Source organism: Amphiura filiformis, unplaced genomic scaffold, assembly GCF_039555335.1.
Source record: "Amphiura filiformis unplaced genomic scaffold, Afil_fr2py scaffold_55, whole genome shotgun sequence".
Lineage (NCBI taxonomy): Eukaryota > Metazoa > Echinodermata > Ophiuroidea > Amphilepidida > Amphiuridae > Amphiura > Amphiura filiformis.
In genome coordinates, this window is record NW_027305519.1 from 395,930 (window position 1) to 468,018 (window position 72,089).

General features: G+C 39.2%; 2 protein-coding genes across 2 annotated transcripts in view; both read right to left on the bottom strand.

The window, feature by feature from the left end:
• Positions 1–3,880: 3,880 nt before the first annotated feature.
• Positions 3,881–49,577, bottom strand: LOC140144443 (oxidative stress-induced growth inhibitor 1-like). Its single transcript, XM_072166254.1, is given in 8 exon segments — positions 3,881–4,395; positions 4,397–4,952; positions 5,861–5,949; positions 26,264–26,455; positions 27,047–27,132; positions 27,135–27,173; positions 36,061–36,963; positions 49,445–49,577. Coding segments are annotated over 7 exon segments (1,587 nt in total). The 5' UTR covers positions 36,173–36,963; positions 49,445–49,577; the 3' UTR covers positions 3,881–3,882.
• A 20,335-nt stretch (positions 49,578–69,912) lies between these two features.
• The window catches only part of LOC140144455 (uncharacterized), a 2,566-nt gene continuing 389 nt past the window's right edge, over positions 69,913–72,089 (bottom strand). The window contains exon 1 of the mRNA XM_072166265.1: positions 69,913–72,089. This exon is cut by the window's right edge and continues 389 nt beyond it. Within this exon, the coding sequence (XP_072022366.1) occupies positions 70,133–72,089 (1,957 nt within the window). The 3' untranslated portion in view covers positions 69,913–70,132.

Sequence of the window (72,089 nt, forward strand, 5' to 3'; positions counted from 1 at the left end):
CAACATTTTTAAAATGTTGTCAAAATGTTATAAAATATTTTTTGCAAACATTTTTTGCCAAATATCATTATCAATACTTACATAACATTATGTTAGAATATTTTGCAGGAAATGTTTGATACCCTTTATATGACCTGACATTTAAACATTTTCTGGCAATCTTTTCTAATCTTAACAATAATGTTGAAAATCTTTTTTGTTTGATGGGAATATTCCTCATCATGCGGAAGGAAATTGTGGTATAATGGTCAGCACATATACTGTACATTCATGATCCAAAAGTGAAGTTAAGCCTAAAAAAATTGTTTAATTGGCGTAACAACAACAACAACAAAAAATTAGGGTAGTCAGTCATTTTTTACACCCTTTTAAAGCTGTAAATTGCGTATAAAGGCATGGAACTTTTTTTTTTAATTTTACACTTTACAGGTTTTTTTTTAAAAAAAGAAAAAAAAGTCTAGGGTCGGGCCTATTTTTAGGGTCGTCGCCTCGGATTACGCCAATCAAACATTTTTTTTAGGCCTTGGCAACACTTATTGTCATCAGTCATAAATACAACTACAGGCTTGATCCCAACTGACAATCCGTAACACTTCCAAATTTTGTGCACAAATGACAACCTTCAAAATTTTTAAAATAATACCTGCCAATTCCCGATTCAAAGACTTATGGTCCGTTAATACTACCACCGCATTTGCGATGCGCTGCTTTGCGATAGGGTGCATTGTCGCACGGCATCGTACTGCAAACTACTGCATTGCGATATCGCAATAAAGTTGAATACATTTTAACTTGGAAATGCGATGAGTTGCGTTGAGTTGCGGCAAAAGTAATCGATATATCGGCATCGCGGAGCAACGCATCGCAAATGCGGTGGTAGTATGAACGGACCTGTACTGTAAAAGTGAACATTTTTGTGTGATTAATTTTTCACACTTTCCCAATTTTGAACTGTTTCCCTTGTTTTTTAAAAGGGCATTTCGTGATCCACAGCCTCATCCCCCACTTTTCTCAAAAAAAGTTGAGATTTTTATATCACTGGAAACCTCTGGCTACATAATGTTTATGTACAAAATATTTCTTGCAGATTAATTGTTTAGCAAAGATATCGTGAAATTTGAATTTCGTTCTGGTGCACCACAACGAAATTACAACGCATTGTCTATGGACCAGTGTAATACACATAATCATGCATAACTCGCAAACGCAAAATCGGAATCAACTGAAATTTTGGGAATAGGTTTTTTTCGTGGATATTTAATGAAAAATGACATAAATAGAGGATGCTAGGATCACAAAATACTCCTTTAATTCACGATTCTAAGTTTACTTACACTGACCTATACACAAGAGGAATATGTGACCCATCACATCGAAACAGACCACTTCACGGCTAGCTTCATTGGCAGATAACAATGAAAGAAGATGGAAAAATATAAAGAAAATTAAAAGAATTCTGAGCTTGTTTTGCCTCATAAATCATTTTTACTGTATCTGATTTCAACAAGTAAGGTGTAATTTTCAAGCTAAAAAGCAGCAGTTTATCCTAGTGTTTAAATCTCCATTTTCATTTCTGCCGCGAGGTGTTTTGTTTCAGTGTGATGGGTCACATATATTCGTGCGATGTTATGTTCACGGTAGCAGCTGGGAACGCGAAAATAAATGTTGCAAGAAAATGTCCACTTTTACAGTAACTCCCTGCTCACAGCGCCAATGGCACAAGGCCAAGACAGCCATCTTGGATATCCGAGTGAGGGAAAACATATAATACTACAATTACTTCTTAAACATTTCAAATGATTATTCCCCACTCCTAATAAACTATTTTAAATTCATCTTTACTGCACATCCAAGATGGCCGCTGTTGCCATGGCAGCCATCTTGGACTTGCAGGGAAGGCTATATTCCCATTGGTTGCGTGTGCAGTACATGTTAATCCAAGTTTACATACATACATGTATTCAGCCATTTTGCAAGCAAAATAAGATTTAATTGACACATGCCCCTTAAATAAAACTATAATATTTTGCATTAAACCTTTGATGACAAAGCATATTTTCAGCGTACATGGCGTATTTACTGCGTTAAATAAAACGCACTTGTCTCTGATTGGCTGCTGATGGATCTGCTGTTGCGGAGCAGAAATTTATGAATGAACTTTGCGCCGTACACATTGTTAGCTTTGACTTTGTAACATCGGTAGTAAGCGCTTGTCAAAGGTTTACTGCAAAATATTATAAATCTTTTCACATCATCATAAGTTTTGCAATTCACAGAGGCAGGTGAACAATATCCACACTTCACAACAATTTGGTTGATAATACAATGCGCCTCCAACGGTGGCTAGAAATGCGATGTCGACCCTGGAGGTCAAAAATTGAACTGGCAAGTGCAACCGCTGCCGGCGCATCGTATTGTGAATTGTGAGAATTGCTTTGTATAGGAAACTGACACCCCATACCCCCCGGCAAAAAGCTCGTAAGGTGAACAAACTATACAAGAATTGGCAGTATTTTACAAATTAATCATTTCTTTGATATGTACATAATTACTATATTTATTTACTGTATACATATGCACTTGAAAAAACCTTTCAATGCCATCTCTAACACTTTGGTATCAAAATATAATTTTGGTTTAATAATTTGTGCTGTATAAATTTTTTACATGTTTTTTTTTTCATTTTCAGATCTACTGTGAAAAGAAAGGAACTGTTTTTGTACATCAGTAAAACACTATATTCAGTATACATAATAAAAAAATGCTAAATATTTTTGTTGTTGTTTGGATAGTATTTTTTCTAAGACATGAGAGCACATCAGATGTATCGAATTGCATTTTGAATACTGAGGATGTCCTTCTGATATCAAATAATTTTGATTTTTTAAATTTGCAATATAATACAAATTTTTTGGGGAAAAATGTGTATCTTCAATACGAAAGGTCCTACATTTTAAATGATCATCGGCTTTTCCTCCCAGCTACATACACTTTAGTTCATATCATTAGATTTATTAAGTTTATTTCAAAGACTGTTAAATATCAAAAATATCAAATTTTAATAATTTGTCATAGAGAATTTCACAAAAAATCAAAATTATTTGATGTCAAAAGGACATTCCTCGGATTCAGAATGCAATTTGATATGTCTGATGTACTCTCAGCTCCCACAAAAAATACTGAGCAAATGTTAATATCCGATTCCTTAAAGTGTTTTATTTTCACGATATTCACAAGTGGATGAGATGAGAAGGCACAAAAATAACAACACATGAAAATAATAACATGTGAAAGTGTATTTTGTACATTAAGTGATACTGTTAATAGAAAACCTGTTTTGATAAGAATTCATTCTATCAAATCCATTTTTGATGACATATGCAGTTTCATGCTGCTATGCAGCACTTCATCAGACTGGCAACCTTACATGTACATCTTATTTCCTGAAGTTGCTGCCGTTGTGCTTTGAGACAAATTATTAAATTAAGATGGCCTAACAACTTATACAAGGCCAAAAAAAAAAAAGGTTCGTCTCAAAATACCATGAAAAAAAGTCGGGAATAAAAAAAAAAAAAACGATTTCGCATTTGTTTTTAAATTTCTCGTGAGCTTTGAGACAAACCTTTTTTTTTTGGCCCAATAGTTTTGAATAGCTACACTATAAGGTTAGTATGCTCCAGGAGCACAAGTTGCTGACAGAATCTCAAATATGTGTATGAACTAGTCCACTTGAAATCCATACATACACCAGTATGGTAGACATGACCTTAATCTCCCACACATTCAGGTAACCCCATTTGAAATTCACACTCCTGTGTGGGAGATTAAGGTCATGTCTTCCATAGGGGCGATGGATTTCAACTGAATAGCCACAATCTCATTCTACTGTGACACTTCCTCCTCCTCTTCCTCCTCCCCATTTTCATGTACCTTCATCTCCTGCACCCAACCGTTCTTCATCGCAAAATGTTGCGCTAATGCCATGCATCCTCCCTGCGCATATCTCACGAAATTATCCCCGACTAATGGTCCTAATGCAAACAACCCTGGCTCTGCAAGTGATTCCATAAAAAGCGGGTTGACATCAATTGGGTTATCGCGTCCGGATATCGGCCTACCTTTACTAGCGCCAAGATTCCTACCTTGGTTTGGAAGAAACGACAAATCGGGTAGGTTACCGATCATGACAAGCGCAAGTGAGACTGGTAACTCGAGCCTCTCATCGTTAGGTCCGCTAAGAACCACTTTCCTGTCCGATTTGAACTCTACAACTCTATGCTCTGCGTAACTTGTATACAAGCCATCATGACTTGAGGACTCCTTCATCATAGAGATCATTTGGTTATATTCGGGATACACCGATTTTGGCAATTTGGCGTATATCACATCCCGATCGTCCGCTTCGTCTTCTAAAAGCGTGAATTACAGGAATGCCTTGTTTCAGTGCGCACAGCACCGCATCAGCTGCATTTAGACCTGCGCCTATGACTAGTATTGGGTCCGATTTGGAATGTACGTCCTCTTGTTGCACAGCATTGTCTAAATCTTTAAGGCTAGTGCACACATACGACTGTGACTCTCCTTCTACGTTCAACCTGTTTGGATTTCCCAGCATTCCTGTTGCCATGACAACGTTTGGCGTCAAAACGGTGAATTCTTGGCTGCACCCGCACATGCCGTTGTAATGCCGACCTTTGACCTCAAACAGATTATCGCCTTCAAACTTACAACAGCCTTGGCAGGGAATTTCAGGCTCGCCACTTTCATTGTTTATGACACGTTTGCCTTTCAACCGTCGTACCGATGTAACTTCGGTCCGGGCAATAAAGTTACTCAGAATATCCGTAGTGCTGACATATTCGGCATAATATTTGGCCACTTCACCGAGAGTTGCTCGAGTTTGAGATGACTCTTCTGCTTTGGTATTATTATTATTGATTGCATTTTGTTCTCTGCAAGAAATCAAAAACACAAGTTGTGCGTATTAAGACATGTGGTACTGGCAATGCATTAAGGTCTACTTCAAAACTTAACCTTTCTACCAAGTTTATTATATTCACCTAGCGTCCTTCGCTAAAGTTTGTTCGGTATATAAGGTGGAAATTATTAAGCTTTTGTTACTGCACAAGTCAATAATTCCCAACTCACACTCTACTCGCATAAATTCACATAAGCGTGCACCTGTCATGTATTACGCAACGCACAAGTAGTGTAAGTATTGTGCCCAACTATGTGCATGCCATTCTATATCAATACACAGTGTTACGAGTCTTATTTTATTCGCCTTATTCTGTCGGTCGGACATCCGGGCTATCTCTAGTCTCGGGCCCAAACTGCATGTGGCTCACAGTTTGTTGTGAACAACAGAAACCGGCTGTGAAGGAGGCTACATAGCGATGTTGCTGGAGTGACATTCAATTTCGGAAAAAACGACACTCGACCATGGAATTTAATTTTAAGTTTGTCAGTATATAAGCGGTAAATCAAGTAAGTTTCTTTCACTCTGAAGACTTAGAAAGCGGTTGTTTGATTCCACTGACTATTTTGCGATCGAAATTTACATTACACCAATGACAGAAATCATCAACAAAAATCGAATCAGGGACTTGTTTTCACTCGAACATCATCAACCGGAAGTGACGCGACACGGACCGACAGAATATAAGCCGAACAAACTTTAATTAGAAATTATAAAAATATCTTATTACATAAGAAAATATGAAATGTAACTCCCGCTAATTCCATCCATTTCCCCAAACTTAACATCAACACAGACCCATGTGACACTCCTACCCCACCCCATACCCCAGTGACCCCACCCCACATACACACCCCAGGAGACTAGTATTTGTACAATTACCTGTATTCTTGTATCCATTCCTGAAATGTGACACCAGGTAGTTCCATCCATTTCCCCAAACTTAACGTCAACACAGATCCATCCATTTCCTTTAAAAAAAGATACAAAAATCAAAATACAAAGTTTAATTGTGCCTTCATTTTGCAAAAGTTTTTGCGTTCTTCCATTTCATTTCTGCTTTGGACACCTGGCTAAACACTTACTGTTTGAAGCAATAATTTATACAATTAATGACAGTGAGAAGTTGTCCACAAATGGCTTTAATTTGGCCTTCAATTCACCAATTTTTGGCATTTTCAAACTAAAATTGTAGGCACTAGTACCAAAATTGTCCTCCAAATAGCTTCAATTCAGCCTTCATTTAGCAAAAGTTTCTCACTTCTGATCCCCCCTCAGACACTCCTGCCTGTGTCGGACAAGCGCTATGTGCCCATTATTTACATTTTCTATACATCCGCCGCTGACTGCCCCCCCCCACTTTCAATACACTCCGCTGCCACTGGTCACCATGGTCACCCATTCAGGTAGCACTATTTGAAATTCACAGTAAAGGTCATGTCTTCCATAGGGTGCATGCATTTTAACTGGAATAGTAGTCAGTCTATTTGGCACGTATTAAAGAAAAGCAAAGGTCAAAATAAAAATTATTTAGATTTGGATTAATCCCTTGTGGGTTACTGTATTGTGGGACATTTTCGCGGGGATTTATTTTTGCGCTTTTTCGCGGTCAAACAGGCAGCCTCGTAAATGTTTAGCCCTGCGACAGCTTAACAGTATTTATGACGGTACACATACTAAAATGTGAATATATTAGGAAATGCAAATGAAACACCCACTAATAAATTGTCCAGAACTGATAAAATCACGAAAAATATACCCAGCAAAAATATCCCACTATACATTTTACAATTGGTTCAACCACAGATCCTGGAAATAAATTTATTTTCAGGATCTGTGGTGATACACCTTTTACAATATTTCAGGCACCACTAATAATTTAAATGGGTGTAATTAGTAGTACACACATACATGTACATGTATTGGGTCCATGGCTTTTGAACTTTTAAAAGCTGATTTTATTGATGATAATTTAATTGAAAAAAATGTAAATTAAGAATTGGTCGTCTGTTGTCTATTAAAGCAGAGAAAAATTAATACTACACACGCTACACTATTTATATTTCAGATAGCATTTTACCCAGAGAATATACAATACATTCCCACAATGCATTTCTTCCCTGTACTGATTTGCTATTCATCAGTGTAACATGGGTCGATAGTGTTACAAAATACCTTAATTACAAGATCTGGATGAGCTCTGTTAATTATGTCTTGTCACTAGGCAAAAAAAAAAAAAGAGATGTTTGCTTGCCCTCAACCGACTGACCCTAATTTTGGAAATCAGAAAAAAATTATTGTTTTCCATTTACTGTACAAAAGAATACCGACCTTATTTTTGGAAATTCCTAAAAAAGTTTTTTTTTTTCAAATTTTTGCATTCTGAAGATGTAAAAAAAATGTATTTTAGAGCTTGTGTTCAACATTTTAGTTGTTTTGTAATGTTAGTTGATTCATTTTGACACCAAAATTGTCTGATTTTTCATATTTTGAGCCTTAATTAATACAAACAGTTGAGTTTGCTAGCAATTTAAAAAAAAGAAAAGAAAAAAGAAATACCGACCAACCCAATTGTAAAAATTCATTTGAGGGCATCAAGCAAAAAAAAAATTTTCTTGGCCCTATTGACATATTATGTCACACTGAATAGCAAATAAATCAGTGCAAAGAAGAAATTCATTGTGGGAAGCATAACATGGGTCGATTATGTTCAGAAATTCCTCACAGTTTGCAAGATCTGGACGAACTTTGTTAATTGACATATTTCTTGTCACTATATTGACATACATGTAATGTTTATCACTGAATTAGCAAATCAGTGCAAAGAAGAAAAGCATTGTGGGCAGTGTAACATATCCCCAGGGGGCCACTCAAGTATGATACTGTGTATGCATGCGTGATGTGTGACCAAATTTTTTTACACCCCCTAAACGAGTAGTAAGGTAATTTAATATAAAATTTACCTCATAATGAGTTTTTGGCTAGTAAAAATGAAAAAAATGTACCCTTTTAGGACTTGTATTAAGGGCTGGGGTATGAACGTTTGGACAGTATTTATTGCGGGACATTAGATCACATCAGACATATCGAATTGCATTCTGAATACGAAGAATGTCCTTCTGATAGCAAATAATTTAGATTTTTTGAAATTCGCAATGTAATACACCTTTTATGGCAAATGATTAAAAATTGATATTTTTGATATTTAACAGTACTCGAAGTATACTTTATAAATCTGATGATTTATACTTAAAGTGTATGTAGGTGGGATGAAAAGCCGACGATCAATTGAAAATTTTGACCTTTCGTATTGAAGATATGAATTTTTTTCCCAAAACACAAAAAAAAATTAGGTCTTTTTTGGGAAAAAATCCATATCTTCAATATGAAAGGTCAAAATTTTTCAATTGATTGTCGGCTTTTCCTCCCAGCTACATACGCTTTAAGAATATATCATTAGATTTATAAAATTTACTTAGAGGATTGTTATATATCAAAAAATTGAAAAATATCAAATTTTAATAATTTGTCATAAAATTTGTATTATATCGTGAATTTCAAAAAATGAAAATTATATGATGTCAGAAAGACATTCTTCGTATTCAGAATGCAATTCGATATGTCTGATGTGCTCTCTTGTCCCACAAAAAATACTGTCGAAACGCTCAAAACGCTCATTCCAGATCCCTTAAGTTACCAAAAATTTGAAATGGTACACCAAAACAAGTTGTTCACATGCCTTGAAATAAGCAGACTGGAACCAGGAGAAATTTGTTTTTGAACATTGCTCCTGGTTCACTGGGATTTTACAACAACAGGAGCAATTTCTGAAGAAACAGGAGCAATTTACAAACAGTAATCCTTTTCTGCATATAATACCAACACTACTGCATCAAGTGCAAAACTGTAAACAGGAGCAATTTGTTCTAGAAAATTGCTCCTGGTTCATGTGAATTGTACAAGGACCAGGAGCAATTGGTGGCTTTACGAGAGCAAATTTGCTCCCCACGCCCGCTTATTTCAAGGCTTGGTTGTTCAGTTTCAGAAAACTACCCTTATTCTTGAAAATCATTGTTTTTTAGACCCTAAATGCATGCCTTGCCTAAAAAACACCCCTTTTCACTTGTTCTTTGGTCACGCATGCGTACTGACCATTTATGTGACTGCCCCCCCCAACATATCTTCTCTGGAGTTTACCCAGAGAAGATATCTCACACTTCCCACAATGCATTTCTTCCATTTCAATTCTCTGTATTAATTTGCTGTGTTGTGCCACATGGGTTGATATTGACAAAAATATACCTCAGTTATTAACAGAGCACATCCAGATCTTGCAAATAATTTCTTGACTAGCGACCCATGTTTAGCCAACTGCTCTATTCTCAAAATGAAAATACAAAGGAAACATGTACAAAGTAATGGTGGCGTCATTTAATGAGGGGATGTATAAAAAAATATGTTGCAAAGGATTCTGGGAAGGGTCAGAATATCTTCTCTGAGTTTACCTGACCTTTGTAAAGTGCATGGTTGATTAGAATGCCTACAAATCCTGCTATTTATTGCCAAGTCATCCTGATACCAGTCTATGGTCAAACCTTTGCATGCGACATCAATAACAATGTCAATATTTGGAATAATTCTGGTATACCCTGGGCACAAGTATAACCCTGACACTAATCCTAACCCTAAACCACAGGGTGCGCAGGGTAAACCAGAATTGTACCCAATATTTATGCTGGGGTGGGATTTTAACCCCCCCCCCAAAAAAAAAATTAACACAAAAAAAATGCAATGCCTGGACAAATAATACAGTATATAATGCAGATTACAGTTTGCTTTGAATGGTAGGGACTGTTCAGCAAAGTGTTTTTTTATGAGGCGAAAGATATGTCCCTATGTCCCGAGTGAAGAAAATGTCACCATTGACTCGGCCGCTCCCATCTCAATTACATTCTCCTACTCGACTGCGTTGAAATTATTAACAAATTATGCAGATTACTGCTGCAGCTCATTATAAAATGATTGGATATCCCAGGTGTACATGATGAAATTCATATCTCACCACAAAAAAATATATATAAATTTATGTAAATTGATATAAAAATGTGGTTGAGTACAGATTAAAATTCCCACCAAGTGAACATTTGCTCTTAATGTTTTATCGATTCATGATCATTCAGCCATGCAAATCCACTTCTTAGTTCAGAGATCAGCATAGTGAGTTATAAGGTGGCCAGTCCCATTCCTTGTCCTAATACACCTTGCAATTAAGGGATCTAAAATGAGCGTTTATTGCGTTTCGACAGTATTTTTGTGGGACATGAGAGCACCTCAGACCTATCGAATTGCATTCTGAATCTGAAGCATGTCTTTCTGATATCAAATAATTTTCATTTTTGAAAATCACAATATAATACAAATTTTATGACAAATTATAAAAATTTGATATTTTTCAAATTTTGATATATAACAGTCCTCGAAGTAAATTATATAAATCTAATGTTATATTCTTAAAGTGTATGTAGCAGGGGAGGAAAAGCCGACGGTCAATTGAAAATTTTGACCTTTCATATTGAAGATATGGATTTTTTTCCCAAAAGACCTAATTTTTTTTGGTGTTTTGGGAAAAAAAATCCATATCTTCAATAATGAAAAAGTCAAAATTTTCAATTGATCGTAAACTTTTCATCCCACCTACATACACTTTAAGTATAAATCATCAGATTTCTAAAGTTTACTTCAAGTACTGTTAAATATCAAAAATATCAATTTTTAATGATTTGCCATAAAATGTGTATTAAATTGCGAATTTCAAAAATCAAAATTATTTGATATCAGAATGACATTCTTCATATTCAGAATGCAATTCGATATGTCTGATGTGCTCTGATGTCCCAAAATAAATACTGTCCAAACATTCATACCCCAGCCCTTAATAAGCAGGCCTACTGAATTTGCTTGTGATTTTTGAAAAGGGCACTTTTTGTCTTCCATTTGGGCTCATAAAGTTAGTTTTATTGTCCAGTACAAAATTTTACTTTAAGTTATAATGAAATGTTGAGAAGGGGATATCTTGTGATGACACCACAAATACTTTGTTTATTTACTAATTAAATATTCATATAGCTGCCGTTATCATCGAAAGCTATATGCCTAATATGTGCCAAAAATCAAGGTTTCTTTCGGGGTCAATGCTGGGTATAATATTTTTTATTTATTCTTCAGCACCCCCAATTTTTTTTCTTTAAATTAAAGGATATTCACTATACATCAATACATATGTGTCCATTTACAACTATTATTATGATGCCAGATATCATACACCCTTTGACTAAGGCCAAAAAAAAAAAGTGTTTGTTTGCCCAGACATGGGGTTGGAAGGAGTGGGTCGGTAGGTCGATTTCCTTTTTTTTTTCTTTTTTTTTTTTTAGATCTGTACTTAGATCTGTACACGTGTTGCAGCAAGTGGGGTAAGAGAAAATATACAACATGCAGCCTTATATTTTATATCTTGTTAAACTTTAATTATAGGTTAATGAACGTGTATTTACTGTATTACTTGTTGGGAGAGAAATTAGACAAAATTAATGCATGCGCGCTGATGTTGATGCGTAACGCAAGTGCATTATTTTGTCTAATTTCTCGAGCAACAAGTAATAACGCATTCATTAACCTATTTGAATCGTATTTCATACACGAGAAGAAAAAACATGTGATTTTTGCTGTTTTTATAACAAAACTATCACCCCCGGGATGTGGGAAAATAGGACCAAATATAAATGCATCAATCCACCCGAAAAATAAATAAATCCTATGCGATGAAAATCGGGCTGGAGTACAAAATCCCAGACCATACATGTATATGTACTAGTCATGCTTGGTTCTCTATAATTGATGTTGATTGGTGGTAGAATATTGTTGTGGAGGGCTAAATGGGAAAAATGAAAGCTGTGATTGCCAGGAATATTAACTTTCAAGTGTCATTTGGCATTTTTATGGGGAAAAAACATAATTTTCTTTATTTTTATATCATTGCAAAAAAAAAAAAAAAAAAAAGTGTATGATGTTTTTTGATTTTTTGGGACGGTCGTGTCTGGGCAAACAAACACTTTTTTTTTTTTTGCCTAATATTAAAGGAGAGCAATAGCGGCATGACGCCAGTTCGTCCACCCATTAGGCCCCCTATACCTTTAGTGGGTCACTGCCTGCTCTGATCGAAAACTATAAAAAAAGAATGAAATATTTTGGACCAAATTTATGGTCCTTTTAATAGAATTGTCTGGTCAATTATCCTTTTTATGACTGAAAGAAAAACAACAGATTTTATAAACTTCTGTGATAAGAACGGGGTGACCAGGGTCCCGGAGACATATTTGTTTTAAAAAAGAAACCAGATTTTCCCGATAGGATCACTCAAGTTGAGTTACTGACCCCATGATGTTACCAAAATGGGGGGAGAGGGGCCAATTTGAGGGAACATTCCTGGAAAAAGTTGTCTGTGAAAATGATAGAATTATGGGCAAAACTCATGCTCGAAATGGATAAAAAGCCTGGAAGAGGTCGCAAATTTGGTCCACTTTACCACATGCACATAAAAAAGGTTAACAATGTATTAAATTCAAGGAATTCCTTTATAAATTAATTAAATTATAAAATATTTGTACTTCAGGTACCCACTCATTGAAGGCATACTTTAATGATTCTGTGTCACCCTATTATTGTTTTTGTTTCTTATTGGGTTTTTTTTTTTCAATTTTCATTTTGGAAAATGTTGGGGGTGGGCGTTTAATAAAGACTGGGCGCTTATTAGGAACAATAGGGTATATAGTATCCCCTCCAGTTCAAACAACCTTTTTCCCTATCAAAGTCAATCCAACCATAGACTCTGAAGACACATGGTTGCATAGGTTTTGAAACAGAGCCAAGGGAACCAGTATACATATCATGACTCTGCACATTTTTCCTATTGGGCTATTCAATTTGTTATCCATCACCCCTTTGGAAGACTGACCTTAACATTCACTTCTTGCATTGTCATCAAGTTTAAAGGTAGAGTCTTGATCTGGCCATCTTCAGAGTCTATGATCTGGCCGGGGGGGGGGGCACTTACTAAAATGGGTGATGGGGATGTGCGGCCACATTGACCCCCATTTTTCAACTACCTCTCACCCAATGACCCCCTTTTTTATTTTACTGAACTCCCTCTCACCCAATGAGCCCCTTTTTGTTTTTCTATCACCAAAAGACCCCCTTTTTTCAAAAAATTTCTGATAATCTCTCACTAATGACCCCGTTTTTTCAGTATTTTTCCTAAAATGTTTGACAAATTTTCAAATTTTTTTCAAATTTTTATGAATTTTTGTAAAAATTTTTATCAACTGTAATATCTTGACCCAAAATTTTTCCCAGTCTCTTTTTGACCCCCTTCTTTGGTCAGATTTCCCCGGTCTCACTGAAAGACCCCCCCCTTTTCAGTGTCTAGGCTCTCACCGAAAGACCCCTAGTTTCGAACTGCTGTCCGCACATCCCGGTCACTTCTAAAGTCGAGTGCCCCCCCCCCACCTCGGTTTGGCAGTGCATGAATGGGAATTGATCAAGTCAGGGGCTGTGCAATAATTATGTGTACCCCGGGGTGGTGAATTTTCAAAATGGTTTGCCAAAAATTGCTTGCCCCCCTCCCCTTTGGCCTGCCAAAAAATCTTTGCCCCCCTATTATTCACCATACCAGGGGTACACATAATTATTGCACCACCCCTCATATAACATTGTGTAAAGTGACATAATTCTTTCTTTCATGTCTATACCAGTTTGAGGCTCTACCCAATATGGCGGAACCATGCAAGGGGTGAATAATTAAGCATGAATTTCAAATGGCGTCAGAGGCGGCACCAGGAATTTTTGGGGGGGTGGCATGGGAGGCAAAATAAATTCCAGGGGGGGCAAATCGACAAATTTTGCACAGTGGCCTAATAGTTGCAAAAAGTGAAAATCTATGTAATTTTGTGGGGTTTGGCTCAAAAGTAGAGGAGCAAGAAAAATATTGGGAAAATGCCCCCCCCCTAGTGCCGCCACTGTAGTGTACTCCAATTGAAATCTGCATCGTGTGCAAGTGAGATGTCTTCCATAGACAGGGAGTATGGATTTCAACTGGAATTTCCCATTGTGGCTATACATAGGGTACCCATCAGGGACCAATAATACATGCAGTCCCTGGTACCATTCAGCAATGACTTTGCAAATTTTTACCATTCAATTTATCATTGATTGACTACAGAGCATTCGGTCTGTTGAGTTCCTCACCCTGCATATATCATTGTATCTGTGCATGCATGCATATAGACTACATGTATGTGGTATGATGCTGGGAAACTTTAATTGTTAATTTGTTATTGATTCATAATATGAAAATTTAATTTCATACAAGAGAAGGGGCTAGGGGGGCACTCAACTTTTGAAGTGACAACCCGGTATATGCCTGTCAATAGATTATAGACCCCGTTTTTGAAGTCTGAAATTCTGATGAGTTGTGACCCCCTTTTTGTTTAAAAGTCGTACCTGATGCGATGACCCCCTTTATTTTTGGGTCTGCCAAATGACCCCTTTTTCTAACATTGTACATGTATAATCATAATCATGGCACAAAATAATGCAGAAAATTTAAAATTCTGTTATTTCAGCAAATTTGTATTGTAAATTTGGAACAAAAAATAAAATTTTGCACCATTTTTTTCAAAATTTTCTACCAGATGACCCATTTTTTTTTGACATTTTATATCCAATGACCCCATTTTTAAAATATATTATACCCAATGATCCCCCTTTTTCATTTTGCTTGTACAAAATGTACTCAATGACCCCCCCCCCCCCTTTAAACAACATTTTGTACCAATAGGCCCCTAATTCGGAACACTGGTACCGGTTAATGTTGCAATAATGAAAATGACCTATTTAGGACAAACCGTACCATGGAACCCACCGTCCAACCTACATTGTACATTTGCTCATGTGACAAATCCAGAAAGTACAGATATATACGCACTATTAATAAAAAACCCTTTAAAAGGGAGCGCTCAGGCACGATTGGAAAACATGGTTGTGGAATGTAGGTCGGTTGTAATTCACGTTTGTAGGTAGGAGGCAGTTGGTCAGTGTGGAATTTATGCACCCTTGTGGCTGTTATGATGGATGTGCAGGCATCGCATTTATTTGAGCTGGAATGGGTATAGATTGAATGAACAGTTGGAGACATTGTTTTTTATCTACTAGGCTTATATTATGTATATTGACGCAGTAAAATGTTTAATTATATAAGGTAACAATAACATAGTCTTTTAGAGTAAAGCAAGAGGCAATGTATCATATGAGGCAATAGTGAAGTAGAATACAGTTATAATAATATGTATGAATTACCTACCTAGAAGAATGGACAGGGTAAATATTCTTTAAAGTGAAACTAATATTAAATGCGAATGCAGGAGACAGAGTAATATTCAAGGCAATTTTATTCTGTTATAAGCGTGTACTATAAGTCTATTCATGACATTATTTTACTGGTGAACTGTTCAAGAAAAAGTTTGAAATTAAATATATTTGATGACTGATCATTTTTTTTTTTTTTAGTGATACTGCATTTTGATGTGAACATATGCAGTGTTTTATTGTAGTTGTTCCTGGGGGTCACTCCCATTGTGGCCTGTACACCATCGCGATAATGAAAACAGCGTAAAAGGGTCGATTTTTTAGTGGGTAGGGACGATCTGGCACGCGTATCGCGTTTAGGGTGTCAAAAACATGAAAAATTGGAAGAAAGGGTAGCAAAATTGCAATTGCTAAATACGCGGAAATGAAATTTAAGGTATGAAATTTGATGTTAGGAATGAAATCCCTGTTTAGGGTGTCGTTTTAGCCAATGGTTAAATCCTTGTTTAGGGTGCTTTTCAAAAGTTGATTATCGCGGATGGTGTACAGGCCACAATGGGAGTGACCCCCCCGGGAGTTGTTCATGTGCTCACATGTTTGAATGAGAATATGATTTTTGTTTAAATAGCGTTACTAATGTGATGCATGCCTCCGCACTAAGCTCCTTTGAATACTGAAACAATATGATATTATTAATAATATCATGCATAGGTATAGTTTCGCATACCTTCAACTGTTACCCTCCCTTTCATGTTGAAAGGCAGTGTCAATTAATTTTTAGGTAAAGGAACTTTGAGGAAAGGAGTCTTGAGGCAGCTGTCATTCTTGTTAGATGATAAAAATATAAATTTGGGCTGAGTTGTGGGTGAGTAAAAGTTGAAGGTATAGAACTGGGCCTGTTCTACAGTCCATGGTTAATTATTACGATCCACAACATGCTCATTTATTAGGGCACTGTTCTTCAACCCCAATATGTTTGTCGTTCATTGGATGACCTTTGAAAATTTGGATACCAAACTCATACTTGGCAATTGGAGGTTGAATTGGACACTATATTGTTTAACTGAGATTATTGAAGTATGCCTTTGGGATGAGGCCATTGGGGTATAGTGAGTGCTGGGAAGTTCATTAGTGGCCACTGTTCCGCTATAAAAAGTGAAGGTCTCCAGTGTGTGATGCTTGTAATTTTATGGATCAGTAAGGGACGCACCATTAGATACCAAGGGGGGCGGGGTAGTTTTTTGGAAAAAAAAAAAAATTTTGACGCGCCATCTGAGCAAAAAAAAAAAATTTGCTCCACCTCAGACTAAAAAAAAAAAATTTGCTCCACCTCGGACCAGAAAAAAAAAGATTTGATGTCAAGGGTGAAAAAAAATTTGTCACAGTTAGTGAAGAAAAATGAACCTAATATAGCTTATATTGTAAAAAAATTTTCGCGCTTCGCGCAAAAATGCTCCCTTTTTCATTAACACTATTTATTTTAGCTTCAAAATGGTACGTATTTTGTGCGCATTTGTTTGTGAACAGATATTATGTAAGCTGGGTCTGTGAGTGAAAACACTTGATTCACTCTACTTCACAGATTTTCACCAAATTCCACCCCAATGTCAAAATTATTATAGAAATCTGTGCCACATGCCAGGGCCACATGACTGATTGAGAGCATAGGCGTAGATCCAAGGGGGATAAATCCCAAAAAAATTTGCTAGGGGGTGGTCCATACAATCATCCCCAATGTTGACGCCTGTGTGGGTTTCTGATGAAATTAACCTAAAAAAACCCCAATTTTTGCGCGCTTTGCGCGCATTTATTCTACATTAATGTACCGTATTTCCCCAGTTTAGCTTCAATATGCCAAAATTGTTCGCGCCAAAAGAGGTTCATTATACTTCAAGAAAATTTTTACACATAAAAATAATGATGTTCTTTGTGGCTTTTCGAAATTTAGGTGTTACAAAACGTTAAAATGATTAAAAATATGAACAAAATTTGACAACTCGACAAACAAATTGTTGAAAATTATAGGACTTTACGATGCAAAAAAAAAAAATTTGTCTCTCCTAGGTGTTGAAAAAAAAAAATTTGCTTCATCCAGGGGCAAAAAAAAAAAAAAATTTGCTTCACCGAGGTGCTAAAAAAAAAAAATTTGTCACGACCCCAACTACCAAGCCCCCCCCTTGATATCTAATGGTGCGTCCCTAATTGAGCTAAATAGCCAAAATTGTCTTGGGGCTTTTCTCTCTGACACACAAGACAATAAATTTGGTTCTGGTTAGTCGGCTTGTTCTGTGTATAATTCCCAGGTTAAAGTGTATTACCAATTAGTTAAAAACACAAGTATTGACAGATTTGGCAAATTTTGCATAAATGGGAAGGGAAAGGGGACCTTGGCAGTGGGGTTAATTTCAACAAGAGAGGGATACATGTAGTAAGTTGAAGGTCTATGGAACTATACCTATTCAGGTATTGCATGTGTGCAATATAATGGAGAAGATACTTAGTAAGCTAAAATATATTGAAACAGGTAGTTTTAGAATTCAATATAATTAAGAATGTTGTTGCATTGGGCGGATCCTGCTGCGCATTTGCACTTCAGCCTATTCAGAATTTTATACCACTCGAAACCTCTGGCAAAATAGTTTCTGTATAAAATAATTCTTGCCGATTAATTCGTTTAACAAGCCTATGGTCAAATTTGTTCCCAAAATAACACAGCAAGTATATGGGCCATATATAAATATACATAGCCTGTATCAAAATGCTACCAATAGCTAGCATATATGCTTATTTATTTATTTATTTATTTGCAAACAAACAATCTGATCCCGGGAATCTGATCAACTGAAGTTGTGAGATTTAAGTTTTTGCTTGTGGATATAAATCTACTGACAAATCTCATAAAAAGTGTATGCTAGGATTGTGAAATACCCCTTTAACATGTCACATTTAGTGATTCGAACAGACATGTATGCACTTGAATGTTACCCATGAAAATGAAAAGTAAATTTTAAGTTGTACATGTTATAACGATCTGAATAATACAATTCAATTAAAATGTTCCACCACTTTATCACCAATGCATCATTTTCACAAAAAAAAACAGAACAGTCAGAACACGACTACTTACTTACCTCTCAATACAAATTTAAGAAGTTCACGGACATTTGGTAAACTTGGTATACCATGCAGGCTGACCTAGCTTGCTGACATTGTCCATAAAACAAAATCTGTTCATGGCCAATATGTAACTAATGTTAATTCAATGCATTGAAATCGAATTGAATTGAAATGAATTTTGGGCGATTTTCATTTCAATGCATTGGAATTGAATTGGAATTGAAATGAGTGGGCTTGGGCATGAATTGAATTGGATTGGAATTGAAATCATCGTGAGCAATGAAGAATTGAATTGGATTGGAATTGAAATCATGTTGAGTGATGAAGAATGAAGTGGAATTGAAATGAAATTCAGCTTTGATTTCAATTCAGCATTTCAATTCACAAGCAGATGTCTGTGAGTGATTCCAGAATCCAGATCATTCCACCTGTAAAAAGTGCCCTACCTCCGTTCCGAATTCTGATAAACTTCCAGGTCTATTCACACAAGAGACACACATTAAACACTTTTGGCACAAATCATAAAGCCCCTATTTTTCTCAAGCTCCTAATTTTTATGCTCAAAAGTCATTGTACATTTGCACAAATTGTGAGAAAAACCTAATGCTTACATCTTTGACAGTTTTTTTCACACTTTTTCAAAAGTACAAGGATTTTGGGTGTAAAATCTTAGGAGGAGCAGGAGACAAGTAGGGGCTATCTATAGTATCAAATCCTTGATTTTTGACATCTTTGAGGTCAGTGTGGTGACAGGGTCCCATTATCGATGGTACCACACACCTTAAGTTTAGAAAATAATGTGCATGGTGGACAAGAAGTGAAGACAAATATTAGGAAGTCAGTCACCTAAGAACTAAGAAGTTCCAAAGTTTCATAAAATAGGACCCAGAGGTCAAGGATCACTCGTATTGCTTGAATGTGAAAGTGAGTTTAAAAAATAACAATAAAGTATCTTCTTTTGAAATGCTTTTGTGACATGTACATGTAGTGCACTTGATTTTGACTTTGTCTTGCCTACTCAAGTGTTATAAAATTGGTAGTAAAATTTAAAACATGCACTGCAAAAACAGCGTCTAGATATTAAACACCATTATAGACACCATCTTGTCCTCGATTTGTAAACATGTCTAAATGCTAACATGTTTAGTAATTTGATGCCTTGTGTTTTGATATTATAAACACTTGATGTTTTGAAGTTTGACATTTGTGTTTAGATTTTACATTTGTGTGTACAAATCGAGGACAAAAAAGTGTTCAATCTCTAGACACAGTTTTTGCAGTGTGCCTTTGGTCAATTAACACAAACTGCAACTGTATTGGAATTGGAATTGAATTGGAATTGAAATGAATGCTCAGAATTGAATTGAAATAGATTAGCTGTTAATTTCACTGCATTGGATTGGAATTGAAATGAAATGATTTTGAAATTGAAATATTGAATTGGAATCGAATTGAATTAATTCTACAGCAAGGTGGATTGAATTGGAATTGAATAGCAAGACTCCAGGTGTAGAAAGAATTGAATTTGAATAGAATTGAAATCAATTTTCTGGAGTGAAATAACAATATATGTAACTTGCTAACTTCCACACCACTATCAATCTGTTAACATGGTCAACGCTCATAATTATTGAAACTGATTATCATTCCCAGGTAACAAAACCCTCCACTAAGGGCAACAGAACATAGTTTTATTAATAATTTCATGGGAAATGAGGCTAATATTTCATCCCCACCTCTGTTTAAAATCTCACTGCTGCATATATTTATGAACTATGTCATGAGGAGTGAGGTTAATTTTGAGCTGGCATTAGTCTGCATGTAGTGCATTTCTATTACTGAGATACCATGCATTATTCTGCAAAATATTTTTAGTGATTACAAAGCAAAAGCATTTGCAAAAGAAGCTCGACTTAAAGCTACTTAGGTTCAGAGGTCGATTTTTTTAATTTTTATTCCAAGGTCTAACCTGAATGTATATATTCACTCAGGTGTACCTGAGCGAAAAAAATAAAATCAAAATAATGAAACACAAAGATTTAAAAAATGATTTTTTTTTTCAGATATTGCCTCCAGTGCCAGCTTATTTATATCTAGGTCTCCTAATCTTTTGTATTACATAATTTAACAAATGCTGTCGGTCGGAACATGCATACTTGTTACAAATGCTAAATAAAGAAACCAATCAATGCATCTTTTTGTCTCCCACACAAGTTGGACACAGACCATCACTCAATGTGTTATTCCAATTGAAATCCTTACACCCCCCTATGGAAGCCACAACCTTAATCTTCCACACAGGGAGTGTAAATTTCAAATAGGGGTTACCCAAATGAGTGACTCCATTTGAAATCTACACTCCCTGTGTGGGAGATTAAGGTCATATTTTCCATAGGGGGTGTATGGATTTCAACTGGAACAGCCCAGTCTATTCTATATTTCTCGCCTTGTCCTTGATATCCATGGCAACCAAACAATAATCAACCAATTAAATGGCAGCATTTTATACCTGGTATTTTGATTGTGTAACAGCTAGGGTCAGGTAAATGTCAAGTTCACCTGTTATTAGTGGAATTTTTTGAGCAACATTAATTTTGTGCACTTCAGCACTCAATAGTTACCATGGTTACTGTGAAAATAAAACACACAAAATGTGGTCTTTAAACGTACGTCCTTATGTCTAAATGTAAGAGAACACAAAATCACACAAATTTAAAAACAAGCGAATTCTATCAATTTTTTTTGGCACATCACGAAAATTTACACGTAAAAGTTACAACTTACATAACCACATCCCTGGATTTAATTGCGTTTGATGGATTGCAAATATATACCACAAAATGCTTACAATTTCTAAGTTGGTTTTATCAAAGGGATATGGATGCACTGTGGGGAGCTGCTTGCAAGCCTAGTGCACATCCCATTCCCCCAGGGGGGTACTCAGTAAGGGTGTGAGCGAGTCCCGGAATTGAGTCCGCCCATTAATCCTATTACCGGGCAGGAAATTCCCTGCCGGGTACCAAATTTAAAAAATAAAAAATAAAAATAAAAATGCATTCAAATTCAATGCATTTTGATATCATTAGGCCGTATAAAATTAATGTTTTGGTTCTCGTCCAGAGGATTTTCATGAATTGATGAGGGAGGGAGGTGTTTTTTTTTTTTTTTTTTTTTTCCAATGTAAAATTAGCATTGTCAGTAGTTTTCGGTCTTCTCCAACAGTGCTCGAGGAAACGATGAGGCCCTTTTTTCTTTTTTTTCAAATGTGAGATTCTGAGGATAAACCCCTAGAGTACCACAAAAAGACTTGGAAGTGATGCTTGTTCTCTAATAAACTTATTTATATGTATGAAGATTTCATAAATCATTCCAAAGTCTAAAAAATTGAAAAATCTAAAAAAAAAAAAAACATCTGACAAATCCCAGAAATTGAGGAGGGAGGGGACGAGAACCAAAATATTAATTTTACACGGCCTTAATAGAGTATGACATGAAAACTATGTATCAATTTTCATATTAAAATTACAAAACAATGTGCAAAATTCAATTTTTTTTTTTTTTTTTTAGGTCAACCATGATCCTAGCATTTAGGTCTAGGTCCAGAGACACTACAAAACCGAAAAAAAAACTTATATTAAATGGTCAAGAAATAAATAGCATTATGGGGAATTCAATTTCAAGGTCTCCAACAGATTTAATTTAGATGCTAGATTGAAGCACACCATGCTTTGGTGTGCTTCACACATATTACATTCACTTGACCTTATTATTTCCCCAGGTCCATACCAGCTAAAAGGCAAAGTATATAAAAAGCCATAATGTAAGATCTAGATATAATATGAAATTATTCTTTTTTTTGTCAAAATCAGTTATTTTGGCATAAATTGTAATGTCCAACTTCCAGTACACCTCATTGGAATCAGCCAAATTTGCTTTGTTTATCAGGTCAACAGAGCAATTTTGACATAATCACCCTTTAGAGGTTAATGACTTTGCATCAGTTGTTTTCGAGGGTATTGTGAAATATCTAAACATTGTGCTTTGGAACCGAGGAATATTCCGAGGGATATTCCGCGGCCAAAAGCACAATGTTTAGATATTTCACAATACCAAAAATAACTGATGCAAAGTCATTAACCTCATTCATCTTTCGATCACTTTTCACTTTTTTTAATTAAATTTACGTCACATTTTCTTCTTTTGATATGAAAACAGAACACAATTTTAACTTTATCTGTCGTTTAATTCCCTGTAAAAAATCAAATAGCCCATTAAGGAAATACCACTAGCGACCAATCACACTAGCACGCAATCATGCGATGTCCAAATCGGGCGCCAGCGTCGCACAAATTGTACTGAACGCGTAACACGCCACGTAACGCGGTCATTGTAGAGGGTACTTTTAGCTACGTCACGATGACCTGCATTTGCGTCCGTGTATTTAAAAGTTACTATCTGTGAATGGATCGCACTTGCTACTTATATTAATGAGATTATGAATATCCCTAGTCTATTTCGAGCGTTGGCTGCACATCCCTACCCAAACCATGATTGAGAACCCCCTAGTAGGGCCAGCCACCATTAACCCTAACACACATAAATACGCATGCCCGGGGGCACTCCAACTTTGGAGGTGACGCGTATGTAGGGCTGTTAAGACCCCCTTTTTCAGCATCGCTGTCACCCAAAGACCCCATATTTTTTACTTAACACATGCTCTGTCACCCGCAGACCCCCTATTTTTCCATTTGATCTGTCACCCAAAGACCCTTACAAGTTCAATTTGAACAGCAACTTTCATTTATCACAGATTTTGTTACTTATTTTGAAAGAACAATGAAATTTGAAGCAATTAATATTATTTTTTTTCATATTGAAGTCTATGGGCAGCATGCAAAGCCTTAACAAATAAATAAATAAATAAATAAATGCTCTATTGTCCAGCACATCCCTGGACAATCAATAGAGGAATCAATTGTTACATTCGCATTTCATGCTCTAATGACAGTCAATACAGAATTCTGACGCTGATTATTTCCACTTCTATTATCAGGCAAAGGGAACTGGGAATTCAATTTTTTTTTTTTAAATAAAAAAATCGCCAACCCTGCATTTTATACAGCATGATTTTGGTAGTCTACAGTGTTTTTACTAATGATAAATAAAATAATTGATAGCAAATGAGAGATCCTATTTTTCTCATTAACATTGAAATTAGGAGTTCCAAATCGGTGTATTTCCAAAGATATGATCAAAAACTGTTGAATTAGTCTCAAACGTGGTATACCACAGTTAAGACTAATTCGACAGTTTTTGGATGATTTCTCCGGAAATATACCAATTTGGAACACCTAATTTCAGTATGTTAATGAGAAAAATATGAGCTTTCACCTGATACCAAAATCTGCATTTTTATGGGTAAAGTGGGGAATGATGATATTTCACAATACCCGAAAAATAACTGATGCAAAGTCATTAACCTCATTCATAACCGTCACTTTTCACTTTTTTAAATTAAATTTACGTCACATTTTCTTCTTTTGATATGAAAACAGAACACAATTTTAACTTTATCTGTCGTTTAATTCCCTGTAAAAAATCAAATAGCCCATTAAGGAAATACCACTAGCGACCAATCACACTAGCACGCAATCATGCGATGTCCAAATACGGCGGCCAGCGTCCGCGTAGAATTGTACGAACGCGTAACACGTCACGTAACGCGGTCATTGTAGAGGGTACTTTTAGCTACGTCACGATGACCTGCATTTGCGTCCGTGTATTTAAAAGTTACTATCTGTGAATGGATCGCACTTGCTACTTATATTAATGAGATTATGAATATCCCTAGTCTATTTCGGCGTTGGCTGCACATCCCTACCCAAACCATGATTGAGAACCCCCTAGTAGGGCCAGCCACCATTAACCCTAACACACATAAATACGCATGCCCGGGGGGGGCACTCCAACTTTGGAGGTGACGCGTATGTAGGGCTGTTGAGACCCCTTTTCAGCATCGCTGTCAGACCCCATATTTTTTTACGAACACATGCTCTGTCACCCGAAGACCCCCTATTTTTCCATTTGATCTGTCACACAAAGACCCTTACAAGTTCAATTTGAACAGCAACTTTCATTTATCACAGATTTTGTTACTTATTTTGAAAGAACAATGAAATTTGAAGCAATTAATATTATTTTTTTTCATATTGAAGTCTATGGGCAGCATGCAAAGCCTTAACAAATAAATAAATAAATAAATAAATGCTCTATTGTCCAGCACATCCCTGGACAATCAATAGAGGAATCAATTGTTACATTCGCATTTCATGCTCTAATGACAGTCAATACAGAATTCTGACGCTGATTATTTCCACTTCTATTATCAGGCAAAGGGAACTGGGGAATTCAATTTTTTTTTTTTTTTTTTAATAAAAAAAATCGCCAACCCTGCATTTTATACAGCATGATTTTGGTAGTCTACAGTGTTTTTACTAATGATAAATAAATTGATAGCAAATGAGAGATCCTATTTTTCTCATTAACATTGAAATTAGGAGTTCCAAATCGGTGTATTTCAAAGATATGATCAAAAACTGTTGAATTAGTCTCAAGCGTGGTATACCACAGTTAAGACTAATTCGACAGTTTTTGGATGATTTCTCCGGAAATATACCAATTTGGAACGCCTAATTTCAGTATGTTAATGAGAAAAATATGAGCTTTCACCTGATACCAAAATCTGCATTTTTATGGGTAAAGTGGGGAATGAGGTTGTCAATCAGGTTACCCACCTTTAACAACCAAAAATCACATTCTAATCAAATAACTTTTATTTTGTAGCCAAGATTTAAGAGTTCATGGGTAATTTCAATATCCTGGCACGTAAGATAACATAGATATGTAATGATGGAGGCAGAACTTTTTGAATGACCCTCGTATATTTATTTAGGTAAAGCCATATACAAGACTTTCATGGGTTCAAAAATAATTTACAGGGGCCAATTCCATTAGAAAAACATACTCCCTCTGTGGAAGAATTAAATCATCCACATGGGTATGGCAAATGTCAAATGTAATATAGATAGCCTAATATTCCTCTTTGTGGTAAATGGGCTTTCCAGTTGAATTCCACACAATCCCATTGAAAGACACAACCTTAATCTTCCACATAATACATAGTGTGAATTTCAAATGGGGCTTACCCAAACAGGTGTATAGGCAGGGTGTGAGAGGCCATAGTCCAAAAAAAAAATTACCCTTTGTTTTTATTTATCTATTTCAACTGGAACAGCCTTGGAGCAACTTTGAATGGGCAACTCCATTTGAAATCTACACCCCCTGTGTTTAAGGTCATGTCTTCCATATGGGGTGTGTGGATTTCAACTGGAATAACCTATTTGGAGCAGACGACACTGAATGGGTTACTCCATTGAAATCTACATCTCCTGTGTGGGAGATTAAAAAGGTCATGTCTTTCATAGAGGGTGTATGGATTTCAACTGGAATAGTACATGTTGGAGCAGACGACACTGAATGGGTTACTCCATTGAAATCTACATCTCCTGTGTGGGAGATTAAGGTCATGTCTTCCATAGAGGGTGTATGGATTTCAACTGGAATAACCATTTTGGAACAGACTACACTGTCTGAATGGGTGATGGAAATTTAGGCCATGTCTGCCATAAGGGGTGTAGTGGATTTCAACTGCAATAGCCCACTACATGTATACATGTACTATACACTTACCCTCCATGACCCTCCAGGCTGACCCTTTCCAAGCACCACATGCTGCATGACTCTATCGTTGTGGTGGCGCCATTCAAGCCGCGATTTCTCATCATCCCCAAGGTCTGCATTTGGTTGGTGTAAAGTATCAAAAAGCAGCGCTACTGGGTTGCGTGATCGTCCCTCCAGGCCACCGCTGAGGTAATCCAGGTCCTGATGTGAGGAGATGAAATAAGGAAAACTTGTTTAAAGACCAGTTACTGGTTTTGGTTGTTTGTATGGTGGGTGGGTGGGTGGGTGTGCATTTGTTTTCACCGATAAATGTGGACCCACCTACATTGTATGACATTTCACTCATAAAGTGCAGACACACAGCAATCATGGACATCCAGTCGTAAAAGAGTGGCAGAGGGTGCTACACTCGGCAATAACCGATGTGTAAATGCCAATCAAATTATCGGTTTGTTGATTGATTGTCAGACGATTGAATTAGCCATTAGAACCCCACATTCGTATTTACGCTGTGCACGCTCTCAAAATGTGAACAAGTGCCGTTGTTCTCTGCCAGAGACTGTAAAGGTTAATTTCAATCCTGGAACCCACCATTCAAACTCAAATAACACATACATATATACTGAATGAATCCAAAAAGTGACCAGTATAGGTAATATAGATCTTGCAAATTAAAGTTTCTGTAATTTTTTTCCCAGCATTCCCACTCGGCTAGCTACAACCCTGGCTAGATCTGCTGCGCTTAAATCTATGGGATGTGGTTCCCCCGTGACTAGGCCATTTCAATCTTACCTGTTCTAGTATCGACACATCATCTTTTAATTTAATTTGTAAACACGGGTCAGGTGTGGTTCCCCGTAAAAAGTAAGGCCAATTCCTGATAGTATATAAGAAAGACAAATTCCTGACGGTCCGTTACCTGCAGAAATAAAAAAAATTGAGAAGAAAAACATGAATATATTTGATTAGATTGAGCTGGATTGGCCAACTGTTAGAATAAGAGATCTACATAATCTGAGACAGAATTAGTTTGCGTCTGACGTCACTATCAATCAAATTCCCCATGACCCTTGAATAGTTAGTAGCCCCTAAAAAAGGAAGGTTTATTCATCTGGTGCCTATCGCAGAAAAGGAATCATTGGAAATGGCGAAAAGTTACAGTACTGCAAAAATTGGGGGTATTTGGTTTCACTCAGAATGCGCTCAAGCAGTGTCCGAAATAAGGAAAATATGAAGGTTGTCCTGAGGACAACTAAATCATAAATTCTGCTTGTCCTCAAAACATTTTGGTTGTCCCCAAAATGTGTTATATTTGTAAAATATAGTGGTTGTCCAGAGGATAAGAATATGGTTGTCCCCAGTGATTTTTGGACAAGAGGACAAGAGGATAAGTGCTTATTTTGAACACTGCGCTCAAGAGTCGAGACAATCATTGTCATAATGTCATGTGAGAGTGACATCGCAATAGACAGACACACTTGATGCGACTTGAATGTGACACATACCTCAATGTTTGGATGAGACACAGAATTGTTTTCGTTCATTTCCGCACACAATCAGCAAGGCTACCGAGAACCCCCTAAATTCATCAACCCCTTGCTGATTATAAATGGCGGTATAGATGAGTTGATCTCAATGTTTATAGGCAAGGAACTGGTATCAATATGCTTGAGCAAACTGCAGTGCATACTGTTCAATAGCCTTATTGTGATGTGGTGGGAGTTTTGATGAACAAAATATGACGCGCGTGCATACATGTACTGCCACACAAGGAACAATGGGAATTGCCGACAAACTACCTGGCAATGACGTCACAAGTCAACTCATCTATAGGGTGTCTGGATTTTCTTGTTTCAATTCTGTGGTAATGCCACAGACGGATCCTTTAACTTCTGAAGTCCCAGCATATTTTCAACAACACCATCAAACAGCCAGTGATGCAGTTGAATGTTGAAATCCACACACCCCGGAGGAGTACTCACATGTAAATAGGGTATGGGTATGTGCGGCAGTCAAGGGTCCCTTTTTCAGGCTCCCCGGCAGTTCCTTAAGACCCACATTTGGATCATGCTCCAGTTCTTTGAGCCTCAAATTTTGGAATTTTTTAGTTCCAAAGCCTATAATTTGGCCCAATTTTAGTTCACAAGACCCACCAAAAATGTTGAAATTTCAGTTCATCAAGCCGGACAAGCCCCAATTTTTCCCAAAATCAGTTCTTAGTTCCCAAAGTTCGGCGCGCCATACACCCCTTCCAAAATTTCAGTTGAGTGCCCCCCCGGCCACACACCCCCTATGGAAGACATTATCTTTTGGGGTACAGATGGAGTCACCCATTCAAGTATGCAGTACAACCGAAATTCACACTCCACATAAAATTTAGGTCATCGATTAATAGCCAAACTTCTTCCATGATTTATTAATATAGCCAATGCTGAAAATTAAGTATGATTTTGATAATTGATATGCAAACTACAATAAGTGTCCTGTTTTTATCATGCCCTTTTGGCAAATTTTTGATTTTTGATAACATATCTTTTATCTCTCACATGATTAGGAATGACAAATAATCTGCACACAAAACTAACAGAATTATCTGATTATCATACAGATAAATCTATTTTTATTTGATATAGACCTAGATGTTGAAGTGTGCTTTGTTTTGTTTTGGATTATAGTTCAAAGTTTTGTTTTATATGGGTGACCCATAACTTGTGTAGTTGGAAGAATGTACAGACCAGGGGGGGGTGGGGGCTCAGTACAAATGACCATACAGGGTGTGCCACAAACATGGGTAGCATATTCAGCCAAAATTGGTATACAATACAATGACCCATTTTTCTAAGCCAATTCTGGTATGGATGGGTCCTTTTTTTCTCTCCAAATTTTCTCAATTTTTAGGAAAATATCCCAATTGAATTTGGCTCAATCTATCCAATTTTTTTGAAATTTCTCCAAAATGTGGGGGAAGATTAAGACAATTTGGGTACAATTTGGCTGAAAATTTTGACTTTTGGTACATGTATATCGATGGGTCCAAATTTCTTGAAAAACTGGTATATTGATGGGTCCTCTATCAAATTCTCAATGGCACACTCCTACCAAAACCAAATTGAGCTGATCTGCCAGACCATTTTAGAGTATTCACTGTATAAATCAGCATCCTCCTTTTAGGGTATAGTTCAATAGACCATGAAAAAAGCTTTAAAATTTCAGTTGATTTGGACATTTGAGTTTTCAATTTGCCAGTTACCCATCATTTCTTTTTTCACTCTTGGTGATCCCACTATTTCACAAAGCTGCATGTTTCCTCAACTCCTCTTCTTGGGCTTCCCTGGATATTTTGTGTTTTTACTTTTGACAGACAGGTGTGTAAACCTGTAAACTGGGACGTAAAAAAGTATGATTCCATCTGATTTGATGCAAGATGATCTCCTGAGCTTTTTGACACTTTTTTTTAAATTGAAATCGGCCAAAAATGAGTAGGTGCCAGTCAAAAACCTATTTGTAATGTACAGGGTGGGGTGTGGGGAGTCTACATTGCTATTTTGCATTAAATTTTATTTTTTAGTTTAGAATTTTATTAGATGCCTAGTTGAACCTTGTTTTATAATCTATGTTATCGGTGTCCTCAGAGAATCCAATTTTGATTTGAAGCAACCATATAGAACAGATGTAAAATCAATCAATTTCTCTGATCATCAGACTGGAAAAATAAAAGAATTTAAAAAAAATCATCAATATTTCAATATTTTCTGCTTTTGTGTCTGGCAAGTAAGATTTGTTTGGGATCATTAAAGTTGACCAGTCAATTCTTTTATAGTATGACCATTGACCCCACAGACCCTAGAATCCCTTTCTAGGGTCTGTGATGACCCACAGCAGCTGACTTATTCTTGCACAAAATTATGATCTACATGTTATAAGTCAACTTGAATTAGTGGTCGGTTAAAAAATCTTGATGCTTCAAATTTCTTAGGGAAGAGGCTTATTTGATGCAGTATGATCTCCTGAGCATTTTGACACCATTTTCATCCAAATCGACCAAAAAACCAAGTATTTGGACAGGGGGGTCTGTGGGGGGTCTGAAAATCAATATTTTTGACAATAATCATTATTATATAAATGGTCATTTTCACAGTAAAGGGTGTAACTTTTGATTTTTAGGGTCAAAATTTCAAACCACTTAAATATGTTTCTGTTTACTGAAATCATGCATAGAAGCAACTTAAATTCCAGTAAAATAATGTTTCAAGGCTTAAACCTTTTGATTTCTAATAAAAAATTTGACATTTCCATAACATTTTGGTTAAAATCTAAGAAAAAATGTATTTTACATAACCTCAGAAAATTATGACATGAAAGCTGGAATACATGTGAAATCCCATTCCAAAGTAAGTCAACAGATATAAGTTAAATTTTATACCATGTTTTGCTATGTTTGTAATTGCAGTTTTGAAAATTTTTAACATCAAGTGTCATTTACAATGGAAATTTCCAAACCGTAAACACATTTTTTAAGTTTTAATTGGGTTCCTAAAATAATTTGAATGTCTAACTTCATGTACAAATACTACTTGATGAAAGGAACCTCCCAGCCAAGTTTCACAGAAATTGGAGTTATTTTTAGAATTGGCAATTCAAGCGATTTGTGTTTCGGAGGCTTCAGTTAACAACACAGGTGATCATAAAAGTAAAATATTTGGCTAACTACCTACAAGTTGACATAAAAAATAGGTAAAAAATATCACAATTACCAATTTTCATGCTTTGCTTCTAAGTATTGAATTTCAGTTGTGACAAAAATTAAATTATCCCAGCAAGTCATTTTTTTTTGTTTCGGAGGCTTCATGTTAACAATTGTTAAACATTGCAGAAGTAGTTTTTTGAAAACAACAGTGTTGGGATCATCTAAGCTGTTATTTTCTTGTGTGTATTGAATCAATGATTCTATGCGGCAGATATTGTAGATTTATCACATGTTAATTTTTTCACCCATTTGTTAAGTATGGTGTTTTTTGCATGTGAAGCCTCCGAAAAAGGCTTTTTGGGGTATCAGTATATTTTTCAAACATTAACCATAATGTCAATTTTTTTTATAATTTATGACATTCTGCACATATCAAGTAATAATTACAATGCAGATATCAGTATGAAACACACCAATTTAGATATGCATAGATGATAATTAATCTTATTGTTGTTTCGGAGGCTTCATTTGTTTCGGAGGCTTCAATTGTTAACGGAAAGTTTGTATTGGGTCCCATTTTCAAACGGCGATATATATCTCCACGATTTAAAAACATGTGACTTGAGGATCTACTTTGCTACATTTTGATAAATAGATTGGATGAGCTCTTTTATTTATATTTGCACAAGCTTGCTGAACAGTTTGTTTCGGAGGAAACAAAAAAGTTAACGGAAAAACGGCTCTTTGAAGTCAAGATTTTATAAAAATTTTAAAAGCTTGCAAATCGACTAATTTTTGTTACCTATTTCAAGTTTTAAAAGATAACAACTGTTATGAATCAAGAAGAAGTGAAGAAATAACCAAGAATTATGAACCAAAGCTACACCCACAAAGTTTGTTTTAACAATTGTTAACGGAAAATGAAGCCTCCGAAACGACAAATATCAAAGTCCGGTTATCAAAAATACAGGGCTGTTCACAATTAAATCTAATGTGGCAGTGTTTACTGAACATATGACTGTACTTTCAGGATAAGAAAAATTATCCATGAACTAACTGAAGAAAACACAGGGTTTTACAAAAATGTTACTGTTTTTATAGTTTTTCAAAATGGCAATATTAAGTACATTTAAGCCTGCTAAAACTGAACGCAGTAACTCCCAAAGCTGATTATGCTACCCAAGGTAGCTGCTAACTAGATGACTTATGTGGCCAAAAATCATGGAATTATGTGGCTTTATTAGAACACTACGGATTAAAATGTTAAAAATCCAAAGTTACACCCTTTACCGTGAAAATGACCATATGCCTAATTCTGTTAAAGTTGGTGCTGATTTGTATGTAATTGATGTCTAGAATTCCATTTATGAAAGTTGCATAAAAATTGGAGTTGTCGTTTTCTTCAAATGGCTGTTTTGCAAATATGGATGTGAGGGCGCTTTGCATAGAACACGCAAACGATCTTTCAAACGGAAATTTCAATGATGTATGTATGAAGACAATCATAGTTAGTACCTGCTCAAGAAATTTGAGCGGTTTTCATAGTACGGTTTGATTTTGGGAGCCATTTGAATATTTCATAGAATGCTCCCATTTAACTGTACAGGGGTCAATGCACTTTAAAACGTGTATGGCCATGCGTTTTAAACTGGGTATACCAATAGGGTGGAGCAGGGCTTTTGTGCGAGATTTTTTGTGCTAATTGTTATTATTTTTAAGTCAATGGTGTCAGCTACCTAGACAAATTACCTATCAATTTAAAGCTTTTGATGAGACCTTTGTATTGATACCATAACATTTTATGTAGCATTTACCATTCTCAAGTTATTTTGATTTTTGTGAAAAATTGACGGGGTGGAGCCGAGGATTGATATGGAGGATTGATATGTAAATTTAACTAAAAAATTTTTTAAAATGGGGGTATATTGATATATTTGCTTCTTTTAATTGGTTTTATGTTGTAAAGACTTAAGAACAATTATTTAGAAACTAAAAAAGGTAACTCTGACCTAAAATTTAGTGAATTTTTAGTGCAAATCACTTGATTACAGAAAATGCCTCAAATTGCACTGTTTGTGTGTAAATCCCTATTTGGAATGCCTCAAATGTGTGTTTCAAATATGTTCGCACACAGGGAAACCTGTAGCAGGTATCACAATAAAAGTATACATTTTTTTAAGCTCTTGAGCCAAGGAACTCAAATATGATGTTCTTTTCAGCATAGGGTATAATATGTAAAAAATATATCCCACTGAAGATCAAACATTTTTATGAAAAATGTTGCTATTCAACTTCCACTACCTCCCTAACCAATCTTCCTACTGGGAAACTAATATCATTTTTGGATTCCCTGTTTAATTTCCTGTCAGAAAATGTACACTTTTCTTGTACTTATGGGTTTAGTTAACAAACAATTATATTTGTATCAAAAAGCATGCATTTTCAAAGAGGAAAATAATTGGAAATTTTGAGTACCGAAAAATCTACCAACTCAAAACACATGGCCGTATGTTTCAATGGAAGGCTTCCTGAGAATACGAAAAATAGTTCCACGGTCAAACGAAAAGCAATATACTGCCCAAATTTCTTGAGGATATGCCACATGTGATTATCTTCAAACTGGCATCATTAAAATTTCTTGTGAAAAGAACATGTGCGTGTTTTATGCAAAGCGCCCTCACATCCAGATTTGGACGTTAAACAGCCATTTTAAGAAAACGACAACTCCAATTTTTATGCAACTTTCATAAATTGAATTCTAGACATCAATTACATACAAATCAGCACCAACTTTAACAGAATTATGCATAATGATTATTGTCAAAAATATTGATTTTCAGACCCCCCCACAGACCCCCCCTGTCCAAATACTTGTTTTGGCGGCACCAACTCATTTTTGGCCGATTTGGATGAAAATGGTGTCAAAATGCTCAGGAGATCATACTGCATCAAATAAGCCTGTTCCTTAAGAAATATGAAACATCACCCTTTTTAAAAGGCTGTTTAACCTACCCCTACTTGAATTATAAATAAATAGTCAAAATCATGGGCCCAGTCCCCCACTAAACCTGTCGTTTCCAGTCAATTACTCAATTCAACTGTATGGAACTTCACTACTTGTTTAAATGTGTTTTTCCTGAAAATAACATGTCCATGCAAAATCAGAGGTATATTTTTACATTAGGGCTTATATTTTATATTCTTTTATTTTCAAGAGATGTTTATAATTTGTGTTTGTCAATGGGTAATAAGGGCCTATTTCTTCCATAAAACTGCCAAAAGTGTTTATTTTAGGGGCCGTTCAATAATTATGTGTGCCAGTACATTGTACTTCTGTACGGTACCCTCAGTGGTGAATTCTCAAAATGGTCTACCAAAAATGTGGCAACACATTTTTAATATAGGGCATATTAAAATGGTGGCCAAATATCTGTGCCAAAGATTGCTTGCCTGAGTTGGCCTACCCCTTTTCTTGGCCTCCCAAAAATTGTTGCCCCACCCCCAATTATTCACCACCCCTCGGTACAAACAATTATTGTACCACCCCTTACATGTAGGCCATGTTAATTTATTCATAACCTCATTAATAAACGCGATGCGTGCGATCCAATCATATTTTATTATTTGCAAAACGCGAACGCAAATCGAGGTCATTAATATCTCACAATTGACCGCAAAATGCGTAATTGTTCCAATGTCGCACACAATTGACTTTCTGCGTGCGCGGTATTGTAAGCGTCCAACAAACTGGCTTGCGCTGGCTGCGATTTGGATTGCGCGCTACCATATTTGCACAGATTGTGATACGCACTTTTGTTATTGGTCGTTCTGTTTTAGCCTGATCCATTTTTGGCAAGGGAAGATGTAAAAATCATCTATTTTTATAAACTTTTGAGCAAAATTTTGTGTTATTTTTTAAGGTGAAGAGATTAAAGTGACGGTTATGAATGAGGTTAATAACTTTGCATCGGTAATATAGTCGGGCATTGTGAAAAATCTAAACATTTTGCTTTGGACCTCGGAATATCCAAAGGCAAAATGTTTAGATTTTTCACAATGCCCTCCAAATAACCGATGCGCAGTTATTAACCTCTAAATAGTTCATCTCAAAACCCTTCTCAAGTTCAAAATCAAATGAGGAATGCGTTTTTTAGAGGGTTTTTTTTTTACTTTAATTTTTTTAATCTTTGGGACAAGCTCATAAGAATAGACCACATTTTCATCTCTCAAGGTTTTGTCAAAATGAGGTATTTTACGATTTAGGCTATTTTGACGTCTTAGACAATTTTAGACACAAGATTTTGGTGGATTTTTGAAAAAAACTGAATAACGCACAAAAAGCGGGCGATTTTACTAATTAATGTGTGCGGGGGCTTTGAGACGGAACTATCATAGCTTAATTTCGATCATTGAATTGTAGCTAAACATCCATGTATGTATGTTTCAAATGTCAGATATTTTACCCCCAAATTATGTGTCTGAGGCTGTAAAAATGTAAATAATGGGCGAGGCACAGCCGAACCCATTATTTAACCATTTTTACTGCAAATAATGTGGCACACTTTGTATATATTCTATTGCTACAAAATAGTGCGATTTAAAGAGAAAATATCGCTTTATTGCACATACATGTATATTTGAAGTTATTTACCCCAAGGTGGAGCGTGTACGGCTGTACACTTAGTCAAAGCGTAAGTGACAGAGCGAGTATTGCAGGAATATTGAACACGTAATGCTTTGCGTAGAATGTGTAACGGCACTAATATGCTGCATCGCGCTTTGCTGTGCGCTGTTATGCGAGAAGAACATAAAGTTTGTTGCCGTGGCCACTTTATTGTTAATGGTCTTTCATGTGATACATTTCAACAAATCACAGTGCACCATTTTGAATAATGGGTCATGGAGGTAATAGAATTAAAATAAGCACTCGCAAGATAACGTAAGCTGTATAATGTGGGTAGTGAATCATTACCCTGCATTTGCAGCGCAGCCCGCAGCAGTAACAATCCACTTGATGGTGTAAGGATTAAACCTCGGTAATCAATGCACTGTGCTGCAAGTGTACGGTAACTCAAAACAAAATCAAAATTTTATTTAAAACACAAACCAACCCACTTACCAATGATAACGACTTGCGAATAGCAACACTCCTTGGTACAATTACACTTCCTCTTACACCCGCGTTTCTTACCGCTACCACCAGGCTGTGTCACACTGCCCCCTTCTGCCATGATGCAATGTCCCACAAAGTCTTCAATATCCACAACAACCAAAATGTGGATTTGCCTTTGGCAGCATGTTGATGATCACTCACAGATATCCCTGAGCTGCTATGTATCCTGGTGAACACCACATCCTCTATAGGTCACAGTACAGTGCAAGTCCGTCAGTCCAGTCCGGGTGACTTCTTTGCTTTCAGTTCTGAAAGTGGTGGACGGGTATTAACCAATAGAGCACCCAACGACACTTCCACTTGACACTTCCACTGTATTTCGTATCACAGCAACAGTCCTGATTGTGTGGATAAACCAGGTCACTTGGCAATTTCAGTTCTTATAAAACCCTCTCCACGCGGGTGTCGACTGCAGACGACAAGCTCCAAATTTTCTTTAAAAATTCAAAAATTTCACAATTGTACATTTTCATGACCATATTTGGAATCAGCATGAAAAATGCATGAAAATGAGTACAAACAAGCCATGTATTGGGTCAATGGTTCTTCAGAGAGCTCTTGATATTTTGAAGAAATATCTCAGAACTTTGGACTTTGCCGATGCCTATGGCTAGCAGACAGAGCATTAACCATGCTTCACCCAACTAGGCATACATCCACCTGTCTGGTACCACATGAGTCCTGGTAGACCGAGTCCTTGCATAATGTGTAAATACCAGGAGAGTGGTTTGTGTACATAGCTTCATAACAGGCATTCATTGGTATAGTCTATGCATTGATTTCTGGGACTGTGTAAATAGCACCAACTATGGATGGCAGTGTTTAAATTTGCTTCAAGCAAATTATGACCTGCAAGTGAAAAAAACCACAAAAATACATTACAAGTATGTTACCTACATACATGTACATACACATGTACAAGTAGAAAATTGTAAAACATGTTTTAAATGCTTCAAGCAAATGGCATGCATTGCAAGAGAAGAAAACACAAAAATACATAACAGTAGGCCTACAGTACATCATTTATACAGTACATGTACGACATGAAATTAGGGAATGTTTTTCTTTTTTGGAATTTCGCCTCTTTTTTTCCTGTATGAAAAAAAACCATGTAAAAAAATCAATTTTGTCACTCTATTCAGCAAAAAATGCATATTTTTTTTGGTGTATATTTTATCTAACAAATATATTTTGAAAAAATTAGAAAACCATCCCCAGACTTTAATAGTTTTCTAAACAATAAGTGCAAAAGGTTATATTATAAACCTTCTGCTTGCATATAATTTTTCCAAATCAATGTTTTAGTAAAAAACTGTCAAAATTATGTACAAAACATATTTTTAACTGGTAAGGATTTTACAATTTACTTTTCGAGGACTGTTAAATTTTTAAAATATCAACTTTTAATTATTTGCCATAAAATGAATTTCAAAAATACAAAAATTATTTGATATCACAAGGACATTCCTCGTATTCAAAATGCAATTCGATATGTCTGGTGTGCTCTCAGGTCCCACAAAAAAATATGTGAAAACATCGCAATCCGAGCCGGCGAGCCCTGAAGACTTAAAAGATTTTGAGACTTAAGAAGCTTTGTAAACCAGTAAAGTACATTGACATTTTGTAGGACATCTTGCTATTGCTAGACATCCTCCAATAGTCAGGCAAAATTCACTGCAATAGTAGGATTATCCTACAATAATCAGACATGATCCCTATTCCAGCCTACCTGCACTAAACCAAGCTATCTTGCTGAAACATTGCTTAAGGGGTTACTACATGTACACCCCTGGCAAATTTTGTGCCTATTTTTGCATTTTTCTCAAAAATTATAGCGCATTGGTGACAAGTAAGATATGTATAGGGGCAAGGACTACAACTACTGCACTGAAAATTCAGCAACTCAAGGCAAGTAGTTAAATGTATTTATTGATCAAATATTGCAGGGTTCGCAGGTTTTTGCCGCAGGTGGAAAAAACCATGGTTTTAACGCGGTTTTAACCACTTGGCAAAAACAGTTTTTGCCAGGCAAAAACTAAAAAAGTGATTTATAGTTCAGTTTTTTCATCTCAAAACAAATAATTAAGTTACAAAAATAAGTTCCCGAGTGTAACAAGGCCAGATTTTGTAATTATAAGCAATATATTAAGAAATTAAAGGCGTGCGTTTTCATTGCTCAAGTGCAGTTAACCGAAATGTGGCATGTATCAAATTCAAAACTTTTTTCATTTTAAGGGGGTACTACACCCCTCGATAAATTTGTGTCTATTTTTGCATTTTTCTCAAAAACTAATAACACAGTAGTAACAAAAGTTATGAATATTATAGGGGCAAGGAATCCAATTACTACACTGGAATTTCAGTGACCTAAGACAAGCGGTTCGTTATTTATGATAAGAAATAAGGTACCGCTAAGATGTACCTCATTTCTTATCATATATATTGAACCGCTTGTCTTGAGTCACTGAAATTTCAGTGTAGTAATTGGATTCCTTGCCCCAATAATTTACATAACTTTCGTTACCAGTGTGTTATTGTTTTTTGAGAAAAATGCAAAAATAGTCACAAATTTACCACAGGGGTGTAGTACCCCCTTAAGGACTTAATGAGGCAAAAAATATGTTGAATGATTCGTTAAAAGTCGTGTGTTACTGTTTATGAGCTTTCTGTGTCACTTTTTAATATTTGAGCGACTATAATGTGAGTTTTTGCCAGTTTTTGCCATTTTTGCCGGTTTAAACCAGGCAAAAACTGGCAAAAACAGTTTTTGCCATATACTTTGCCGGCAAAAACCGAACCCTGAAATATTGGTTTTCCCTCATTTTTGACTGTAATTCCACAACTGTTGTCTTTGCGGAAATAAAATTTCCAGTGTAGTAGTTGTAGTCCTTGCCCCTATAATATACCTTACTTGTCACCAATGCGCTATAATTTTTGAGAAAAATGCAAAAATATGCACAAAATTGAGCAGGGGTGTAGTACCCCCTTAATTATTTCTCCATGTAGTTTTAAAGGCCTAAAAAAAAATTTGTTTGATTGGCGTAACATTAAAAAAAAATAGGGTATGTTGGTTGGCACATTTTTTTTTACACACATATTTTAAGCTGTGAATTGCATATATGATAAAGGCTTTGGAAATTTTTTTTTTATTTTTTTATTTTTTTGCAAAAAATAAGAAACAGTTTTTTTAGGGTCGCTTGGGTTACGCCAATCAAACACATTTTTTTTTAGGCTTTAGACCTAGCTTGCAAGTAAATCCTAGCTTGGAAAAGTAGAAAAAACAAGATTCTTTGAACTTAAATACTTAAGTCACATCAAGTCAGTACTTTAAAATTGGAAGGTAAAATTAATAGAGCTGACAAGCCAAAATCTCAAATCTGTTTAATGTTTTTGTTAGCTGGTTTATAGATGTTGTCAAATGCTTTTAAAAACTGGTTAGTTACTGGTATCATGGTTATCAGAAATATTAGAATTTGACTTTTATTACCAGTTAGGACTAACTAAAGGATTAGGATTTAGCTATGTTTCATTTGGCAAAACAGGATAATATTTTTTTAATCCTAAACTACAATTTCGCGGTTCTCGACCTGCGAGGTTCTCAACGCAAAGCGTCGACCGCAATGCATCCACCTCATCATTGCCTCACTAAGGTGGCCGTTCCCACAAAATTTCATGAACCTGCAGCAGTCTATGGCGATTTGACCCCAGATTACCCCCAAATGAAAATGACCTTGACATTTTTGCCTTGTTTCAGTGGTCGACTGGTCGTCCCCACAAAATTTCATGAACCTGCGAGAATCTATAGCGATTTGACCTCGGATAACCTTAGATGACACCAAAATGACCTTGGCATTAATTTTTTTCTTCCTTAAGTAGTCGTTCCCACCAAATTTCATGAACCTGCAACAATATATGGCAATTTGACCTCGGATGACCCCAAATGACCTTACAATGTCCTTGCGATTATGCAAATTTTGCACTGAAAAGCAAATCAGATCATCGAACCTCTGCAGCTGGCTGTGCTACTCTCGTGCTATTTTGACGCTCCAAGTCGATGTATTTCCAGAGAAATCATGCAAAAACAGCGGCTTTAGAAGCTACCACTTTTTAAATACCAGTAAGTACTTCGGATTTCTGGGCAGGGAATTATGAATGAACGAATTATCAGTCTCCTCAACAGCTACCGGTAATTTGGTTTCGCGTCATTCACATTCTGTGAAAAGAGCGAACCACATAAACTGCTGAGGAGACTCAAGCTTTACGGCGGTAGTATATGTACTCATAGCTTAACAAAATTCCAACATGGATGAAGCTGGCTGCGTGGTGCAACGGATAAGCGCGCTCCCGGTTCAAACCCCAATAGCAGAAGGTTTCTTTTACCTCTCCCATTTTTAACCCAAACTTTTTTGAAATGTACATATTGCAGGGGAAATATATTTTGTTTCCTTTTTTTCTGAAACGATATGAAAAAGAGAAAAAACAAGAAATTTCCATTCAATACGGGCATTTGCAGCATTGTCGTCAGGTCAGGTCTGTTTTGTTTTCGATATTGGCTATTGCCATAATTTATACACAAAAATCTTTCATGAACGATATAAAGACGAACATGAAAAAACTGGTTGTGGTGAGTGGTAGGCCTATTATACATGTAGTATATGATTATAATATATGAAAACTAATGTCACATCTTAGTATCGGAACGTGTACTAGTGGAGCTTGGTTGTCAGTACAACCATGCATGCAGGGTTCGATTTATCTGGTGTCATGGATGAAAATGCTCCCCATTTTGGACAACACAAATTTCAGCTTGTATAGCAATTTTTGACAATGTAAACATATGCTAATATAATAATAGTGGTGGGTTTAAAGAATCCTGATTCCTGATGCTTCAAATTTCTTAGGGAACAGGCTTATTTGATGTAGTATGATCTCCTGAGCATTTTGACACCATTTTCATCCAAATCGGCAAGAAAATGAGTTGGTGCCGGCCAAAACTGGTATTTGGACAGGGGGGGTTTGTGGGGGCGTCTGAAAATCAATATTTTTGACAATAATCATTATTATATGCCTAATTCTGTTAAAGTTGATGCTGATTTGTATATATACATGTAATTGATGTCTAGAATTCCATTTATGAAAGTTGCATCAAAATTGGAGTTGTCGTTTTCTTAAAATGGCTGTTTTACGTCCAAATATGGATGTGAGGGCGCTTTGCATAAAACATGCAAACGATCTTCAAATGGAAATTTAAATGATGTATGAAGATCATCATAGTTAGTACCTGCTCAAGAAATTTGAGCGGTTTACATAGTACGGTTTGATTTTGGCAGCCATTTGAATATTTCATAGAATGTTCCCATTTTAACGGTACAGGGGTCAATGCACTTTAAAACGTGTACGTTTCAATGGAAGGCTTCCTGAGAATACAAAACATGGTACCACGGTCAAACGAAAAGAAATACAATGCCCAAATTTCTTGAGGATATGCCACATGTGATTATCTTCAAACTGGCATCATTAAAATTTCTTCAATTTTCTTGTGAAAAGAACGTGTGCATGTTTTATGCAAAGCGCCCTCACATCCATATTTGGACGTAAAACAGCCATTTTAAGAAAACGACAACTCCAATTTTTATGCAACTTTCATAAATGGAATTCTAGACATGAAATTACATACAAATCAGCACCAACTTTAACAGAATTAGGCATATAATAATGATTATTGTTGAAAATATTGATTTTCAGACCCCCCACAGACCCCCCTGTCCAAATACTTGTTTTGGCCGGCACCAACTCATTTTTGGCCGATTTGGATGAAAATGGTGTCAAAATGCTCAGGAGATCATACTTTTTACTGCATCAAATAAGCCTGTTCCCTAAGAAATATGAAACATCACCAAGGCTGTTTAATAAGAACATCACCTAAATATGGTTTTCGCTAAAACAAGTATTTGGACAGGGGGTCTGTGGGGGGGGGGGGGGTCTGAAAATCAATATTTTTGACAATAATCATTAATAAGCCTAATTCTGTTAAAGTTGATGCTGATTTGTATGTAATTGATGTCTAGAATTCAATTTATGAAAGTTGCATCAAAATTGGAGTTGTCGTTTTCTTAAAATGGCTGTTTTACGTCCAAATATGGATGTGAGGGCGCTTTGCATAAAACATGCAAACGATCTTTCAAATGGAAATTTAAATGATGTATGTACAGGTATGAAGATCATCATCTAGTTAGTACCTGCTCAAGAAATTTGAGCGGTTTACATAGTACGGTTTGATTTTGGCAGCCATTTGAATTAGAATGTTCCCATTAAAACTGTACAGGGGTCAATGCACTTTAAAACGTGTACGTTTCAATGGAAGGCTTCCTGAGAATACGAAAAATGGTACCACGGTCAAACGAAAAGAAATGCAATGCCCAAATTTCTTGAGGATATGCCACATGTGATTATCTTCAAACTGGCATCATTAAAATTTCTTCAATTTTCTTGTGAAAAGAACGTGTGCGTGTTTTATGCAAAGCGCCCTCACATCCATATTTGGACGTAAAACAGCCATTTTAAGAAAACAACAACTCCAATTTTTTTGCAACTTTCATAAATGGAATTCTAGACATCAATTACATACAAATCAGCACCAACTTTAACAGAATTAGGCATATATGATTATTGTTGAAAATATTGATTTTCAGACACCCCCGTCCAAATACTTGTTTTGGCCGGCACCAACTCATTTTTTGGCCGATTTGGATGAAAATGGTGTCAAAATGCTCAGGAGATCATACTGCATCAAATAAGCCTGTTCCTTAAGAAATATGAAACATCACCCTTTTTAAAAGGCTGTTTAATAAGAACATCACCTAAATAAGGTTTTCGCTAAAAATTGCTACATAAATTTTTCAAAGTAATCGAACCCTGCACGCACGCATACGGCACATGACGAACAGGAATTACGGCACATGTTGTTGTTGCTTGCCTGCCCAGAATGCAATTCACGCATACCAAGGTATTGGATTGCAAATTTTGCTAATTTATTCATATGATATTACGCTGAAAATGCTCTCGTTTTTTCACAAAGCAGCAATCCCAGCATATGTAAAGGGGACGATATTTGATTATTATGTAATTTTAAAAAGACAATCCATATCCAAAACCATTACTTAGGGTTACCTAGTCCGAATAATCAGACCCAGAACAAAACATTAATTTCTGACGTGATCATGTTCTGGGTCTGAACAGTTTCCATTCGAAATCTTGATGGCAAAGTGGACAAAAGAAGCACATGGTCCTACTTCACAGTTTTTTAATCCCCTATTCCTGTTGCGTGAATCACTCTATTGTGGACCATCCTTTTGATACTCGAGTACTTGGACAAGCGGAGCAGCCTGCCTTTTGTCTACCTCTCTGTTTGTAAACAAACAAGTGACAAGGAGGTCGAAATTGTCCTTCTCGGCGAATACCAAAGCCCGGTACGAAAGTCAGCGTAATAGTAGGGCACTAGTCTAAGGGTTACCCCCCTTTAACATACATGTAGGCCTATTTGTTTGTGATATTTCAAGCGTTTTAAAATTTCAAAATATAAATCCCATTCAATTACACGGTTGACGATGGAAATTTACTGAATTTAGAGAATGAACGGCTCATACCACCTGATATTTTGCAACAAAAACCTACTAAAATTTGGAGACCACCAATTTGCCAAACATGATTGCCACCCCTCCATACCAAATTGCATTTAAATACGCCTTACTAGTTCCGAGAAATTGCACTCGCAAGCTCGGACGGACAACCAGGCAGGAAACATAACATAATCATGATAATCATAAACTAGGTATGCTAGGCCGGGATGCTAGGTGAATTCAAATTTGCCATTAAACTGCATCATTTTACATCAAATTAAAGCCCTTGAGTAAAGAAAGCCAAAACTGAAAACATTTTTGTCATAGCACTTTCCGTAACAAAGTTACATCTTGTCAAAGATTGACTTTCATCAAAAAGATTCTGCTAGCAAAATTCCCCAAAACGGCATTTAGGGGTGTTTCTAGATCTTAGTCTCATGGCGATAGCAGCTTTTTTTAATGGAACTGCTATCAAAATCCCTCTAAAATTCCATGTGCGACAGCCTACAGGGCTGTCAACTCTCACGCATTGGCTGTGAGTCTCACGCATTGGGTCACTTTCTCACGGTCTCACGCCAAGGTAGTATAATCTCACGCCTAGGTAGTAAATCTCACGCAAAAAGCTGGAAAATTAGTAAAATCTCCCACACATCCATAATTTGTTGTTCCTACCCCCCCCGCTTTTCACATTGCGGCAAATCCCGGTACGCCTCTGTCTCACGCCAAGCAATTCCAAAAAGTTGACAGCCCTGATGTGCGACTTGATTATCACCATAAAAAATCATATATTTGGGTCAAGTACGTGAAGTATAGAAAACATATTTGGGTCAGTCCATATCAAATCAACCAGGGGTCCCCAGCAGTGTTCGATTTACCACCTGCATACCTGCACCAGTGCATGTAACATTCCCTCTGTGCATGCAGTTTTTCACTACCTGCCTGCACGCGTGCATGTACGATTTTAGCGCTAGCGATATGACAAGGCAATATACAAAAGTAAACAAGCAGTCAGTCCGATTTGGAAAAACCCAATCTATTTTTAGCGCAATATCCTGACTTCATTAGAAGGGCTGGCGCAAATCGCACAATTGACAATTCCTGATACCCCTATCACGTGAGAACTGTCACTTTTTTTCATTGACTTCCCTAGTCTCCTACACAGCCAGTTTGCATCGGTCTGATACTTGTCGATCCTAACGAACATTCGAGATAGCCACATACAGTCTGGTCCGAGACTATGACTTCCCTTAGAGGGCTAGCGTAATGTGACGTCATCCACCAATTCCCGATACCCTCGCACATGTAGAAGCTGTCATTTTCATTTCATTGAAAAAAAAAGAACCGAATTTAAACCGTGGGAAATATTTGTTTACGTCACGGAAAATAATCATAATAATGTCCAGCAAAAAGGAAATAGCTCAAAAACACTTGCATCATTCTGGAAATCATGCACCTTGTCGGCGACTAATTCTAGAACAGATGAAGCCACAGCATCCAGTGTTTTGGCTAAGAAATCTGCGAGTGATCGGCATAAAAATGACAATGACAGTGCTCAGTGGAGCCGGGAATATTATTACAAGCTTAACTGACAATGATCGTGATTCAATGTGATTTTATGTTTGCTTTAATTTTGGTGCATGCACACTTTTTGCTGTGCATGTAGAAATTTTGGGCTACATGCACCAGTGCAGGTAGGAAAAAATTTGTAAATCGGACACTGGTCCCCAGGTGACCCTCTCAGATTTTGATGAAATTCCATCAGAATAATCTTTTGTGGCCACAGTGAAGCCATACAAAAAATTGGCCTCATAGGCCATGTCGTTTTTGAGAAATGGCCCTTTGAAGTTTGGCCCGGACCCCCCCTTTTTGGCACGCGCGAGTGTCATTGGTGATTTTTACCAACTTGGGTAGCTCATAACTTCTTGTTCTGAACAGATACAAAGCTGCAATCTTCAATTCTAGCTAACCTTATGTCATATTTTCAGAATCTGGCTCTAAATTTCAGATATCTGCTTTCCTTTTTAAGTTGTGGGCATGCACCCAAAGTTGGTCATTTATTCAACCGCAAGTGTGATTTTGTCATTTTGGGGGTCCCCTGGTGCCAAAAATATGTGGTCATATGACTCAAATGTCATAGATACATTGTCTATGGGTACATATCTGAGCTCTCAAGCAAGTTTGAGCAAATCAAACCATTAATGGAGGAATGGGCAGCATCCAAAGTTGGGTTCGGGTGAAAATTTGCCGGAGACCCCCCTCTTTCTGACCAATGGTTGACCTTGTTGACAGTTGAAACATGAATTGAAATTTACAGTCATGAAACATACTTATGAGACCTACCCAGAAACAAAAATTCAGCTTTGGTACTCAACTCCATCATAGTTAGATGGTTCTTGAAAATAGGGAGAAAAAACTGTTATTTCTTGTCTAAGGGTGTTGAATTCGGCAGCCATGGTAACAAAATATGCCAAATTTTACTAAGTATATACATGTGCATATTTTTGGGTCGTACATTACAGACCACTCTAGATGTGTTTATTAGCCTCTAAAACACACCCAGAACATATTTCATATGATACTTGAGGTAACTTGTGAAAAAACTATGTCAAATTTTGTGGATTTTGTTGTCATGGTTGCTGAATTCAACACCCTTAGACAAGAAATAGCAGGTTTTCCACCCTATTTTCAAGCTGCCATCTAACTATGATGGAGTTGAGTACCAAAGCTGAATTTTTGTTTCTGGGTAGGTCTCATTCAGTATGTTTCATGGCAGTAAATTTCAATTCATGTTTCAACTGTCAACAAGGTCAACCATTGGTCAGAAAGAGGGGGGGTCTCCAGCAAATTTTCACCCGAACCCAACTTCGGATGCCGCCCATTCCTCCATTAATGGATTGATTTGCTCAAACTTGCTTGTGGGCTCAGATATGTACCCATAGACAATGTATCTATGACATTTGAGTCATATTACCACATATTTTTGGCACCAGGGGACCCCCAAAATGACAAAATCACACTTGCGGTTGAATAAATGACCCACTTTGGGGGCTCATAGCTGAAAAAGGAAAGCAGATATCTGAAATTTAGAGCCAGATTCTGAAAATATGACACAAGGTTTAGAATCCAAGATTGCAGCTTTATATCTGTTTAGAACAAGAAGTTATGAGCCACCAAAGTTGGTAAAAATCACCAATGACACTAGCGAGTGCCAAAAAGGGGGGTCCAGGCTTGTTCGAGCATATACCTTAATGCAAATCTTTGATTTGCGTTAGAGGTGGCTGCTATGAAATCCTTGTGCATAGTCCGATGCATAAAATTGTACCGAGACGTAAACATGCTTCATAGTTCACAAAACACTTCATAAGCGTGTCACTATAAGCTTTATTCTATTGCATGTATTGAGCCGTACCTTTTTACATTTTCGATACTTACGATCCTAAAAATTGGAAGCAAATATAAGCTGATTTTTGCTGACTGCACAGCCGAAGAAAAGATGGTAGAAATTTAGCCTCAACATGTGGGAGCATTTGACGAGGTAAATGTTCATGAATAATGACTGGGAGGTCATAGGCTAACAGCTTCTATAGATGAGAGTATCTTATCACGTGAGCTTACTTAATGACGTGACCTGACCTTAGACTGGTGCCCTCAGTCAGGCGGCGAATGACATGCATGGTAGAAAGAGACGGCAAAACTGCTCAGCCGTACGTGCACATGATGGCACTTTCCACACAAGTGGAATGAATTTCGCAGCTGCCGTGATCACTGGTACAGCGCCATTAAATTGGCACACTGAGTGATCGGAGCCTAACCAACACGGCGAATTACGCCAGAGCGACTCTCACCCAGTAAAATCAAATTTTATATTATTTAATTAATTTGAAGGTTAGTTTTGTGGGGTTCATTATCGAACCCCAACGGTTTTAGCTTGTATTAATATTATTTATTAACATAGGCCTATTTGTTTGTGATATTTTAAGCGTTTTTAAATTTCAAAATAATCCCATTCAATTACACGGCTGACAAAGGATATTTACTGAATTTAGAGAATGCACGGCGTTCACCACCTGCATCTCTCTGACCTTACTTCGTGACAAAATGGTGAAGCAAGCCGATCACCGGAAAATATTGGAGCAATTTCTCTAGAAATAGTGATGAAATATCTACCTAAATGCACCTGGAATGACACATAGAACTGAGAATTACGTCAGCAACACGCATAGTAACCAATTGGTAGGTAAAGCTATGTACAAGGAGGTATTTAGGGGGTATTTCAGAATTGCCTATTGTTATTACAATGACATTACGTAACGGTAAGCTTACGTAATTTGTTTACCGACCGATATTCTGGGCGAAGGGACACTAGCCACGAATGCGAGGGCATCCGTGAGCAAATTCGTGGCTAGTGTTTCTCGAGCAAGTCCAGGCCAAACTTCAAAGGGCCATTTCTCGAAAACGACATGGCCTATGAAGCCAAATTTTTGTATGGGTTCATTATGGCCACAAAAGATTATTCTGATGGAATTTCATCAAAATCTGAGAGGGTCACCTGGGAACTTTTCAGAATATTGGTTGATGTGACATGGACTGACCCATTTATGCAGGTTTCCTTCACCGACCTATTCTTGAAAAAAATTCAAATTTCTATGTAAATATGCATTGTATTTGGCCCCGGTCTCGGCGAATTTCGCTGACTAGCAATGTGTTAACTAAGGTTTGCCTGGGATACATAAATTTTTTTTAAAACAATACCTCCGGTGGCGGTGCCAGTGGTATGCCCACATTGCCGACATAGAGGGCTCCTTCAACACCCAACTTGTGACCACAGAAATGGCTTAACTGTGTAATCCCCATAGGAAAGTACAAAAATTTGAAATTTGGACACCAGAAACTTTACGTAGAAAGTCAAAAACTATGAACTGGTATACCTTGATACAAAAGTTATCATACACCTATAGTAGGATTTTTTCAAATAAAATCGCTTTTGTGTAAAATGGATCGCCGTGCTGAAAAATGCTGCATTACTTGCTTTTTTGTACAGTAATTCATTTAAAAGGTACAGTCGATGATGGTCACAGAATTTTGAAAAAGACATTTGCCCATAACTTTGCTAATTTTTGTCCTACAGACATGGTTGACCCTCATTTTTAAGTTAAATAATCACCTTTCCAAATAAAACAATTTCCATGTGAAATATCCTGCTTGAAAATTTGATGATCATACCTAACTGCCAGTGGAGACATAAAAATTAGTTCTGTATTTTTCTGGAATAGGGAGTAGGTACCGGGTACGACGATGGTTAGTCCTGCCAGCAAGACTTCAGTCTTTATCATAATGACATCTACGGACCTGAGTTGTATGCCGAGTTACAGTTACTGGAACTAGTACGATGCGCGATGGTAAGCTTAAAACACATGAACATGATGAACACATGTCACATGAACATAAGCTCTCAGTTTTTCACTGCACTGCCGGCTGCCACTGGCACTCTCAAGACAAGTCTGATCATGGCTAGTCAGGCTCTAGTCCGAGGTGCTCTGACGATAACACTCCGATCGCCAGGCAATCTACGTTATTAAGGCCAGTGGGACAACGAAAACGCTACGTGAACGAGCTAGTCAGGCTCCTCAACTCAGAATCAGATACATCATACAGTTGCTTACAAAATTCTTGTTTTCTATCTAAAATATAAATTCAAGAATGTTATTTACCCTCATTCTCATGTTGATTTTACCGATCCACTTCCAGCTCCCATTCTGCATGTTCATCCACCATTCATTCAGCCGGCTTGTGCAATCAACATGACATATCCGTGTACGCTTATTACTCAGTTTACACGCAGGCATCGAGCGGTAAGCGACTCACTTTTGACAAATACCGTTGAGCGCTTTTCCCGACTCTACAGAAAGCACTGTATCTCATTGGAAAGAAAAAAGCAAGGTACACCAACTTGATGTGGGGAAACAATTAAAATGCAGACTAGACAGTATGCAGGGGGACAAAAAACAGCAAATGTAGGCAGAAGAAGTGCTCTCAAAGTTCGATAGCCAAATTTTACTGAGTTTCAAGGCCCACTTATTTCAAGTTTGAACCTGCAAAAATAACAAGGATGAATTGTAATTTTAAACTGCACAGAACAAGTGATGAAAATTGTTGTTTGCTTTATATTTTGTTGTCTGTAACCAAACAACCAGAGTAGGCACAAAACTGGCGAAACGTTCGATTGTTTTTTGTCAATTCAGTGTTTGACACATATAGTGTCAGGATTTTCAGTACACTGGAAGTGTATGAAAATCACTGTACACTTTTGTCAAACACAGAACAGACAAAAAACAACCGAACGTTTCGAGCAGATAAACTGCCTACTCTCTGTTTGGGACAGACAACAAAATATAAGCAAACAACAAAAAAACACATGTTCTAGTGCAGTTTGTAAAACAAATTCAAGTCAAAAATTTTGCAAGTTCAGCATTAAATAAGTGGGCAAAAAAAGACTGGTAAACTCAGGCAAAATCGAAGTTTGTCTTCTCTCTTTGAGAGCAAATTCAGTACATTTGCTCTTTTTGTCCCCTGCATACTGTCTAGTCTGCATTTTAATTGTTTCCCACATCAAGTTGGTGTACCTTGCTTTTTTTTCTTTCCTGTTGTTCTTATTCAAGGTATCCTCTTGTATCATTTATTGATCCTTGATGTGTTTTGTGTCCTCGTCCGTTGGATTCACCATTACCTACTTTTTTTGTATCTCATTGGTTAAATTTCCCTCGCTCAATGCTTAGCGACTAGGTATAAAGTAAGTCAATCAATTAATTAAAATCAAAATCGATTATTACTTTTAATCTCGTTACCATATTGTATAATCTCATACGTACAGATGGACGATGTGTGCGCTTCGTTATGGAGGGTGGGTTAGTCTATAGGCTATTCTGTAGGCCTAGGCCTACTTTTTATCTTTTTTCATTTCACCCCACACGGGGGGTGGCATACCGTAGTCTATCTTCTTGACATTTCAAAATATGAAACTAAAAGGACCATATATGAATATTGACCCAGATCTAACGAGGAGTGTTACAGGCTACCTCCGGTAGGAAAACTGTTTATTCTCATTCTATATAGGCCTAACTTTTTTTTTTTTCATTTGACACCACTAGCTCGGGGTGACATATGGCCTATCTTTTGGGGAGTTCGGGATATGGAAAAGGACTCAAAATAGGAATAATTGACCCGGGTCTTATGAGGAGTGTCACCCTAGGTGAGGAAAACAATTTAAATACATTCTTTGCTTCTTTTTCTTTCAGTCGGGGGGGTCACCTTCTTGGCATTTTGAGATATGAAAAGCCTCCCCAAATATGAATATTGACCCAGGTCTTATGAGTGTGTCCCCCGGTGGGGAAATTATTTTTATTATATTGTTAGTTGTTCTCTTTCATTTGACACCACTCAGGGGTAGGCTACATAGGCCTATAGGCCCTACCTTCTTGGAATTTTGAGATATGAAAATGACCCATAGGCCTATTAATCTTGACCCAGGGCTTATTATGAGTGCCACCCCCGGGTGGGAAAATATTTTTATTATATTCTTAACTTCTTCCTCTTTCATTTGACACCACTTGGGTGGGGTTCATACATTTGTGGCATTTAAAGATAATGTCCATTTCAGACCAAAAGGTTGGTAAGTTAGTAAGTAGGCCTCCCGTAACAATATTAGGGGCCTAGACCCGTAAGCTAATATAGACTGATACCATTATTTTCATGGTCAGCAAAATGTTACTTTTGGTCGACAGCAGGGCCACCGCTATGTGGGTAGGCCTACGTGAGATTAGAGTCCTACGTGAGACACCGTCAATTCTTAAAAATTAAATGTTGAAAAAGAAAATTGATCTAATGATCATCGGCTTTCCCCTGGGCCCCAGTCTAGTCGTTCTATCATTAGATTTATAAATTTCGATAATTTGCATTGTGTATCGCCAATTCAAAATTATTTGATATCAAAAGGGTAGCCTATTCCTCTTAGGCCTAGGCTATAGAATGCAAAATTTTCCATAAGCTTCCATAAGGGGTGGTGCAATAATAATTATGTGTAGGTCCTACCCCCGCTCAGGCTGCCCCGGTCTGGTGAATTATAGGGGGGGGCAAAGATTTTTTGGCAGGCCAAAAGGGGGGGGGGGGCAAGCATTTTTGGGAGGGTAAAAGGGGGAGTCGAGCAATTTTTGGCAGGGCAACGGGGAGTCGAACGGGGAGTCGAGCAATTTTTGGCAGGTCGAACGGGGGGAAAGTGATTTTTGGCACAGATATTTTGGGCACCATTTTAACACATTTAAATATGCAAAATTTCCTGCTCGCTGCGCTCGCAATATAGCCTATGATAAGACAATTTAAGGTTTTAAATTCGGGTTCCCAACTGATCTTACATGTGTAAGGGGGGGGCAAAGATTTTGGCACGTCAAAAAGGGGGCAAAGGTTTTTGGCACGTCAAAGGGGGCAAAGATTTTTGGCACGGCCAAGGGGGGCAAAGATATTTGGCAGACCATTTTGAAAATTCACCCGGGGGGTACACATAATTATTGTACAGCCCCTAATGTCTGATATGATGTGCTCTCATGTCCCACAAATTTAAAATAACAAAATAGACCTATAATACGCCTACTATGCAAAGTCCGACCCCTTAGCCCATTCCCGGATTTTTAACTATTGTGCTGTAGGCCTACACCATATTAATATCACCAAAACAGATTTAGGTCCTTGATCATGAGAAAGACAAGTGGCAAAACACATAATCTTGGTTGTGGGTTCCAATCCCATCAAATCCAGCGTGATTGTAGGTTCCAATCCCATCAGGTCCAGCGTCTTGTGTCCTTGGGCAAGACACATTATCTTAGTTGTGGGTTCCAATCCCATCAGGTCCAGCTTCTTGTGTCCTTGGGCAAGACACCTTATCTTGGTTGTGGGTTCCAATCCCATCAGGTCCAGCGTCTTGTGTCCTTGGGCAAGACACCTTATCTTGGTTGTGGGTTCCAATCCCATCAGGTCCAGCGTCTTGTGTCCTTGGGCAAGACACATTATCTTAGTTGTGGGTTCCAATCCCATCAGGTCCAGCGTCTTGTGTCCTTGGGCAAGACACCTTATCTTGGTTGTGGGTTCCAATCCCATCAGGTCCAGCGTCTTGTGTCCTTGGGCAAGATACCTTATCTTGGTTGTTGGTTCCAATCCCATCAGGTCCAGCGTCTTGTGTCCTTGGGCAAGACACATTATCTTAGTTGTGGGTTCCAATCCCATCAGGTCCAGCGTCTTGTGTCCTTGGGCAAGACACCTTATCTTGGTTGTGGGTTCCAATCCCATCATGTCCAGCGTCTTGTGTCCTTGGGCAAGACACCTTATCTTGGTTGTGGGTTCCAATCCCATCAGGTCCAGCGTCTTGTGTCCTTGGGCAAGACACCTTATCTTGGTTGTGGGTTCCAATCCCATCAGGTCCAGCGTCTTGTGTCCTTGGGCTAGACACCTTCATGGTTGTAGGTTCTAATCCCATCAGGTCCAGCGTCTTGTGTCCTTGGGCAAGACACATTATCTTGGTTGTAGGTTCCAATCCCATCAGGTTTAGCGTATTGTGTCCTTGGGCAAGACACCTTATCGTGGTTGTGGGTTCCAATCCCATCAGGTCCAGCGTCTTGTTTCCTTGGGCAAGACACCTTATCTTGGTTGTAGGTTCCAATCCCATCAGGTTTAGCGTATTGTGTCCTTGGGCAAGACATCTGATCTTGGTTATGGGTTCTAATCCCATCAGGTCCAGCGTCTTGTTTCCTTGGGCAAGACACCTTATCTTGGTTGTAGGTTCCAATCCCATCATGTCCAGCGTCTTGTGTCCTTGGACAAGACACCTTATCTTGGTTGTTGGTTCCATTCCCATCTGGTCCAGCGTCTTGTGTCCTTGGGCAAGACACCTTATCTTAGTTGTGGGTTCCAATCCCATCACGTTCAGCGTCTCGTGTCCTTGGGCTAGACACCTTATCTTGGTTGTGGGTTCCAATCCCATCATGTCCAGCGTCTTGTATCCTTGGGCAAGACACATTATCTTAGTTGTGGGTTCCAATCCCATCAGGTCCAGCGTCTTGTGTCCTTGGGCAAGACACCTTATCTTGGTTGTGGGTTTCAATCCCATCAGGTTTAGCGTATTGTGTCCTTGGGCAAGACACCTTATCTTGGTTGTGGGTTCCAATCCCATCATGTCCAGCGTCTTGTGTCCTTGGACAAGACACCTTATCTTGCTTGTTGGTTCCATTCCCATCTGGTCCAGCGTCTTGTGTCCTTGGGCAAGACACCTTATCTTAGTTGTGGGTTCCAATCCCATCACGTTCATCGTCTTGTGTCCTTGGACAAGACACCTTATCTTGGTTGTGGGTTCCAATCCCATCAGATCCAGCGTCTAGTGTCCTTGGGCTAGACACCTTATCTTGGTTGTGGGTTCCAATCCCATCGGGCAGGTCCCGTGTCTTATGTCCTTGAGTAAGACACCTTATCTTGTTTGTGGGTTAAAATCCCATCATGTCCAGCGTCTTCTGTCCTTGGGCAATATATTGGTTGTTGGTTCCAATCCCATCTAGTCCAGCGTCTTGTGTCCTTGGGCAGGACACATTATCTTAGTTGTGGGTTCCAATCCCATCAGGTCCATCGTCTTGTGTCCTTGCACAAGACACCTTATCTTGGTTGTAGGTTCTAATCCCATCAGGTCCAGCGTCTTGTGTCCTTGCACAAGACATCTTATCTTGGTTGTAGGTTTCAATCCCATCAGATCCAGCGTCTTGTGTCCTTGGGCAAGACACCTCATCTTGGTTGTGGGTTCCAATCCCGTCAGGTCCAGCGTCTTGTGTCCTTGGGCAAGACACTTTATCTTGGTTGTGGGTTCCAATCCCATCAGGTTCAGCATGTTGTGTCCTTCGGCAAGACACCTTATCTTGGTTTTTGGTTCAATCCCATCGGGGGCAGTGCCCCCCCCCCCCCATTTTACCCTCCCCCAGGGCTCATAGGTATTGCACAGCCCCTTATGAAAATGCCAAATTCAGCCATTTTAAAAATTGAGTTGTTACCGGTACCATACCGCTTTACTTAGGGGCCGGCTGTGCAATAATTATGAGCCCTGGGGGGCAAGAAATATTTGGCACATCTTCGTTGTGGGTTCCAATCCTATCAGGTCCAGCGTCTTGTGTCCTTGGGCTAGACACCTTCATGGTTGTAGGTTCTAATCCCATCAGGTCCAGCGTCTTGTGTCCTTGGGCAAGACACATTATCTTGGTTGTAGGTTTCAATCCCATCAGGTTTAGCGTATTGTGTCCTTGGGCAAGACACCTTATCTTGGTTGTAGGTTCCAATCCCATCAGGTTTAGCGTATTGTGTCCTTGGGCAAGACACCTTATCTTGGTTATGGGTTCTAATCCCATCAGGTCCAGCGTCTTGTTTCCTTGGGCAAGACACCTTATCTTGGTTGTGGGTTCCAATCCTATCAGGTCCAGCGTACTGTGTCCTTGGGCAAGGCACCTTATCTTGTTTGTAGGTTCCAATCCCATCAGGTCCAGCGTCTTGTGTCCTTGGGCAAGACACATTATCTTGGTTGTGGGTTCCAATCCCATCATGTCCAGCGTCTTGTGTCCTTGGGCAAGACACCTTATCTTGGTTGTGGGTTCCAATCCCATCAGGTCCAGCGTCTTGTTTCCTTGGGCAAGACACCTTATCTTGGTTGTAGGTTCCAATCCCATCAGGTTTAGCGTATTGTGTCCTTGGGCAAGACACCTTATCTTGGTTATGGGTTCTAATCCCATCAGGTCCAGCGTCTTGTTTCCTTGGGCAAGACACCTTATCTTGGTTGTGGGTTCCAATCCTATCAGGTCCAGCGTACTGTGTCCTTGGGCAAGGCACCTTATCTTGTTTGTAGGTTCCAATCCCATCAGGTCCAGCGTCTTGTGTCCTTGGGCAAGATAACTTATCTTGGTTATGGGTTCCAATTCCATCAGGTCCAGCGTCTTGTGTCCTTGGGCAAGACACCTTATCGTGGTTGTGGGTTCCAATCCCATCAGGTCCAGCGTCTTGTTTCCTTGGGCAAGACACCTTATCTTGGTTGTAGGTTCCAATCCCATCAGGTCCAGCGTCATGTTTCCTTGGGCAAGACACCTTATCTTGGTTGTAGGTTCCAATCCCATCAGGTTTAGCGTATTGTGTCCTTGGGCAAGACACCTTATCTTGGTTATGGGTTCCAATCCCATCAGGTCCAGCGTCTTGTTTCCTTGGGCAAGACACCTTATCTTGGTTGTAGGTTCCAATCCCATCAGGTTTAGCGTATTGTGTCCTTGGGCAAGACACCTTATCTTGGTTATGGGTTCCAATCCCATCAGGTCCAGCGTCTTGTTTCCTTGGGCAAGACACCTTATCTTGGTTGTAGGTTCCAATCCCATCATGTCCAGCGTCTTGTGTCCTTGGGCAAGACACCTTATCTTGGTTGTGGATTCCAATCCCATCATGTCCAGCGTCTTGTGTCCTTGGACAAGACACCTTATCTTGGTTGTTGGTTCCATTCCCATCTGGTCCAGCGTCTTGTGTCCTTGGGCAAGACACCTTATCTTAGTTGTGGGTTCCAATCCCATCACGTTCATCGTCTTGTGTCCTTGGACAAGACACCTTATCTTGGTTGTGGGTTCCAATCCCATCAGATCCAGCGTCTAGTGTCCTTGGGCTAGACACCTTATCTTGGTTGTGGGTTCCAATCCCATCGGGCAGGTCCCGTGTCTTATGTCCTTGAGTAAGACACCTTATCTTGTTTGTGGGTTAAAATCCCATCATGTCCAGCGTCTTGTGTCCTTGGGCAATATCTTGGTTGTTGGTTCCAATCCCATCTAGTCCAGCGTCTTGTGTCCTTGGGCAGGACACATTATTCTTAGTTGTGGGTTCCAATCCCATCAGGTCCATCGTCTTGTGTCCTTGGGCAAGACACCTATCTTGGTTGTGGGTTCCAATCCCATCAGATCCAGCGTCTTGTGTCCTTGGGCAAGACACCTCATCTTGGTTGTGGGTTCCAATCCCATCAGGTCCAGCGTCTTGTGTCCTTGGGCAAGACACTTTATCTTGGTTGTGGGTTCCAATCCCATCAGGTCCAGCATGTTGTGTCCTTCGGCAAGACACCTTATCTTGGTTTTTGGTTCAATCCCATCAGGGGCAGTGTCCCCCCCATTTTACCCTCCCCCAGGGCTCATAGGTATTGCACAGCCCCTTATGAAAATGCCAAATTCAGCAATTTTGAAAATTGAGTTGTTACCGGTACCATACCGCTTTACTTAGGGGCCGGCTGTGCAATAATTATGAGCCCTGGGGGCAAGAAATATTTGGCACATCTTCGTTGTGGGTTCCAATCCTATCAGGTCCAGCGTCTTGTGTCCTTGGGCTAGACACCTTTATGGTTGTAGGTTCTAATCCCATCAGGTCCAGCGTCTTGTGTCCTTGGGCAAGACACATTATCTTGGTTGTAGGTTCCAATCCCATCAGGTTTAGCGTATTGTGTCCTTGGGCAAGACACCTTATCTTGGTTGTGGGTTCCAATCCCATCAGGTCCAGCGTCTTGTTTCCTTGGGCAAGACACCTTATCTTGGTTGTAGGTTTCAATCCCATCAGGTTTAGCGTATTGTGTCCTTGGGCAAGACACCTTATCTTGGTTATGGGTTCTAATCCCATCAGGTCCAGCGTCTTGTTTCCTTGGGCAAGACACCTTATCTTGGTTGTGGGTTCCAATCCTATCAGGTCCAGCGTACTGTGTCCTTGGGCAAGGCACCTTATCTTGTTTGTAGGTTCCAATCCCATCAGGTCCAGCGTCTTGTGTCCTTGGGCAAGATAACTTATCTTGGTTATGGGTTCCAATTCCATCAGGTCCAGTGTCTTGTGTCCTTGGGCAAGACACCTTATCTTGGTTGTAGGTTCCAATCCCATCTGGTCCAGCGTCTTGTGTCCTTGGGCAAGACACCTTATCTTGGTTGTGGGTTCCAATCCCATCATGTCCAGCGTCTTGTGTCCTTGGACAAGACACCTTATCTTGGTTGTTGGTTCCATTCCCATCTGGTCCAGCGTCTTGTGTCCTTGGGCAAGACACCTTATCTTAGTTGTGGGTTCCAATCCGTCACGTTCATCGTCTTGTGTCCTTGGACAAGACACCTTATCTTGGTTGTGGGTTCCAATACCATCGGGCAGGTCCCGTGTTTTGTGTCCTTGAGTAAGACACCTTATCTTGTTTGTGGGTTAAAATCCCATCATGTCCAGCGTCTTGTGTCCTTGGGCAATATCTTGGTTGTTGGTTCCAATCCCATCTGGTCCAGCGTCTTGTGTCCTTGGGCAGGTCACATTATCTTAGTTGTGGGTTCCAATCCCATCAGGTCCATCGTCTTGTGTCCTTGGGCAAGACACCTTATCTTGGTTGGGGTTCCAATCCCATCAGATCCAGCGTCTTGTGTCCTTGGGCAAGACACTCATCTTGGTTGTGGGTTCCAATCCCATCAGGTCCAGCGTCTTGTGTCCTTGGGCAAGACACTTCATCTTGGTTGTGGGTTCCAATCCCATCAGGCCCAGCATCTTGTGTCCTTCGGCAAGACACCTTATCTTGGTTGTAGGTTCCAATCCCATCAGGGGCAGCGTCTTGTGTCCTTGGGCAAGACATCTTATCTTGGTTGTGGGTTCCAATCCCATCAGGTGCAGCATCTTGTGTCCTTCGGCAAGACACCTTATCTTGGTTGTAGGGTCCAATCCCATCAGGTCCAGCGTCTTGTGTCCTTGGGCAAGACACTTCATCTTGGTTGTGGGTTCCAATCCCATCAGGTCCAGCATCTTGTGTCCTTCGGCAAGACACCTTATCTTGGTTGTAGGTTCCAATCCCATCAGGTCCAGCGTCTTGTGTCCCTGTGCAAGACACCTCATCTTGGTTATGGGGTCCAATCCCATCAGGTCTATCGTCTTGTGTCCTTGGCCAAGACACCTTATCTTGGTTGTGGGTTCCAATCCTATCAGGTCCAGCGTACTGTGTCCTTGGGCAAGGCACCTTATCTTGTTTGTAGGTTCCAATCCCATCAGGTCCAGCGTCTTGTGTCCTTGGGCAAGATAACTTATCTTGGTTATGGGTTCCAATTCCATCAGGTCCAGCGTCTTGTGTCCTTGGGCAAGACACCTTATCTTGGTTGTAGGTTCCAATCCCATCTGGTCCAGCGTCTTGTGTCCTTGGGCAAGACACCTTATCTTGGTTGTGGGTTCCAATCCCATCATGTCCAGCGTCTTGTGTCCTTGGACAAGACACCTTATCTTGGTTGTTGGTTCCATTCCCATCTGGTCCAGCGTCTTGTGTCCTTGGGCAAGACACCTTATCTTAGTTGTGGGTTCCAATCCCGTCACGTTCATCGTCTTGTGTCCTTGGGCAAGACACCTTATCTTGGTTGTGGGTTCCAATCCCATCATGTCCAGCGTCTTGTGTCCTTGGACAAGACACCTTATCTTGCTTGTTGGTTCCATTCCCATCTGGTCCAGCGTCTTGTGTCCTTGGGCAAGACACCTTATCTTAGTTGTGGGTTCCAATCCCGTCACGTTCATCGTCTTGTGTCCTTGGACAAGACACCTTATCTTGGTTGTGGGTTCCAATCCCATCAGATCCAGCGTCTAGTGTCCTTGGGCTAGACACCTTATCTTGGTTGTGGTTTCCAATCCCATCGGGTAGGTCCCGTGTCTTGTGTCCTTGAGTAAGACACCTTATCTTGTTTGTGGGTTAAAATCCCATCATGTCCAGCGTCTTGTGTCCTTGGGCAATATCTTGGTTGTTGGTTCCAATCCCATCTGGTCCAGCGTCTTGTGTCCTTGGGCAGGTCACATTATCTTAGTTGTGGGTTCCAATCCCATCAGGTACATCGTCTTGTGTCCTTGGGCAAGACACCTTATCTTGGTTGGGGTTCCAATCCCATCAGATCCAGCGACTTGTGTCCTTGGGCAAGACACCTCATCTTGGTTGTGGGTTCCAATCCCATCAGGTCCAGCGTCTTTTGTCCTTGGGCAAGACACTTCATCTTGGTTGTGGGTTCCAATCCCATCAGGTCCAGCATCTTGTGTCCTTCGGCAAGACACCTTATCTTGGTTGTAGGTTCCAATCCCATCAGGGGCAGCGTCTTGTGTCCTTGGGCAAGACATCTTATCTTGGTTGTGGGGTCCAATCCCATCAGGTCCAGCATCTTGTGTCCTTCGGCAAGACACCTTATCTTGGTTGTAGGTTCCAATCCCATCAGGTCCAGCGTCTTGTGTCCTTGGGCAAGACACTTCATCTTGGTTGTGGGTTCCAATCCCATCAGATCCAGCGTCTAGTGTCCTTGGGCTAGACACCTTATCTTGGTTGTGGGTTCCAATCCCATCGGGCAGGTCCCGTGTCTTGTGTCCTTGAGTAAGACACCTTATCTTGTTTGTGGGTTAAAATCCCATCATGTCCAGCGTCTTGTGTCCTTGGGCAATATCTTGGTTGTTGGTTCCATTCCCATCTGGTCCAGCATCTTGTGTCCTTGGGCAGGTCACATTATCTTAGTTGTGGGTTCCAATCCCATCAGGTACATCGTCTTGTGTCCTTGGGCAAGACACCTTATCTTGGTTGGGGTTCCAATCCCATCAGATCCAGCGACTTGTGTCCTTGGGCAAGACACCTCATCTTGGTTGTGGGTTCCAATCCCATCAGGTCCAGCGTCTTTTGTCCTTGGGCAAGACACTTCATCTTGGTTGTGGGTTCCAATCCCATCAGGTCCAGCATCTTGTGTCCTTCGGCAAGACACCTTATCTTGGTTGTAGGTTCCAATCCCATCAGGGGCAGCGTCTTGTGTCCTTGGGCAAGACATCTTATCTTGGTTGTGGGTTCCAATCCCATCAGGTCCAGCGTCTTGTGTCCTTGGGCAAGACACTTCATCTTGGTTGTGGGCTCCAATCCCATCAGGTCCAGCATATTGTGTCCTTCGGCAAGACACCTTATCTTGGTTGTAGGTTCCAATCCCATTAGGTCCAGCGTCTTGTGTCCTTGGGCAAGACACTTCATCTTGGTTGTGGGTTCCAATCCCATCAGGTCCAGCATCTTGTGTCCTTCGGCAAGACACCTTATCTTGGTTGTAGGTTCCAATCCCATCAGGTCCAGCGTCTTGTGTCCCTGTGCAAGACACCTCATCTTGGTTATGGGGTCCAATCCCATCAGGTCTATCGTCTTGTGTCCTTGGGCAAGACACCTCATCTTGGTTGTGGGTTCCAATCCTATCAGGTCCAGCGTACTGTGTCCTTGGGCAAGGCACCTTATCTTGTTTGTAGGTTCCAATCCCATCAGGTCCAGCGTCTTGTGTCCTTGGGCAAGACAACTTATCTTGGTTGTAGGTTCCAATCCCATCTGGTCCAGCGTCTTGTGTCCTTGGGCAAGACACCTTATCTTGGTTGTGGGTTCCAATCCCATCATGTCCAGCGTCTTGTGTCCTTGGACAAGACACCTTATCTTGGTTGTTGGTTCCATTCCCATCTGGTCCAGCGTCTTGTGTCCTTGGGCAAGACACCTTATCTTAGTGGTGGGTTCCAATCCCGTCACGTTCATCGTCTTGTGTCCTAGGACAAGACACCTTATCTTGGTTGTGGGTTCCAATCCCATCAGATCCAGCGTCTAGTGTCCTTGGGCTAGACACCTTATCTTGGTTGTGGGTTCCAATCCCATCTGGTCCAGCGTCTTGTGTCCTTGGGCAAGACACCTTATCTTGGTTGTGGGTTCCAATCCCATCATGTCCAGCGTCTTGTGTCCTTGGACAAGACACCTTATCTTGGTTGTTGGTTCCATTCCCATCTGGTCCAGCGTCTTGTGTCCTTGGGCAAGACACATTATCTTAGTGGTGGGTTCCAATCCCGTCACGTTCATCGTCTTGTGTCCTAGGACAAGACACCTTATCTTGGTTGTGGGTTCCAATCCCATCAGATCCAGCGTCTAGTGTCCTTGGGCTAGACACCTTATCTTGGTTGTGGGTTCCAATCCCATCGGACAGGTCCCGTGTCTTGTGTCCTTGAGTAAGACACCTTATCTTGTTTGTGGGTTAAAATCCCATCATGTCCAGCGTCTTGTGTCCTTGGGCAATATCTTGGTTGTTGGTTCCAATCCCATCTGGTCCAGCGTCTTGTGTCCTTGGGCAGGTCACATTATCTTAGTTGTGGGTTCCAATCCCATTAGGTCCATCGTCTTGTGTCCTTGGGCAAGACACCTTATCTTGGTTTGGGTTCCTATCCCATCAGATCCAGCGTCTTGTGTCCTTGGGCAAGACACGTCATCTTGGTTGTGGGTTCCAATCCCATCAGGTCCAGCGTCTTGTGTCCTTGGGCAAGACACTTCATCTTGGTTGTGGGTTCCAATCCCATCAGGTCCAGCATGTTGTGTCCTTCGGCAAGACACCTTATAGGGCCGGCTGTGCAATAATTATGAGCCCTGGGGTGAGGGTAAAATGGGGGGGGGGGCAAGAAATATTTGGCAAGCCAAAAAAAAGGGGGGTCCAGCATCTTGTGTCCTTGGGCAAGACACTTCATCTTGGTTGTGGGTTCCAATCCCATCAGGTCATCCAGCATCTTGTGTCCTTCGGCAAGACACCTTATCTTGGTTGTAGGTTCCAATCCCATCAGGGGCAGCGTCTTGTGTCCTTGGGCAAGACATATTATCTTGGTTGTGGGTTCCAATCCCATCAGGTCCAGCATCTTGTGTCCTTCGGCAAGACACCTTATCTTGGTTGTAGGTTCCAATCCCATCAGGTCCAGCGTCTTGTGTCCTTGGGAAAGACACTTCATCTTGGTTGTGGGTTCCAATCCCATCAGGTCCAGTATCTTGTGTCCTTCGGCAAGACACCTTATCTTGGTTGTAGGTTCCAATCCCATCAGGTCCAGCGTCTTGTGTCCTTGGGCAAGATAACTTTTCTTGGTTATGGGTTCCAATCCCATCAGGTCCAGCGTCTTGTGTCCCTGTGCAAGACACCTCATCTTGGTTATGGGGTCCAATCCCATCAGGTCTATCGTCTTGTGTCCTTGGGCAAGACACCTTATCTTGGTTGTGGGTTCCAATCCTATCAGGTCCAGCGTACTGTGTCCTTGGGCAAGGCACCTTATCTTGTTTGTAGGTTCCAATCCCATCAGGTCCAGTGTCTTGTGTCCTTGGGCAAGATAACTTATCTTGGTTATGGGTTCCAATCCCATCAGGTCCAGCGTCTTGTGTCCCTGTGCAAGACACCTCATCTTGGTTGTGGGTTCCAATCCCATCAGGTCCAGCGTCTTGTGTTCTTGGGCAAGACAACTTATCTTGATTGTGAGTTCCAATCCCATCATGTCCAGTGTCTTGTGTCCTTGGGCAAGATAACTTTTCTTGGTTATGGGTTCCAATCCCATCAGGTCCAGCGTCTTGTGTCCCTGTGCAAGACACCTCATCTTGGTTGTGGGTTCCAATCCCATCAGGTCCAGCGTCTTGTGTTCTTGGGCAAGACAACTTATCTTGGTTGTGAGTTCCAATCCCATCATGTCCAGTGTCTTGTGTCCTTGGGCAAGATAACTTTTCTTGGTTATGGGTTCCAATCCCATCAGGTCCAGCGTCTTGTGTCCTTGGGCAAGACACCTTATCTTGGTTGTTGGTTCCAATCCCATCAGGGGCAGCGTCTTGTGTCCTTGGGCAAGACACCTTATCTTGGTTGTGGGTTCCAATCCCATCGGGTCCAGCGTCTTGTGTCCTTGGGCTCGGGTCGTATTTTTGTTGGACTCGGACTTGGCTTGGACTCGGCACCCCCGGACTTGGATTCGAGTCCGGACTCGGACACAAAAGGACTGGGACTTGGCTCGGACTCGGGTTCAACTGGACTCGGCTTGGCTCGGACTCAGACGAGCTGGACTCGGGTACAAGTCTGGTGCTAACGGGATATGTAAGAGGCTGTGCAATAATTAATATGAGCCCTAGGGAAGGGTAAAATGGGTGGGAGGCATGAACTTTTTTGCCAGCCAAAAGCTGAAGAGGGGGGAGCAATTATTGGCAAACTGAGAGGGGGGCAAGCGATTTTTGGCACACATTCATGGGGCGCCTTTTCAATAAAACAATCCAAAAAGGCTTAGGAAAACAATACAAAAATGCTTATGGAAATTGTCCAGCTTGCTGCACTCGCAATAAAATATCCAGTTTCAAACTAGGATCCCAAAAATTTGGAATGTACAGGGGGGACAAAGATTTTTGGCAGGCCAAGGGGCAGGGAGCAAGTGATTTTTGGCAGGCTGAGAGGTAGGGGGAAAGGCATTATTTATGCTATGTGCGCTGGTCATAAACTTCATTTCAACATCAGTCCCAAGTTCTGGAACTTTAGAACTTGTCAAATGCAGTTGACACCCGCATGGATAGGATTAAAACAAGAAACAAACTACCATGATTTAAATTTAAAAAGCTTTTATTTTATTCAAGAATAATTATTGAGTATTTTCGTTGAAAATAGTCAAAGGTGATTATTTACATTGGGCTGTATATTCCATCTCCCACACATGGGGTGTAAAATCTAAATGGGGTAACCTGAATGGGTGATTCCATTTGAAATCTACACCCCCTGTGTGGAAGATTAAGGTCATCTTCCACAGGGGGTATATAGATTTCAACTGGAATAGTCCATTTGAATACTACCCACCTGCAAACATACTGTCGTTGGGCTGGGCAGGAAAAACCTATGTGCTTGTGGCCCCTGAACATGTTAAAAACAAAATTGCCAACAGCTTACAAAGGAGGTTTTGCTTTAAACATGTTCAGGAGCCAACATTTTAATATATTAGATGACACTGGGATATTAGGGGCTGTGCAATAATTATTAAATTTCCGAACAGCCCAGCAATAATCGTCCCCCCCCACCCTTGGCTGGCCAAAAATGGCTCTCCCCTTTCAGCTCGCCAAAAATGTCTTCCCCCCCCCCCCATTTTACCATCCCCCAGGCAGGGCTCATAGTTATTGCACAGCCCCTTATGAAAATGCCAAATTCAGCAATTTTGAAAATTGAGTTATTACCATACTGCTTTACTTAGGGGCTGTGCAATAATTATAAGCCCTGGGGTGAGGGTAAAATTGGGGGGGGAAAGAAATATTTGGCAAGCTGAAAGGGGGCGCAAGCAATTTTTGGCAAGCTGAGGGGGGGCAAGCGATTTTTGGGACACATTCTTGGGGCACCTTATAAATAAAATGCTCTAAAAAGGCTTAGGAAAACCATAGGGAAACGCTTTTAATATGCAAATTTTCCTGCTCGCTGCGCTTGCAACATTGGCATGTACAAGGGGGGACAAAGATTTTTTGGTGGGCGGAGAGGGGCAAGCGATTTTTTGCAGGCCGCGAGGGGGGGGGGGGCAAGTGATTTTTGGCGAGCCGTTTGGAAATTTTACCCCCCCCGGGAGCTCATAATTATTGCAAAGCCCCTTAAAAGGGGGGGCGTTGTAAATGTCGGAGATCTTGAGCCCCAGTACGATATAATACAGAACATGATAACATTGGAAAATGCCCCTTTAATTGGCATCAGACCTAATCTTACCGATGTTCAAATCCCTAAGCCCCTGCCATATTTGGATCCATGCAAAGCCCAGAGGCAACATCATGAACATTTGGGATGGTTTCTCACTTATATGAATGCCTTGATCAGCTTTAGGAAATGATGCATCATTTTAAAGCTTACAAAATGTTTACAAAATTCACTTCACCTGCAAAGTCCCCTTTTTGATGTGCCGTTGTGCCCTATCATATATCTTATACATAAGGCCAGGAAAAATTGTTTTGATGCCCTCAGTGACCGACCAACAAAATTTGAAATCTTGGGTCAGGTCATTTTCCCCAATCTCTTTTTTAAAAGAAAATTTACATTTTGACAGTATCAAGGACATTTCACTCATCTTATTAAAAGTATATTTTTTTAATTAAAAACAAGAAGTATTTCCATCTAAATTCAGTCCAAAAGTGCACAATGTTTTACCATGAAATGTTCAAGCATTTGTCAATACTAGCCTTTTTAAAATGGAGGAAAAATGGAGGAAGTGTCTAGATGAAAAAAATGACCTACCGACCCTCCAAAATGTTTGTCTTGGAAGGGCAACCAAACAACCAAGGGTATGTCACAGATAGGTAAAAGTATACTTTATCTGGATCGCCATGACAAGAGGAATAATTTGGAGAACTTTTTAATAGCATTGATGCAGTTTGAATTTTGACCTCTGTATGAACTTTAATCCCCCGTATCTTAAAATGCCCAATGCTAAAACTTATTTTTGAAGCAATATCCATCAAAAACAAAACTATGGACACCAAAACAAGTTTCTGGGGAAAAATTGCGTTTGGCAGCCGGACTACTGTCTCTGGGAATTAGACCACTTGGCTATTCTAGTTGAAATCCATACACCCTCTAAAGAAGACACCACCCTAATCTCCCACACAGGTGGTGTATATTTCAAATGGAGTCACAGACTCTGGTAACTCCATTTGAAATTCACACTCCCTGTGTGGGAGATTAAGGTCATGTCTTCCATAGGGGGTGTATGTATTTCAACCGGAATAGCCCATTTTGGCTCATAGAGAAGACACCGGTGAAGATGGAGGAGATATTTTACAAGTTATTTACAATAAATGTACATACTTGAAGCTATATACATTGTATTTGTACAAAACAAAAATCAGTCTCTTCAACAGCCAGTTTGAGTACGCTCACTCGACTCGATCTCCACACAAACGACCATCTGCCGATGATAACATCACAAGCCCTTTTGATTGGCTATACCATTTTTCATACTGATGTAGCAGTGATGTCAGTGCGCATTTCGTTGAGAGCAGTTACAAATCGCAAGTGTTCGCTCAAAGCGACAGCATAAACACGCCACATAGATGCGCATGAAACAGCTGCCTCAATGTTTTTCCATCACTGCCACATTAGGGTGAAAAATGGTATCAAATCTTTCCCACAATGACATTAAGGGCTGGGGTATGAACGTTTGGACAGTATTTATTTTGGGACATTAGAGCACATTAGACATATCGAATTGCATTCTGAATACGAAGAAAGTCATTCTGATATCAAATAATTTTGATTTTTTGAAATTAGCAATTTAATACACATTTTATGGCAAATCATTAAAAATTGATATTTTTGATATTTAACAGTACTTGAAGTAAACTTTATAAATCTGATGATTTATACTTAATGTGTATGTAGGTGGGATGAAAAGCTGACGATCAATTGAAAATTTTGACCTTTCGTATTGAAGATATGGATTTTTTTTCCTAAAACACCACAAAAAAATTAGGTCTTTTTGGGAAAAAAATCCATATCTTCAATATGAAAGGTCAAAATTTTCAATTGACCGTCGGCATTCCTCCTGCTACATACACTTTAAGAATATATCATTAGATTTATATAATTTACCGAGGACTGTTATATATCAAAAATTTGAAAAATATCAATTTTTTATAATTTGTCATAAAATTTGTATTATATTGTGATTTTCAAAAAATGAAAATTATTTGATATCAGAAAGACATGCTTCATATTCAGAATGCAATTCGATAGGTCTGAGGTGCTCTCATGTCCCGCAAAAAATACTGTCGAAACACAATAAACGCTCATTTTAGAGCCCTTAAGCAAGGACACAAGGCTATTCATGAGCCGCCGTGGTCAATCACAATTTTACCAAATAAGTAATTATTTTTTGGATTCTTGGCGGGATTCTTGGTTCACAAACGTGGGTGAAATCTCACAATGCGCACAGGTGACGGGAAACAGGAAAGAAAGTTTCAAGGGCTTTACAGGGAGTTTTCAAAATCGTTTTGAATGTTCTTAAAGGAAGTGTCCGGCAATCACAACATTATGTCTTATATGTTAGAAAAATAATTATCAAGCACGAATCATATGGTTTTATTTAAAACAAACTCACATTAACCATAAAAGCGAATAAAACAGCAATCTTTTTACGCGATATTCAAAATTCTGCGCCGAAATTTTCTAGAGCAGTGGCGTCATGGTTATTTGTGCTCAAATGTCGTCAGGCTTCATTGAATTATTAGTACGTCATTGCTCTTGACAATTTCGGCGCGGAATTTTTAATATCGCGTGTTGAGAGATGGCTGTTTTTATTTGTTATTATGGTTAATATGACTTTGTTTTAAATAAAACCATGTGATTCGTGCTTGATAATTATTTTTCTAACATATAAGACATAATGTTGTGATTGCCGGACACTTCCTTTAAACAGTTTATATCCTTTATATAACCTGATATTTAAACATTTTTAGAAAACGTTTAGTGCATAAATTGTATATAACTGCTGTCGTGCATCCCATCTATCATAAAACGGGCAAACCAGGCATTAATCCGAGTTGTTTTAGCCAATTATTAAATGGTGTCGCATGTTATAGGAGACGATAGATGCATGACAGCAGCTAAAAACAATACCTTTATTCCTATTCTTTAAAAACAAGTTGTTGCTATTTGCGCCTCTGTTTGGTTCAAATAGCGCATACACGTATCGTGTTGACACACAAGCGCTGAACAGTAGTGTTATATTGCGTCATATAAAACAGCTATTAAAGAACCAATAGAATTGCAAGAACTTTCTCAAGAGGTTAAGAATTTTTATTTGCTGGAGTTGTTACTTTTTTTTCCAAATCTCATTGGTATGATTTTGATTCCTTTCACAGTTCAGGTATACAGCACCAAAATCTACCAATGGGGTATTCCAGTTGAAATCCATACACCCCCTATGGAAGACATGACATTAATCTCCCACACAGGGAGTATGAATTTCAAATGGGGTTACCCATTCAGTCTTGTCTGCTCCAAAATTCCAGTCTAAAATCCATACACCCCCTACGGCCTATGTAAGACATGGCCTCAATCTTCCACACAGGGAGTGTGAATTTCAAATGGAGTCACCCATTCAGTGTCGTCTGCTCCATAATGGGCTATTCCATTCAAAATCCATACACCCCCTATGGAAGATGTGGCCTCAACCTTCCACACAGGGAGATGTGGCCTCAACCTTCCACACAGGGAGTGTGAATTTTAATGAGGTTACCTGAATGGGTGACTCCAATTGGAATTTACAATCCAGAAGATTAAAGGTCATGTTTTCATGGGGGTGAATGGATTTCAACTGGAATTGCCCAATCATAATGTGACACAATCAGATTTAAATCATACCCAAGTTGGCAATAAAGAAATTAAGATACAGACATAAAAATTATGCAAAAATAATAAAGTAAGAAAATTGACAAATAAAAAGTTTATAATTCTGCAACCAAGCTGTGTGGGGATTCTAACATTATTAGGCCATGCAGTGAAAAGCCAGCACACACATTTAGTAAAAGTACTTGTGTTTGTTCGTTTTTCCCCCAACACAAAAATCACACTTCTGACATTGTTAAAATAGCCTATATCCTAAATTCCAAATTCTTCATCTTGAAGTTGAACGCAGTGAATCTATGCGTGTGTATTCTTGTCAAAGAGGCTTATTCCAGCCGTGTAAAAAATTAAACTTAAAAAAAAACCTTGCACTCCGCATTAGGTTTTCAACTTAGTTTGAGACAAACTATTACATTAAAAATGGCCTTAGTAGTCTCAGGTACTGAGCAAGTTAGTGCTGGTATAAGAAACTCAAATGGGCGATTCCATTTGAAATTCACACTCCCTGTGTGGGAGATTAAGGTCATGTGTTCCACAGGGGGAGTATGGATTTCAACTGGAATAGCATTGGTAGATTTGGGCCGGTTGGATCAGAATTTATTGCACCGTAAAAACTTCAGGTCAGAATATAGTCCCACTGCAGCATCTATTTTGTGCTATTACCGAATAGTATACTTTGATCAGCCCGTGATCAGCGGGAATTGTTGGGCTTTTGCAACTACCCAAAAAGTAGACCCACGTTAGAGTGATATAGTTGACCTATCTTGTCTTTTCGCCTTTGCACAGATCCGCCATCTTCCTAACAAAACAAGGTTTTCCCTTGCAATGCAAATGCATGTGGAAAATGAGCGTTTTTGTTTGTCACACTTTTCTAGCAACAAGTCAGATGGCTTTTGCAATGCATACACGGTAATTAAAGCATGCATTTGACAGGCATATGCACACACTGCACACACTTTGCGTGTAGAACCTGAGGTGACCATGCATTCGGTGAATATATTGTGTGTGTTAAAGTAGACAAAGTATAGGACTTCAATTATTAATTTGTGGTGCTTCTGGTGAGTCACAAGACAACATTGCTCAAAATAAAATATAATTTTTTATCTGCGATGTTATAAGGCCAGCCTATCACGCGCTGATCAAACTATACACTACTCCCAACAATTACAGGATGAGCTTATGATCAGTTTTTCACAAGTTCATTTTCACCTTCAGAGTTCTAATCCTTTTACCGGTCCCTGTAGATTCCACTCGTTTATCGGATCCTTTAGTTTCTGATCGTTTCGCTCGTGTCGTTCTTCCCGATGACAAACCACTCCCTTCGTTTTCTACTTTGATCTTTTTAGCGTGTTCTTTGGCAGCAGCATTTTCACCCTGTTTCGCCAAAAGCGATGCTTTTCTCTTCCGTGCGCCTGTTAATTTCTCACTACCCGACTTTGGCGATGTCGGACTGTCATCCATGGTGACAGTTTCTGTATCTGGCATTACAACCGAACGCTTTCTTGCGGATTTGCGAACTACGATTTCTTCTTGATTTGAGCTTGGTTCTTTGTTTACATCGTCATCATCGACAACACTCTTTTTAGTTCCTTTTGCTTGATCCTTCACACTTTTATTCTTACTTTTTGCATTTTTTGTCGCTTCATTTTCTTCTGTGTCTTTCTTTCCCTTAGATTCTTTTTTACCTTTACTTTTTTTACCTTCCTTTGTTTCTTGCTTTTTACCTTTTCCCTTCATCTTTCCAGAAGGGGCAGCATTTGAATCCTCCGCAGTCGAGCTTTTGTCGCCAACTTTTACCGGTGTTGCTGTACTTACAGGCACTAATGTCATTCCTGGAGCAAGCTGTGTTATAGGATTGACTACAACCGGCCGTTGTGCAACCGGTAAAAACGAACCAGCTGGAAGCAGGACTTGGCCACCGCCCGGCAATGTATACAACACATTCAATGCTGGCGCTGTTTGCATCGGTGCAGCGTACATGTCCGGTATTTTTGGCCGTTTTGCTAGTTCCTGTTTGACAGCCAATACTGAGCTGAGAACATCCGCGTTGAAAGCTTTGGATATTCGCGCCTCGACTGACTCTTTGGATGGATCATGCTTCACTTTCGGTTCTTTGGGTTTCTTCTTCTTCTCCTCTTCTTCTTCATCTAGTGTTGTCAGTAACGACGTATTATCCGTTATCATTGATTGAATTCGGTCCACAACTGAAGTAGGCACCGTTACATTTGGAGCTAGAGTCAGTTTAGGTAATACTGGTGGAGGTGCAGGCACCGTTTCTTCCCTTGACTTTTTCTTCTGCGATTTCTTCTTTCGCGACTTTTCATCACTGGACTTTGTCCTTGGCGACTTCTGCAAACGACTGCTCGAGCGTTCTTCGTCCGAGTCCCAATCCGATGAAACGACCTCAGGGTCAAAATCATCATCTTCCTCCTCCTCCTCAAAGTCCGATTGCGTCCCCAGCGCACCTGTTGATATCAACTTGGACATCAAATTGCCCTTTGACCTTGTAGTACTTCTAACAGGTGTATCCGATAAAGGACTAGTCACATCTGGAGAGGCTTTCTTTGATGCTGATCTGGTTCCTGGTAAAGAAGCCTTTGATGGAGTGCTCGGTGATGTCGTCGTAACCTCCTTTGACGGTGCTGACACTGATCTGGTGCTTGGTGAGGAAACCTTTGATGAAGTGCTTGGCGAGGTTGTCGTAACCTCTTTAGATGCAGATCTGGTGCTTAGTGACGAACCTTTTGACCCTGATGGCGTACTTGATGAGGTATCAGCGATCTCTTTTGATGCTGATCTGGTGTTTGGTGACAAAACCTTTACTGGAGTACTCGGTGAGGTTGTTGCAATCTCTTTTGCTTTAGACCTAGTAGTGGGTGATTTGGGAATGCTAGCAACAGTAGATTGGGATGCATTCATTGATTTCTGTTCTTCTTCAGAACTCTGGGTGTCGATTGATCCTGTCTCCGATGCTTCCCGGATTGTTACGAGTATTGGCGGCGAAGCATCTCCGGAATCACCGGGAGCGGCTGATGTGGAGTTGGCTGCATCCTGTGAATCGTCACCCTGGGATGCATCGTTGGAATTCTCTGTTGTATCGCTTGTCACAGACTCGTTAGTTTCAGTTGTCGATAGCGTTTCGGATACC